Raw genomic sequence first — 72,089 nt, forward strand, 5'->3', positions numbered from 1 at the left:
GCCACCTTCCTTGACGTCTTCGCCTCCCTTCGCCAAGGCCACGGCTTCCTCTTCTTCGACGATGAATCACTCAAGCCCTTGGAGTCCCAATCCCAGGAATTCCAACCCTCAACTCATTCACCTATGTCAGGGAAGACAATGCACGTTGACTGTCGAGAGAGAAAGGGAGTGAGATCGCAGGGAGGTGAGAAAGGAAGGAGGAACGGTCCACAGGTGGTGTATCCGCCACTGGTGACGTGGATACTGTAGCCATGGTCGTCGATAGTCTTAAAGCTGTTGACAATGAGCTCGCATTTGAGCTTGATGGTCATGTCAGTGAAGAAGATAATCCAAAGGGGCTCGATTTGGTTAACGGCATGGCAAAGCGTGCCCGGAGTTAGGTTGGCCAGGTTGGAATCCGACGAATCGATGACTATGTAGATCAGGCCCCCTTTACCTCCCATGGCGTCCATGTCGAACTCGGTGCCACAATCGGCGAGCTTTTGGTGGTTGTTGCTCCAATCCTCGTAGCAAAAATGTAGAGAAAATTAGCAAAACCCAGATTGGGGTTTTGGGCTAAAAGCTAAAAATGCATGATTTGTGGAAAACCCAGCTGGGATTAAGAACTTGAAGAAGAAGAAGAAGAAGAAGGTTTGGGGGGGGGGGGGGGAGAGAGAGCAAGACTGTGGGAGAGAGAGATCGAGAAGGAGGAGATTGAGAATCCACAAATCCGAAAGGGAGCACTGAGGAGAGGAGAGTATTCGAGAAGGTGTGAGAAAATAGGAGAGGCCCATAATTACTAATTTAATAAAATAGGAAAAATATGAGAAAATAGAATTTAACTCAAAGGTCCATAATTACTCAAGACACCAGCCAAGGGCATTTTAATTATTTCACATCTTTCAGCAATAGAATAATATTATTTCAAGGTACGGGTTGTAACGGTCTACCCCCGTTAAGAAAATTTCATCCCTAAAATTTCCACAACGACTGGTAGAATAGATGTGGATATTGATTTCTCATATTTTCCTCCGTCTGCCAAATAGCTTTTTCTATCTTGTGTTTATTCCACAAAACCTTCATCAATAGCATCAACTTGGTTAAAAGAGTTTTCTCTCTACAATTTAGTATAGTAACTTGTTCCTCTCCATAGCTTAGATCATTCCGTAGCTCCATTTGTGATGATTCTGAATATAAGATGCGTCTGGAACATACCTTTGAAGCATCAATACATGAAACATATCATGCACGCGTGATAACTCCGTTATCACGGAGTAAATCCAAACGATAATCTGCACTTCACTCATTTTAGAGAGGGAGTAAGGACCAATGGATCGAGGATTAAGCTTTCCTCGCTTCTTGAGTCTCGTCACCCCTTTCTTGGTGATAAGGAGTACACAATCCCTAACAGTGCCAAGTCTTGGTTTCTTGTATAATCATCAGTAATATTCTTATGTCAATTTTGAGTAACCTTCAAATACCTTCTTAACACTTTCGACTCTTTAGTAGCATTATCCACTATTTTTGGACTCATAACAATTTGTTCTTCAACTTCATTCCAATACAATGGAGTTTTGCCAATTTTACCATGCAAGCCTCGAAAGGTAACGTACCGAGACTCGTATAGAAACAGTTGTTATAGGAAAATCCTATCATACATAGATGGTGATTTCAACTTTCACCGAACTGCATCACAATTACCATTAACCTATCCTTCAACGTCTAAATAGTCCTCTCAGACCATCCATCAGTTAAAGAATGATGAGCAGTACTGTATAGTATGTGACTACCTGTGGTGTGCTAAAAAGCTTTCCAGAACTTGGACGTGAATCGGGCATCCTGATCAGAATAATTGTTACAGGTATTCCGTGCAAATGAATAATCTGGTCGCTACAGAGTTTAGCCAATTTGGTAATAGAATATGTTTCACGAACATCAAAGAAACATGTTGACTGATAGGATTTTAGCACACCACAAAGTAGCACACAAATGTCCTATTGATTTTCCTTATCAACACTAAGATTTGTCAATTGTAGCATATGAAAATAAGGGTCCTTCCCACAGAAGATTGTTTTATCTAACTACTTAAAATGTCACAAAACTGGGCTACTGTCCCTACTAACCAGCCACCGAAACATAATTATTAGACTGACTTACACTTATCTAAAGTCTATGAAATTTTATATGCAAACACTAGACACAAAGAGCTACAGTCACACAAATGTTTGGGATTTTTGGAGTTGATTTTCTATTTAAATTAAATAGAACAAAAACAGGACAAAAACATATTTTAAGTAGTTCGCAAATTAAGAAAAACGAGGTAGGGGAATTGATATCCACCACCAAATAATCATGCAAACATGTTATGTTTCATTCAAATTCCCTCTATTTCTGGATGAAGATGCTCAAGTTGGCTCAATGTTAGAACTCAACCTATTACTCTTTCTTATGTAGTATATTAAGAGAATGGCGTTTTCAACTTAACTTAGTTCCTAACATGCAATCTAGAATGGTGTGTTCATAGATTTAACAAGTAGGAATCATTAAGAATGAAAAGAGTTTGAGTCATCACAAGGCATCGTAAGTATTAGTGTTGTCTTACTTATCCTAGAAATTGGTTCACATGTTAATCGCAATTAACAAGTACTACTCTAAAACATATGTAGGTCCTCATTTGACAAGGGCAGACACACACATATTCATAGCATTAGAATCATAGATATGCTTACTAATAGAGATTTTACCACACATGCAACCGGGTAAAAAACTTCTATATTACTTGCAAGAAAGATAAGGTCGTTGTAGTATAAAATGGTTCTCGCAAGGTCGTTCTCCACAGGGATTATTAAATAATTCGAAACAAACTAAATTTCAATTAATTACTGTAAAGCAGAAAGTTGAGATGATTGGTTTTATAACCTACTTAAATTAAAACGAATTTAATTAATAAAAATAAACTAATATGCAATATTAAAGATGAAAGGAAAAGAAAACTGTTTTGGAAAAATCAAATTAAGAAAGCACTAGGGTTTCACCATCACCTAGCAATCCTATGTATTTTTATCAATTACTTATGATCTACACATGCCACTTTGACGATTAGGTTTTCCTAATTTATATTCTACTTGGAACCTCCAACATAGAACGTATATCTAACATGCAACCCGTCCGGACGTTCGGATCAAATCTGAACATGAGAGACTCATTATGCTTTATGAAAACCCCTTGAAAAAACCATGCAACCCTTAAGATGTGATGTTCATCTTAAGTGAAATTACAATTATTAATCACAAGAAGCCAGCATCAATTTCAAGGAACCTTCCGACCAAAATTGCATCAAATTACTTTTCTAAAGATCCTAATGGTGATCAGGCATTAAGACAATTAGATAGTTTTAATCATGGTGATCAATAATTCAAAGTATGCATGCAATCAATCATAAGCAATTAGATAAAATCACATATTCATGCTAAGGCTAACGGCTTCACCCTAGCAAAAGGAATTAGTTACGCATATTCATAATTGAAATCATAGAAAATATTATTAAGAATAAACGGAATGAAAACACCTTAAAGTAGAAAATCTCCAAGAACCCTAGCCAAGTTCTCTGTCTCCCAAGGTAGCATAAAAGAAAGCCCTCTCCCTGATTAAGAACGGCCAAGCCTTTTTTAATATCTCCTCCAACCAGCGCACAAACCCTAACAAGTATTTTATTCCCACTAAGAAACTAAATAATAATAAAATAAAATAGAAAATAAAGTCCTAATTAAAATAGGAAAAACTGCACAGAAACTGTTCAGCCACGTTTTAGCCTCAAATCTTCTTCAAATCCGGCCCAAGATAGCTTGTTTTAAAGATAAGAACGTTCTGAACACATCTCCAGAAGGCCACGAACCCATCCGAGGTCATCTTGGGCTCCAAAAACGCAAGTTAAGCCCAAAACGTCACTATTCCAACACTGCGCATTGCTCCTTTATTTTATTGTCAGAAAATCATCGCTTGGTAGAAAAATCTGATATTTTGATACAATCAAGCCAAGTGACTCACGAACATCCTCCAATTGAAATTACTCCAAAATTCATCCATTTGACCATGTTTTGCTCCAGAAGAAGTCGAAAATCCTATATTAGAAATACAATTCAAAGTATCAAATTTTTTCCAAATTATTAACCAAAATATATTAAGAATAGGGTAAAATATATAATATAAAATATACTCATCACTTACTAAGTATGCATCTGTAGAAAACACATAAAGAATTCATCAATGAGACAAGTAGTGAACCAATTTTCATCCATTCATACAAGTAATTCAAACGAAATGTCATAACAAACTTGCAATCATATTTGGGGCTTCAAAATAGCCCCTAACTACTAAAAATTTAGTTACACATTATTCTCATATAAAACCAAAAGAAAGACATGGGTTTGAGAAGATAAAACCAAAAGAAGAGAATGCCAAGATTTCCTCCTTCCTTTCCTTCCTTCCAACTTAGCAGCCTTGCCTATTTTCCTTCCATTCCTTCTTTTTTTTCTATCTTTTTCTTCTCTCTTTGCCGCTGCAACCTGCAGCTTTTTTCTTCTTGCTTGCTGCCACAGTTTTTTCTCCATAACTCACCCCACTAACAGTCATTTAGTGATGACAATAAGTGAGAGGAAATGGTAAAACAATTGTAACTCTTTAGGTAGCATTTATGCCCATTACTCCCACTTAATTTTCCATTTCCTTTGATATTTGAATAGGTATCAGCTGGCTTGTTCTTGGCTGCATCAGTTTTGGCTGCTAGTTTTATTCGATTTATTGCTTTCAATGCTTTCTTGTTAGTTACAAACTGCTCAGCCTCTTGGGGACCTTTTAGTGTTAAAATGGCCATAACTTCTTTTAGAAAAATAATATTAGCAATCCGTGAAATGCTCCAAAAAATAGACATATGTAGCTTTCCAAGCATATAAGGCTCATTCTCTAATTCATTCTAAGCTGTTCGTAACTTTCTTCCAAAGTCAGCTGACCTGCACAGGCAGTTTTGACGAATTTGTTACTTAAAATCCCACTCGTGCTATTTTTCTTTTCTTTGCTTGACAAATCCTACAAAACACAAAAACAAAGTAAATAGCTCAAAAATATAAGGAACTAACTAAGAAAATACAAGTGAATTTTATATAAAATTTATATAAATATGAGCTTAACACTGACTTCGTGAGACGATTGACGATTATGCAAATGTCATCATTACTAATTCTCGGTTCAGAAATTTGGATAAGAAATTCATCGTAATCTCTTCCCATTCCCCATTTAGGGATAAGAAGAAATTGAGATAATCTTGCTGGGTTCCCATCTCTCGGCTTTCACTTGTTGGCATACAAACCATCTTCTTACATATTCAGCCATTTCCCTTTCATACTCGACCAGTAGTAGAAAGGCTAGATAGTGTAATACATCTTGGTTGAACCAAGATGCACAGCACTTCGCTGAGATATGTACCTCATCTAGAATTTCCTTCATCAGCTCTTTGTCTTCAGGAATATAAAGTCGATTCTCAAATATATGTGCTTCATCTCTTCTAACTTTAAGATCTTGTCGTGAACCACTTACCGCTCATTCGATAAATCTCCACTCAACATATTGTTCCGTTGAGCCGAACAAATCTGCTCAACGAGTACAGGTTGAACCTGAAAATGAGCCAATAAGGCTCCATCATTTTCACTTTTTATTGAGCTTCCATTTCCTTAGTTCAATAAGATTCGAAGTAGAGACTTCTCAAGGAGAAGAAGGTTGTCGTTTGAGAACATTACCTACCACAATAGCATGACCAGGATAGTGATTGATCGTACAATTGTAATCACTGATAAGCTCCATTCATCATTGTCGTCTTAATTTTCAGCCCCTTCTGGTCTAACAAATACTTCAATCCCTTACTATCCGTAAAGATACGACATGTCTCCGCAAAGATATTATCGTCTTGGCTTCAATGCAAATACTACTGCTGCCAATTCGAATTTATTGATATGACAGTTCTGCTCACCACGTTTCAATTGTCATAAAGTATAAGATATCGGTCTTCAGTAGGACATTGATACATATCCCGAGCTTGGATGTGAAACATCAACATATACTTTGGATTCCCTACTCTTAACAAAGAGAAAGAGCAGGTACAAGTGTTTAAGTAAGGTAATTTTTCACTTCTTGAAAATGGCTCGTGATAATCATTCCACTCAAAAGTTAATCCCTTTCGGGTTAACTTATTAAGTGTGGTAGCAATAGAAAATAAATCTTGCATAACTCCCCGGTAGTAACCAGAAAGTTGTAAGGCATTTTGAACTTCGATAAAAATCTTGGGTTATTCCCAATAAACAATTTCAGAAAAATTTTGCGGATCGACAAAAATTTCTATGGTCAAAATGACCTGACCCAAGAGATCGATATTATCCAACCAGAACTAGTATGATCAGGAATTCATAATGACCATACCAAGTTCTGAGTGCAGCTTTCGAGACATCCTCAATATAGATCTTAACTCGAATGACATTCCAGTTATGTCTTTAAGAATACATCTGAATACTCATTCACAATTATGCGAGTAAGATATCTTGAACATCCCCCCCTTTTTTTTTTTCTTTTTTTTTTTAAATAGTCACATGGCTTGAAGAGGAGGATTACGACCCATTGGTACAGTTCTTCGATTTCCTAAGAATACCATTCATGATGGTCTTGCCATATTCACTAAAAGTTATAAAGTCTAACTCATTAAATACTAATCAAAATGGGCCTACTTGCCCACTTGATTAAGGTACCCACAAATGAGCCGCTAATATTATAGTTTGCAGCTCACAATATTGACAATCACAATGTTGTCTCGATAAACAAGTAATAAATCCCTGAGAGTGCAAAGTTACTACTTTGCCCCTCATTGGGTAATATATATAAACCATTCGATTCATGGATTGCTCATAAGGACACGTACCATCTAGAAGGAAGAAAATGAATGATGAGTAACAATCACTCAATGTTCAAGCAGAATGTCCATGTAGGATTTCCACTAATCCAAAATCACATTCGAATCCTCAAAAGTCTGCTACAAACTCATCATAACACAAGTCCTTGAGTTCCATCGTCCGAATTGAGGACTCTACTTGAGCTACAGTCATGATCTTCATTTCTCATGTCATGTCTGCTGCCGAAGCCACGTCCATCTTAGATTACACTGTAAAGTTGTCATTGTCGAAAAGGTTGTTAAGCCTCGGGGAAAAAAATTTGATTGAACTAGGAAGACGAAGTGCTCAACTTCCTAACTCAACTAATCCACGACCTAGAACGATCCCTACGTGCTCATACTACAATTGTCTAAATTATAAGGTTTAATTTGTGTGCTAGTTTTTAACACATCAAATTTTGGTGCCGTTGCTGGGGATTAGCAAAATTGCTAATCTTCCCCTTTGTTTCTATTTGTGTCTTTTCTTGTGTTTCTAATTTAGTTTTGTTTTGTTTTCTTTGTTTTAGGTACTAGTTTATGACTCGAAGTTCCCAACCTGTCCGTGGGCATAAATTGGAATTTGACGACGATTTTGAACGAATGAGAAGAAAGAGGAAGCAGCCAAAATTCAATCCACCTAGTTCTAGTTCCGAATCTAAATTTGAAGCTGAAATTGAAACAGAATTGGAAGAGGAACAAGACATGGCTATTTACAATCGAACAATCAAGGAACTTTCAGCCTTGGGATTAGACAATGTCGTTCCTCTTTGCATTCAATACCCTGCAGCAATTCAAGGAAAAACTGATGAGTTTGAATTGAAGTCTAGTTTGCTGCATCACATTCCTAAGTACCATGGGCTATCCATGGAAGATCCAAACAAGCATCTTAAGGAATTTGAAGTAGTATGTTCGAGTATGACACCAATTAATGTTGATGGGAATATTTTGAAGATGAAAGCCTTTCCATTCTCTCTTTTGGAAAAGGCTAAAGATTGGCTCTTTGAATTAGCACCTGGAACCGTCACTTCTTGGGAAAGCATGAAGAGAGCATTCCCAACTTCAAGAGTCATTCTTTTGAGGAAGAGCATTAGTGGAATTCAACAAGGCCCAGGAGAAGCATTTCCAGCGTATTATGAGCGTTTCAAGACTTTAGTTGCATCTTGTCCACAACATCAAATGAAGGAAGAGCTTTTAATTCAATATTTCTGTGAAGGACTACTTCCACTTGAGAGACAAATGATTGATGCTTCAGCAGGAGGTGCTTTAGTTGACAAAACACCAGTTGCTACAAAGATCTTAATAGTAAATCGAGCCTTGAATGCACAACAATACGAAGGAGTTGGACAAAGAAAACCTACACGGCAGAATCAAGTTAATGAGGTAAGTACTATTTCAGAACTTCAATCTCAAATGGCTAATCTCTCTACTCTTATATCACAGGTTGTTGAAAGATCCAAAGTGCAAAGTGTAGCTGCATGTGGCATGTGCTCTATGCAAGGACACCCTACTGATCAATGTCCTTAATTAATTGAGAATGGGGGATAGGAAAGTGCCAATGCCATAGGTTATCAAGGCCAAAATCAACCAAGGAATGACCCATTTTCCAACACCAACAATCCGGGCTGGAGAGATCATCCAAATATGAAGTGGAGGGAATCTCAACAAACTCAACAGCAAGGCGAATATAGATAGCCACCTCCTGGGCTCTATCAAAGGCCATTTGCATCACCACAACCGCCCCCACAACCTTCCCAACCAAATTCAGGTTAATGGATAATGATAAAATTCTTCAAGCACTAACTTTTTTGACTCAGGGTTTACAAAATTAGGCCAAAGAGATGGGCGAAATGAAGTATCAAATGGGGTAAATGGCAGACTTCATGGGATAATTTAGAGAACAAGGCAAGTTTCCTATTTCAACCATTGTAAATCCAAATAGAGGTTTTGAAACTGCTAAGGGCTATTACCTTGAGAAGTGGCAAAGAGATTGGAACCAATCCAAAGACATCCAAACAAAGCCAAAAAGAGGACGAACAGCTACCGCCTGAAGAAGAAAAGTTAGACAAGGCCACGGCAAGGGAAGAACAATCCTTGCCGCAGCCTTTTAAGGCTCCTATACCTCCCAAATTAGGTAAGGTTGGTTTGAATTCAACTCCTTCTAACCCTATTCCACCAAATGTGCCTTTTCCTCGCAGGTTTATGCAATCAAAGAAAGAAGAAATGAAAAAGACATCTTAGAAACCTTCAGGAAGGTACAAGTCAATATCCCATTTATTGAAGCAATAAAGCAAGTTCTGAAGTATACTAAGTTTTTGAAGAAACTTTGTACAATAAAGAAACGGATTCCGGAGAAGGTGGTGGTACATGTAGGTGAAAATGTCTTTGCAGTTTTGCAAAGAAAGCTGCCACCCAAATGCAAAGATCCATATAGTTTTACTATCCCTTATGCTATTAATAATACAAGGTTTGAACATGCTATGCTAGATTTAGGTGCTTCCATTAATGTCATGCCATATTTTGTTTATGCGTCAATGAATCTAGTAGAGCTTAAAAATGATGGTGTCATTATTCAATTGGCTAATCGATCTAATGCATATCTGAAAGGAGTTTTGGAAGATGTTATGGTGCAAGTAGACCATTTGAAATTTCCAGCTGATTTTTATGTGCTTGAGATGGAGGATTCAGCCCACTCTACACCATTGCCAATCTTACTTGGAAGACCTTTCATGAAAACAGCCCAAACCAAGATTGATGTGTCCAAGGGAGCGTTAACTATGGAGTTTGATGACAATATGACTAATTTTAATGTTTCTAAATCTATTAAGTATCCTAATGATGTTCATTCTTGCTTTGCCATTAATGTGATTGAAAATATAGGGCAGGAACTTTCAGCAGTTATCAAGAAGGATGTATTTAGAACCACCATTGAAAAAGGAATTGGAGTGGATCACATGGCACAAGTCACTGTCCTCAAAGCACCCAAGGCCGAGAGCACCACCTCTAAAATTGTTAACAGTGCTGCTACTTTTGAGTCTTCATCACAATACGTCGGTGAGCCACATATTCCAATGCCAATTCCTATTGCAACTAATAGGTTGTTACCTTCTTTGGTTCAGGTGCCCAATCGAATCCAAACTGGTGGGAGAGTTTACATTGACTTTAGGAAGCTCAACGCCACAATCAGGAAGGATCACTATCCTCTTCCGTTCATAGATCCAATGCATGGAAGTTTTAAGGAGCATGTTGTGGAGGATGTACCCTTCCATGCTGTTGGTCCTAGTGTAGCTTAAATTGAGGTATCGTCCAACTAGAAGACATTAAAGCAAGCACTTCATGGGAGGCAACCCATGTGTTCGAATCAAGAGACGATGGAATCTCCAACTCCTATAACCAAATTTGCTCTCTTTTACCCTTCTCTTCATTGTTTTTACTTTGCCATGATTGTCTTGTTTGGTAGTTATATTTTATTGCTTTCTTGTTTAAGTTTATTTTTGAAACATTGAGGACATTGTTTGGTTTAAGCGTAGGGGGTAAACAGATTGTTTTTCATGACATATTTTTGAATTTCACCACCTATCGCTGCTAATATTGTTATTCACTATTTTAAAGTGTTAATTGTGTGTCATAAAAAAAATTGAAAAAAAAAAAAAAAAAAGCTTGAGAAAATACCGAAAAAGTCGTTTTTGTTGCTTGTTTGTGTCTTAGGGTACCTTCCAACACAATGATGAGGATTTGGTTTTTAATTGCATGACTGTTAAAGAAAGTTACAAACATGGGTGGAAGTTTGATATGCTCTTTGGTTAATACTTAGTTATAGTTGTCATTTACGAATTCACATGTAATCACAAAGGAAAAAAAATCAGTTTTTGTAACATGCTCGAAGGAAGAAACTCAAACTAACACTACAATCCTATGAGACTTGAGCCTATTCTTTGTTTGGAGAGTTATTAATCTGTGATATTCTTGCTTTCTAAAGTCGTTGCATGATCACATTATTTCTTTGTTTGGTTGCTACTTAGAATGCTTTTTCATCATTTTAGTTCCAAACACTAGAACTCATGCCAGTTTCATTCAAAGCATAAAATTTATTGCATAACAAATAACAAGATGAAGATGTTTAGTTACCACCAGAGCCAAAAAGCCTTATCCCTTGCATATGTATTGTAGGTTTAACCCCTTTGAGCCTTATTTGGCCTATTTTCTTTGTTAGCCTACATCTTTTGAATCCAATGAAGTAGTGCGTATGTTTCAAAGAAAAGAAAACGAAACGGAAAAAAAAAAAAAAAAAGAAGGTTGAAAAGAAGTGAGAATGAGTTTATAAGTGTTGGTTGTTGAAGAAGGGTCCAAAAATGTGAATCTGTCCCTAAAGTTTGACGAATCTCTCCTTTGTGTTTATAGTTCGGTGCTGCAATCAAAAGTTGAATTCTAAGTGTTGATTTCATTACTTTGCTTACTATCACTTTAAAAACCTTTGTTTATCCTTAACCTTTCTTTGTTAGCCAATACCTTAGCCCCATTACAACCCTTAGACTTTTATCTTGATTGTTATGCTATTCAATATGTGGAGTTTGAAATTGGTACGAGCATATGGAATCCCTGGTTCTCGCTTCTAAGTAGTGGCATTCCATTCATGAGATCATATACATGTTTGTATTAATAATTCCAAGAATTGCCTTCTTGTTATAACATATGTGAGTGCTAGTCTACATGTTTAAATCAATCTTCTCACATATACTTAGTATAGGGAGTGTAGTCAGAAAATCTGTGTGAAAATAGAGAGTATATCTGGTGAGGAATTGAGTGAATTCTCTAAGGCATGTTACTACTTTCAAATGTTGTTTTAATTGATTAAATGCGAGCTAGTGAGTGGTTACTGCGGCTAAGTATAAGCTCAAGAGTAAGAATTGCTAAAATCTATGTAAGTAGTGATTTTTAATATGTCATGTTTCATTGGAAATCCCTGAGGCAATTGTTGGAAGGTTTAGGTTTTCTTTTGTTTGTTTTGCTCGGGGACTAGCAAAAGCTAAGTGTGGGGGAATTTGATAGGAGCATATTTATGCAACTTTGTTATCTTATTTCTTTGCATTTACTTCGTTAATTTCTATTTATTTTGGTAATTTATGTTATTTTCATATTATTGTAGGTCCAATTTGTAAGGATGACAATAAATGGCCAAATGGAGCAATTTGGAGCAGTTTTGGACTTGGATTGGATAGCATGCGTGGAGAGCATATGGGCTGGACGTTTTTGGTGTTTAACATGTGCTAAGATCTGGAGGAATCAAAGTTGAAGCTTGGAAGACAAGGAAATACATTATCTTATCCAACCTTATCCAAACTTATCTCATCTTATCCAGTCTTATCTTATCTTATATAACCTAATCCAACATTATCTCATCTTATTTCCAGCTGCAAAAGGAATCTTTATCACATTCTAAATAATTCCCATCTGATTCTAGGAGTCCTAAGATAATTCAAACACCCTAATTCTTTTTCTCCTTGGATTCAGCCATGCCCTTTGCCCTATATAAACAAGTTGTGCCGCAAATACGAGGAATGGGGATTGTGCCGCAACCTGCCATTCAACCATTGAAGTTTTCAGAGTTCTTTCTATCCTTGTTTAGTTTTAATGTTTATTTTGGATTTTTTTTCAGTTATGTTGAACATGTGTAACTAAATTTCTTTTTAGCTAGAGGTGAATCCGAAGTCATGATCATATGTTTTATATAAATTGATTACATCCAGTTATTGTTTCATAAAACATGAATGCAATTTACTTATCTATTTTATAGAGAACTTATTCTTATATGCTTATTAAGGATGCATACTTAGTTTGCATGCAGGGATTTAATGCTAGAATATAAGGGAATTTCACCTAATCGTTATGAACTTATATTTGCAAGTAGTAAAAATCACTAGTCATGATTGAGTTAAGTAAATTCTTGGTAGGAGTATCATGCTTTTCATAGTTACGAATGCTTCGTCAATGCTTATGATTTTCACATAACTTAATGATCTTCGATATGTATCTCTATCATGCTTTTCATAGTTAGGGAACTTGAGGAGAATAACTTGATTGGGTCGCTAAGTCCAATTCAATGAACCTAGGAAAATCTGAGAGATAATTTGTGCAGTTCACAGTTAATTTAGGGCATTGTCACTCATGGTTTATAGAAATAATAACTAGAAATCGATTTGTATGCATATGTTTCATGTGTGGAGAACAATCCTCTAGCTAGCATTTCACCTATATCTCGTACAAGACCTAATTCGTTTACTGCAATTTACATTATTTTTGTTAAAATTCGTCCAATAATCCCCCTCAGTTCTTATTTTGTGTTAGTCTAGCTTAGTTTTCAGTTTTTATGTTTAATTTGTGTTGATTAGCATCCCTCCTAATCTCTGGCCTAGAACGATCCCTACTTGCTCATACTACAATTGTCTAAATTATAGGGTTTAATTTGTGTGCTAGTTTTTAACACATCAGTCCATTGAGCTTGTAGGATCCTAAACGCTCCCTCCACATCTTTCCTGTAAGACTCTTGTTTCTGCGAAAATAATTTCTTCTTCACAGTATCTAGATGAGAATAACTTTTCACAAAGGTAGACCAACTAAGACAAATACCGTCAGTTAAGTAGTAACCTAGCTCATGCCTATTACCATTTACATTGTACCTCCATTCTGGTGCCCATCCATTGACAAAATCATCGAACAAATGAGAAGAACAAAGAACGTTGATATCGTTGTTTGATCTAGGAGCAGCGAAGAATGCATGCCAAATCCATGTGTTGTAAGACGCCACAGCCTCAAGCACGATGGTTGACTTATTGTGACGACCCTTAAATTGGTCAGCCCAAGCAATAGGACAATTTTTCCACTCCCAATGTATACAATCGAGACTTCCTATCATGCCAGGGAAGCCTCTTTTGTCCACCTTGCATAGAAGCCTCTTTGAGTCTTCACGATTTAGCTTACAGAGGTATGTGGCTCCATATACGGCTTCAATTGCCTTATAGAATTGCTTGAGATTCTCAATAGCAGTATTTTCCGCAAGTCGACAATATTCTTCAGTTAAGTCTGTAGAGCACCTATTAGCTAGCATCTGAATGAGATGATAGACTTTGTTGGCCTACGACATCTATCTTTCATGCAAAGTAGTGGTCATGATGGACAACTGCATTCAAGATGATTTTAAAAAGATTTCTCCTCATCCGATACCGTCTCTGAAAATCATGAAGAGGATATCTCGGACGTTCGATGAAATAATCTTTCATCATTTGGTCATGACACACTTCTCTATCACACTGCACAAACGAACGCCCTGAGATAGAACCACGATAGCTAGATTTGGCATGGTGCTCATATTGCATAAGCAAGTTTGCATATTCGAGTTCTTCATTGTTCATTTCTGCATCCACAGTTGCAAGGCTTGCTTGGTATTGTGCGATCTGCATTGCCAAGCTACACCTTCTTCTATCACCCATTGATAAGATATTGATGATTTTGAGGAAACAAAAACACTTTGAAAGTTTGAAGATTGGTGAATATGTTGTGTGATAGTTAGATATTCAACCTATGCTTATATAGAAAATGATTGAAGGTTTGTGATTCATGTGTGTATGTTTGTGTTTCATGCATATCTTGTGCTTTGTATGTTTTTGGCATGTGTTTCGTGTGTGTCATATGTTTCACATGTTTGGTGTGTTATACATCTCTATCATGTGTTTTGTATGTGCTTATGTTAACCATAACAACTACCAAGCCTACGTGGCACACAGGCCGAGTAATTAATAAACTAACTACGTCATTCGGTTATGTGCGGGGCATGCTAACTCATCGATCGAGCTCGATTGGGGAGTAAAATGTATTGATGTTGCGTTGGGTGCGCTGCTGACTTCTTGATCTTGCGACTGCGACCGAGGAAGGAACACGTCTCGACCTTCGAGTTCTAGAGCCTGAACATAAGCATGTTAGTCTTGCGAAGTTCACGGATCGTTGGCGTCGGGTTCGGTCATAGTGATTATATTTGTGAGAGTATAAGCACGCCGAACTGGCACCAAACTATACGGACACAAGTACTCGAAAGAGATGTATGTCCTAATGGTGAATGTGGTTCGGCCGTCAGAATGCCGAACTCTAAAACTTACTTGTGAATATCCAATCATATTCAACTCGGCTTGCAATGTGCCGAGCCCAATAACTTGTAACACCTCACTTCACTGAGAAGGCTAATGAGATGACCTCTGTCAATAAGGACTCGAAAATCCTTCTTGACCAAGACTTGGATAGGTAATCAATTGGCCTCGACGCAGTGCTGTTTATCCAAACTAAATGTGCTTCACGGTCGGCTGATTCTACGGCAACAATGTTGTTTATCCAAGCTGAAGATGTTCGTCGGTTGCCTTCACAGTGTTGTTTATCCAAACTAAAGATATGTTGGCATAAAAAAGAAAATAAAAATATCATGGTTGTTGAGAGGTTTCATGTGGAGCAAGAGTTTGCGCAGGACAGTTTGTGTGTTGAATTGGAAAGCCTTTTAGTTGTTAGCCGCTTGGTATTTATAGAGATCTGCATGCCCAAGTCGCGAAAACCAATCCTAATTGCATTGTGACTCTAAGTCTTTATTGGTTGCTAACCCCACGTCTTATCAAAACTTGTTGTCATCTTGCAACCTAATGCAATCTTGTTTTGACTAGATTATTGGCATCCTGCCATGGATATTCAGTGGTACTTTCTATTCCATCATCATAATCTTTATCCATGCATAATAACCTTGTGCCAAAGACCACATACATGCATGATGATTCCTTCACCAACTTAAACTCTAAAAAGTAATTCTAATTGATGAAATATAATCAACATATCCCTTAGATAAAGCCACGTGCACCAATCCCATCCATGAATTCCAAGTCAGTTTGAATTGTACCACCCACTTCCATATCAAAAATAGGACTTAGGTTTTGATAATAATTAGCCACGTGGGACTTAGGTTTCAAATGTCCTCGCACGATCCTTTGAAGACAGATCAAATCATATTTTTCCAAACCAACCAACTGGATATATCAAATATTTGGTTTAAATATCCTAGTTAATATTAAGAGATAATATTATGATTAAAATCACAATATCATTTCTCAATAATAACTAAAAATCATTTCAGCCACTTTATCATCCAACGGTCTAATATATGCTCATTCAACGGCCTCGATTGCTCGGGCCGATAGTGTAAAATCGGGTCCAAACAACTTCATATGTGTTATGTGTGTCTTGTGTGTTTCATGTATTTTGTGTTATACATCTCTATCATGATTTTCATATTCTTCCATAGTGTTTCATGCATCGATTTAGTGATTTTTCAAATATTTATCGAAATTTAAATATTTTTACGTTAAAATGTTCATAAAATTAATTTAGGATAGTTTACATAATTTTTTTTAAATTAATTTTAAAAACAATTAGCCTAAATTCATTCTTTAATAATCTGGGGCTAAAATTTTGGACCATAAGAGTTGGAGTAGAAAAATTGTTTATGAGTTAAAACCTAAGGACCTGTTTGGTATCCTATTTGAAAATTTTTATCATTTCTCAAAACATTTGTTGAAAACAATTTTCTTTAAGACTCAAAAACTTGATTGGTTTGCAATTTAAAATTTTTAAATCTTACAATTTAAACTAGACAAAGAGATCTAAAAAGAGGGGTCGCAAGAGATGGAGATGGAGAAAGAGGAGAGAGGAGGAAATAAAGTAAGAGATGATTGAAGGAAAGAGAAAGAAGAGAGAGGGTTGGACGAGATAGAGAGGAAGAGGAGTGAGAGAAAGAATCAAGAGAATGAAGAGAGCGGATTGGAGGAGAAACTAAAAAGAGAAAAAAAAAAAAGGAGAGAAAGAAGAAAAGAGAGAGAGATAGATTTGGAGTTAGAGGGCAGGAGGAACAGAAAAGAAATGAGTGAGTTTAAGTTTAAAAACTCACATTTTTATGTTTTTAGAGAATATACTATATTTTTTAGTTAGTTTTGAGTTCAGTTTTTTCAAATAATTCTACCAAATCAGTTTTTAAGGTTTAAAACTTGAAAATTGTTTTAAATTTAAAAAGTTGAATTTAAATAAAGTACAGTCCCTTAATTTTCTAAGTTAAAAATTTTAAGTTTTAGGTTAAAGAATGAAGATGGTCTTAGAAATGAAATAAGTTATTCAATAAATATGAAGAATATTCCACCTTTTTGGGGTACGCATAACCAAATCAGGAAAAAAAAAAAAAAAAAGGTTAAAAAGATGATGAGGACGATGGCGCGATGAGAAGGTCAAACTTAAACAACTCAGAGGCCAAAGCTAACGTGCTGTAATCTGTGTTGTAAAACCCAACCAAATCCAGCCAGCCTCCTCATAAGAAGTCGAGAAAAAAAAAATAAAAATAAAAAAAGGTTAAAAAGATGATGAGGACGATCGCGCGGTGAGAAGGTCAAACTTAAACAACTCAGAGGCCAAAGCTAACGTGCTGTAATCTGTGTTGTAAAACCCAACCAAATCCAGCCAGCCTCCTCATAAGAAGTCGGAATATGAGGATCCTGTCTTTTGGGTTATACGAGATTGTGGTTTGGATTAATTATTTGCTAGTTTTGTTGTAACTTGTAATTTCATCTCCTGCTGCTATCTGAGAAACCCAGCTAGCAGTTCTGGGCTTCAGGTGAGTTTTTATTTTTACTTTGTTTATTTATCTTAATTGGGGAATGATGTTATGATCCATGAACAATTATTGGCTTAATATGTTATGTAACTTGTAATTATTATTAATATATTTTTCTTACCATCTATAAATTGTAAATTGTTAGATGACATTGTTTTCAGGGTTTCGTTAATTCGATACATTAAGCAAGTTTATTGGAAATTCTGTTCGTATCGGAGTCCTGGATAGAAAATGAGAGCAATTGCTCGATCTTTTCACCAATGTAGATTTGCTTTGTGCCATCAAGCATGTCATTACTCAAGTGGTTTTGTAACAAGGCAGAAGCTGTTGACAAACACCCGTGCTGTGTTTGCTTATCAACTTGCTAAAAATGCCGAATTCGATAGACTTCAACACCCCATGCTTATGGTCTCGAGAGCTCTGTCAATTGATGTTGCTCCAATTACTAATGGTGGTGCTTCTTGTATTTTGGGTTGTCTTAGTTTGTAAAGTAGCATTATAGTCTCAGTTTTGATGGTTTTGAGTTCAATAGCAGATGTAAAAGCAGCGGGGCCACTTGCTGAGTATGAACGAAGAATTGCTGCAGGGGAACTTGTTGACGGTGATGCCTACCAGGTAGGGAAAACAACTCATCGGGTGTATTCTTTATCAGTTCTAAATGAGGAAATGATTAGAATGAAAACTGTTTGGCACCTTCCTTCTTTTGAAATTTGAAGTGCTAAATGGCACAGTGACGGTGCATGCAAACCTTGGAAGTCAGCTTCATGTTTTCACATACTGTTTGTTTGTTTGTTTGTTTGTTTTGGTTGAACAGATAATGTTTGTTATGGACACTTTATTTAGAGGGAAATTATCCCGTAATTTGGTTCGAAGGATTTAAACTTTCGGCCTTATTTAGTAAATCCTGTGTTAAATGTGGGTTGCTCTGGTTGGATAAAAGAGAACTGTACTATCGCTTCAGGCATTTATATTCATTATCTATTTATTTTTCTTTTTTTTATCTGACTAATTTTTTCAGGTAGGCACCTTAAGAGAACTTCAAAGGCTTTATGATGAACTTGTTCAATCAGCTGATGCCTGCCAGTTGGATAGATATTCAATTTCTACAAAATCTGGAAGGTACTCTTCAATAACTTGTTTAATTTAATTTCACCACTTGTGATCCAATTTCAAGTTGTAGGCTGGTACAGTATATGATACCATTAGCTTCGTGTTGAATTTTTTCTTTTCCTACTTCTAATTTGTTCCTGTCTAGGAGTATTTACCAATCATTCATCTTTTTGTCCATATACAGGAATAGGTGGGTGTGGTATCATTTCATCCCACATTCTTCAACCTCACCTGTCAAGGGTCTTTATCTGTATGGAGGAGTGGGTACCGGTAAAACCATGTTGATGGACTTGTTTTTTGATCAGCTGTAAGTTTAAATGAATGTTCTTTTTTGTTATGTTATTGTTTAATTTTCTAGATATTGCAACGCTATTGTTCATAATCGTTGAGGAACAGTCCTTGTAAGTACAATGGATCTTGGTGTTTATCAAAATTTATTTATTTCTGTTCTTGAATGTTAACTTCTTCAACTTTCTGTCCATCACATATTGTCATTTTTATCTCCTAATACTTTTATTTTCGTTTCTCAGACAATGCTGTTGGAGGAAAAAGAGGATTCATTTTCATGACTTTATGCTGAATGTACATAAAACATTGCGAGTAAGATGAAATTTTTGATAAAAGGACTTTCTTTGTCGTATCTGAGAAATATCTTCTTATGCGAACGTAGGCTGTATTTGGTAAAATTTTTAGGGTTAATTGTTTAGCTTCCGTTGCAAAAAATGTATCATGAAGTGCAGTAGAACATTCAGTCATTTGTACACCGCCCTTGGATGGATGATATCCGAACAGGTTGTTCTTACAGTATTTTTGAAAAGAGAGATTTTCTTTCAAAATAAGAGCTGTGCATTTACAGTACAACAGGTTTTCATACTTGAGGATTAGGAACTCATTTTTTCAGTCAGTTAATATTCGCATATATTTGAACTAAATGTTCATTTCATTCTGGACATTGGTTCTTTGGTACTAGGTCTTATACAACTACCCGGTTAAGGTTAACATGGGTGATATATATTTTCTCAGAAGCACCAGGGTGTAGAAGATCCACTTGAAGTTGTTGCAAGAGAGATATCGGACGAGGCAGTCTTGTTGTGTCTGGATGAATTCATGGTAGAGCGCTAGTATTTGAAAACATGATTCAAAATCATATCTTACTTTGTTCCTTTATTGTACTGATTGTCCTGTGGTCTTACGTAGGTGACAGATGTTGCTGATGCATTAATATTAAATCGCCTGTTTAGACATCTATTCAATAATGGTATTGTAAGTAGTTTACCTTCATTTACTCTCTTGTGCTCATGGCCGTTTATACACTGAATCATGCAGATTCATACTATTTTCTTTGTTTCGATTTTTATTTGTGTGTTTTATTTTACTTTTTGTGCGAGGCAAGTTTAGATCCTTGTTTCCACCTCCAATCGTGCTCCAGATAAGCTGTATGAAGGTGGACTGCAGAGGGATCTTTTTCTGCCGTTCATTGCGACTTTGAAGGTATGTATCTGGATGTGATCTCATCTGCTTGTAATTAGATTGGTTCAAACCAGTGATTTTAGTATATGTTTGCCACAACACGATAAAATGTTGCCAAGGCACTTGTGGAGTTACCAAACCTTTAACTGGGTTTTATTTGGTGCTAGAAATTTTTTTTTATGTATGCATTTTTTGAAGTTTTACATCTGGCACCAGTACTCATGTGCATAACATTTTATCATGTTTTCCTAGTCTGTTAATTAGTTTGTACTTCATAACAGCAGGGTGTTTTGGCTGTAGGAAAGATGTGTAGTTCATGAAATTGGTTCTGCGGTAGACTACCGGAAACTGACTTCGGTGAGATATCAAGTCCACTAAGATTCCACGTGTTCAGGTGATATTACCTAATGTGTATAAATATCTAATCTCATGCTTGCACCTTAACTACAGGCAGAGCAGGGTTTCTACTTTGTTGGCAAAGATTTGTCGGGATTTCTCAAGCAAAGTTTTCAACAATTGATTGGGGAACACGAAGCTGTTCCACAAGAAGCAGAAGTAGTAATGGGAAGGACATTAAAGGTAATCTCTCGATTGCCTTTTGGTGAGGCATGTGCCGAGAATATTATATGGTCATGTGTTTTTGGATCTGACAATACATTCTTTAATTCATATCAGGTTCCACTCGGTGCTAATGGATGTGCGTATTTTCCTTTTGAGGAACTCTGTAACAGACCATTGGGAGCTGCAGACTATTTTGGATTGTGCAGTAAGTAAAACCTAGCAGAGTCAATAATTCATGCAAATTAGGATGTTAAATTTATTTTTAGTTAGTAATATATGACATCATTGTGTTGAGTCGTGGGATGGATGCAAATTAGTATTCTGTGCTCGTGCACTCCTACACTTAAGAATAGGAACTGCAAAACATAAATCTGGATGTTGAGCATTGGAACGTACTTCCCTGTATTTCATTTTATGTTTATTAAAACCTCCCATCTTTTTCTTAACTAATATTTGCGCAGTTTCAAAAATCATTTCCCTTTTATCCGACTATGAATGATACATATAGATCTTTGTGAACCTTTATGAATTTTATTTTTACCTGGATGAACAAATTCATATTACCTTAAAACTATTGGCTCTTTTTTAGTAGTAGGAGCTTCCAAACACCCTAATATGGGAATTTCGTATTTCAAGAATCAAGAATAACTTCTCTTAAAGATTCTTCATTTTCCTTTTTACAGAGAACTACCATACCTTGGCATTGGAGGGTGTCCCAGTTTTTGGGCTCCACAATAGAACAGCTGCATACCGGTTTGTCACTCTGGTTGATGTATGTTCTATGTTTCTTCATAATTTTTTTTTAACAAACGATGTTATCTACACTAATGGGGAGGGTGGTGGGCTTAGCCTCACAATGGACTAGCAATAATGTGGTTCAGACTCGCCTTTGGCGAGAATCGAACCTAAGACCTCACTTACAAGTGAAGAGGAATACCACTAGACCGTAGTACTAAGTGGCTCTGTTTCTTCATAATTAGGTTGGCCATATTAGTTACAACTTTTGGAAATAATACTTCTAGAAGCGAGATATTTGGGAATAAGTTTTGTTCATGTCTTTGGTTATCCTTCACAGGATACTGTTGTAACTGCATTTGGGTTATAGCTTAATCACCATTGCTTTCTCCACTCTCATGGGTCTTAAATTATTCTATTCACTAATGTGGTCACAGGTGATGTACGAGAACAAGGCCAGGTTGTTGTGTACAGCTGAGGGAACTCCCTTTGAACTCTTTGAAAAGGTAGTGACAATCTCTGATGCCCTACAAATCGCACCTAGAACCTTTTCAAGGTCAAGGAAAAATGATGATGCCGGACTGTGCGTGGATAATGAATTGGGTTTTGCCAAAGACCGCACCATTAGTAGGTATGTTCCCCTGCAGAATCAATAATAGCAATTAGTTTGTATCTCGGATTCTATCATTGTACCTGCCTCATTTGTCTATTATTGCACATTGAAGTGTCGTTTCAAGTACTGCATGACAACTCTCACAGTTTCTCGCAAATATGCACGCTTTGATTGGATGAAATTTGCAAGGTTTGGATTGAAGGGCAGGAAAGAAAATGTGGTGTTTTGTGTTTAGAAAATTTTGGTCATCAAAAGATCTCATTTTGGGTTAATCTTTCCTTCACCTCTTCTCGGCATGCATTGTTTATTCTAACCTTTTACAACGGGAGCCAAAATATCTCGTTTAGAATCTTTGCGCCATGCTTCTGTCCTATTCTGAAAGATTACTACCCTAAATCCAAATAACTGTAACTAAAAACAAGTGGCTTAAGGTTTTGGGATCGATAAGAACAAGTCTATATTTGAGACGTGGTAGTTTGGTTGTATGAAAGTTGTCAATCTGGTTGTTCTCGATCTCTATTTATTGCAACGTTGCTAGTACTGACTGTGAAACCGCTGACGAGTGCAGATTAACAGAGATGAATAGCAAAGAATACTTGGAGCACCATGCTGAAACATTGGCTGAGAACTCAGAGGAAGGTGTGAATCTTAATAAGGTCGTGCAAGCATGATGACGTAAACAGATCCAGCTTACTCCAGTAAACCGGTGTTGTATAATTGTGTGGTTGCACATCAAGAATCAGCATTGTAACATGAATGCTATTTGTTTTCTTTTTTCAGTTGAATAAATGTACTCTCTCATAGTCGTATTAGATTCACCATTGTAACAAAAATGTTATGATAATGCTCTGAAATTTTGAGGCTTGATAACTTCCTTGTGATTTATGGGATTGGCTACAATATTTACATGTATTTAATACAATCACCATATGAGCGTCGTATATAATTCGAAGGAAATTTTGTGAAAAACTAAGTTCATTAAGCAACATAATATATGCATTTAACAATTAAATGGCAGAAGCATGTTTATATGCACTTTAAAACAAAAACTTAAACCATGAAATTCAAAGCCTAGTAGTTGTGGTAAACCAAGACTCAACCCAAATCTTAAAAGAAGGGAGTTGAGAAACTTTTATACCTTTAGCACCTCTTTGCTTAGCAAATGATATTCACCCATGTGAGGGCCTTCTTTTCTTTGTCTCCTTGCTCCTTCGCTCCATGGACGTGGATGGAGGAACTTTACTTCTTGGCTCCATGACTTCTTGGATATGGATGGAGGAATAGGTTCTCCAAAAGTCCCTAAAATTCACCTTTAAGTTCCAACACAAAGGATGGTTGAGGAAGAAGATGAGTGGCCATGGAAAAACAAAATGTTAGCAATGTTCTCCCATGGTGCCCGGCCTCTCTAGAGAGAAAAAGCTTGTGTTCTCTCATCCTTCCTCAAAGAAAACCCTCATGAAGAAAAGGCTATAAAGTTACATTTATACCTACCTTCATTGGAGTGACAAACTTGTAATAAGTCCAAAATCACACTCTCTCTAAGCACGCCCGGCCTCCCTATTGTTGGTGGGTTAATTGTCCACTTTGTTATGGTTTAAGTTGTGTGACAACTAAAACAAAGTGGACAATTAAATAGTTTGGTCCACAAGGCACATAAGGTTTAAGTTTTAATTAATCCCTTATGTGCCCTTCGTTCTTGATTAATTAACTTTGAATTAATCCTTGCCATATACAATTAAACTATTTAATTGTCCTTACTCATCTTCGTTATATCCTTCAATCATCTTACACAGTGTGCGATCTATTAGGTTCCTTTTAGTGAAGTAATGGGCGATTAGAACTCTTACTAATCAATTGTGAATTGAAACTTACTTTCAATTCTCCCTTTAGTGATTATACACCTTTAGGGCTTACACAAGCCATGAGTGACACCTAACAGTATATCATGGCTACCCAAGATAATCAGAAGATGTTGGAGAACCTATTCAGTTTGGGGTTACAATGCAATACGGTCTTTCTCTAATACAATACTCTTGGTCACATTGTTTGGTTTGATAGTTTTTTCATGTATATCCAATGTGATTTTACTTATATGATTACCTAGAATGTGATTTGAAACGACTTCCTAAATGTCATTTATACTCTAGCCAGAGATTATTAATCATATCACAGAGTATTCTCACTAAACTGTTTGAAGGTTAGAGATCCCTTGTTGTGCATTCACCTACCTCTATAGTTAAGTGGCTTAACCCCAACTATGTCTTAGACACTCTCTGATGGAGTGCCTTTGGCACAATCAAAGATCAAGGACCTAACCACAAGACAACTATGATGCCTCAGGTCAAATGACTACTTTGCATTATCCCAACCTTGAGTTCATGTGACATGAGTATGAGAACTCCTTGTTGATCGCGTTTAATGGACTCATTCTCTATTGAACACCTACATGCTTGTCTTGGTGTCAGTCACACCAATGACTCTAGACCAGTCACTTTCTTTGAGAGAAGACATAGCACGTACTAATCTTAACGGACTGTCAATGCCTTGGCAATCTTATGATCATGAACTTTTAGGATATGTATACGAAAAAGAATGGTCTCATGAATCTAACATCTTTAGATCACATTCTCTCAATTACATATTCCTTGAACTTATTGTTCAAGCATATAACGTTTATATGAGATGGCTTTAAACAGTAATCTTTGCTCTTATATTAAACTACATTAGTTTAACATGTGAAATGTCCGTAAACTATCATCATATTATTGGTTTTATGGCACATTTTCAACATAATTCATGTGAAGTATATGTATGTAATACAACTACCATTTGACCATCGAGATGGTGTGTAGCTAAATCCTTGATTGTATGATCTATTTAACTTGGTCGTTGGATTTCTACAATTTATATTTTACAAAACTATCTAAGGTTAAAATGGTAAAGAGAATGTTGAGACTTTATTTGGATCTTCTCCTTTAACCTCTTCATTTCTCCTTATTCTGCATGTTAAAATGACTAAATTTGAAATCATTTATCCGTTCAACGGTTCTCTCTATAATTTATAGAGGATGAATCATAAGTTTTTTAGTTGAACACTGAAATATTTTTAAAAAAAGAAAAGAAAAAAAAAGAAAGAGTGTTGATAAACCCACCCCACTCTTTTTTTTTTTTTTTTTTTTTCACCCATCTTTTAATAAAAAATTTGATACAAATTTTACCCTCTTGTAAAAGGACATTAGGGATATATATAAAATAAAATTAAAAAGACAACCAAGATTATCTTCCTCACCAGCTCTTTGCAACTATCTCAATTCCTTCAAATAATTATTTTCTTCATTTTTAATTACGCTAGCTTAATCATATGTAATAATTGTTCAAAAAAAATAATTAATTAAATAATTATTTAAAATTTTGAGAAATGAAATGGACCAGAAGAAGGAATTGGGCTTGAATGAGCAAGACCGGGTTGTCGCAAATTTAGAAATGGGGCTTGAGGACACAATTTTGAGAATGTGGCATGAGGCTTGGTTGTGGGATTTGGAAGGGGGTTGCATTGGAGGTTTGGAGAGAGAGAAGGAAGGAGAGTTGCAATCAGATGGAAATCTAAGAAGTGATCGGATTCTGGAATTCTAGCTGGAATAAAATAAGTGAGTGGTGGCTAGTTTGGGCTTGTCAGCACTCTAAAATTTATTCTTTTGAAAAATTAAAAAAGAATTTAGATAAATATAGTGGGTGGGAAAGTAGTATTTCAATTTTTTTAACTTTTTATGGTGATGAGATCATAATATAAGTGAAAAATAAGACTTCATGGTAAGTCATAAAGACCTAATCCTCTCTTAATCTCTTGCCAAGCGCATTTGTTTTTTCACCCATTGCTCTGCACACTGTTTTTGGGTTCGTTTGAAAATGTTTTAAAATGAGTGAAAATTTTTTTTGTGAAAATTTTTTTTGGTTTCGAAAGAACTTGAAGTGTTTTATGCAAAGAGCACAAATTATGTACTTCTTGCAGAGAGCACCAATTATGTGCTTCTTGCATAAAACACTTCAAGTGTTTTCCATGATTCACTTGCATTTTTACTAAGAATTAGTTATAAAATACTTTCATCAAAAACATTTTTGGTCATTTTAAAAGCACTTTTAAATGACCCCTTCTGTCACAACCCGTCCCGGAATTTTTAATTCCGAGGACGTGAAGTTACGAAGATGCCCTTAAACGGGACTAAGGGGCGTAAAGTTGGCATTGGTTTTTACCTAAAGTTCCTAAACTAATGTTAATTGGAATATTCATTAGTTTTAGGGACTTAAATTTAAGACTTAAAACTAGGTTTATATGTTATAACTTGATGATTTGGGGATTGGGTAGGATCCCACATCCCTCAAATCTCTCCCCCATTTCTGCATCTTGTCTCTCTCTCTCTCTCCTCCCTCACAAATCTCTCATTTTCTCTGTCAGTTCTCTCTCTCTCTCCTTCGAACTCACACGGACCACCCACAAACCACCCTAAAACTATACCAACGAAGGATCTAAGACCACCATCGTACTCCTGAAGACCACACGAACACGATGGTACCAATTTCAGGTGAGTTTCACTTCGGAAAACATGGATTTCAATTTCACTGTGCGTGTGCACTGTTCATGCACACGTAAAACTTGATGTTTTTGGGATTTTGAAGCTTGTAGGAAGCTTGGTGAGGTCCTAAGGAAGCTCGGAGTGCTTCGTTTGAAGGATTTGGACGTCGGGATCACGAACTGTAAGTTCGGCTGAATTTTCGTATTTTTGGAAAAGTTTGATTCCGTTGTTTTTAGGCCCTAAAACTAGTCCAACGTGGTAGATTATGATTAGGGCTTCATTTTGGTATAGATTACGTGAAAAATGGACGTAAGAACAAGGAGAATGACAAGTTCAAAGTTTGGCCGGAGCTTTCGGGGCTTTTTCCGGCGAATCCACAGCGAGTTAGGGGTCTAGGGAGGTATGGATGTGTTCATCTCGTCAATACCTTCATTTTGATATATTGTACGTCGAAAATGGTTAAGAAATGAAGAAGTTATGACACTTTGAAATTTACCCAGAAATTCCGGCAAAACACCCACCGCCGGCGAAACCAGTCCGGCGACGCGAGGAAGAAGACGCGCGAGTGGGCAGCGCGTGGGGGCGCGTGAGAGCTCCAAATTGAGTTTTGAAAATTTTCACGCGTTCGTGACGTCGTGTAGATCACCGTGGTATATTCATACACCCAAATTGAGCAACGTATGAGAAAGTTATGGACGAATGTTTGGTGTATGTGCGTTAAATAACGTCAATTTGGTTACTTTTTGTATAGGTGAAAATTATACAGAGGAAGAATGTAACCAAGCTAGGGGGAGGTTCAGGGACCTATGACACGTCGATGTGATCAGTGAGTGGGCAGTTATTTTTCAGTATATATATATACGTATGCTTGACGTATTTTAAAAGAAATACGAATTAAATATCCTGTAATATATGCATCATATTTTAATATGTGCATTACCATAATTATGCATACTATTGCATGGTGCTGAGGAGGCCCAGGTAAGCTACGATTGAAATACTATCATCACATGCATTAGTAGTGGCATACATTTATATATGTGTATTGGTGCTGTGGACGCACAGGTAAGTGCCAGGTAAGTGGTATTCATGTTTGTATTTCAGTAGTAGTTTGAGATGCTTAGAGAGCTCATAATCTGCACCCCCGGTGTTAGTGCTCCCGCCCAGGGCCAGGGCATAGTCCTTCACGTGATGTTCACCCGCACCACACGCTCGCCTTGGATCCAAGTTAGGTGCAAGCCTTGTCGTGCAGACCACATTAGGTGGTTCCGACTCGTAGGCGACCCGCGATTATTCGCACAGTCTTCACGTGATCGTAGCACTGGAGCGTATATATTACACCCAGTCCTGTCGTACAGACCACGTTAGGTGGTTCCGACTCGTGTGCAGATTCAGATATTGAGTTGAGATTGGAGCTCTATCTGCAGCCGTACAGGTCACGTTAGGTGACTCCCGGCTGCCAGATTATATGTTATTGATGTGATTTACGCTTGAGCATTTACATTTGATTATGAGATTCTGTTGTGGCATATTCTCAAGCATGATTGATATATCTTTGAGCATGACTGGCATATCTATACATACGTATATATGTTATTTTCTGGGAAACTATATTTGTTTTACGGCGAGGGGTTAGTATATTCAAAAGAGAAAATAAGGTTTTGAATAAGTTTGTTTTGCTGACCCACTCAACTTTGTTTTGCGCCCCTCCAGGTTCAAGAATTGAAAAGGTGTGGTGACTACGAGGAAATTCAACGGTGTTCTGACAGAATGGACCAAATTAGGACTCACCTTTGGGTGTTTCATTTTTAGAAATTGTATCTTTAAAGCTTCCGTACTGTGTAAATGGTTACGTCACTCTCACGTGACGGCCAGCATGCCCTCCCTCGGGACGGGGTGTGTCAGTTGGTATCAGAGCCTAAGTTTCAATCTTGGACATCTTGAGAAGTTCTAGTGAAGTCTGTCAGAACTACACCGCCTCGTAGCAAACCACGTAGTTAGAGGAACTTAGTCTCCCTGATTTGGCTGTTAGGGGAAACTATTATTTTGGTTATTCAGTATATTATCAAAAAGGGACATTTTAAGATGGGTTATGAGTTGAATTTGAATCACCTTATGAAATGAGGAACCTGAGGGAGCAAAGTGATGGATTAACCAATTGGAAAAGATGTTTTAGATTATGCAAGTCAAAGGAATCTTCCTTTTGACAGAAGGGTTGAGACGATTACCTGGTTTGAGTTATGAACTTGTATCCTGGTGGAAATAGGAGTATAATTCGTTGTCACCGGAGGAAACAGCCGATTGAGAATTGTTTAAGGACTTATTTAAAGAAAAGAATTATTCCTTCAGCATCTTATGATGGTAGAAAGCAAGAGTTTGCAAATGTGAGACAAGGAAAGCTGACGATCAATGAGTATTATAGAAAGTTCTCAGACTTGCCTCGTCCCATTCGAATATTGCTGCTATTTTGATTGAAGTGTTATATTGTTTTAGGCTGGGTGGCATAAGACAGTGGTATTTTGGGTGACCACTATCCATTGTAATTCTTACCAGGAATATACAAGATGTTGTTGAGCCTTGAGGACTCTGAGAACATGTTCAGCGAGAGTAAAGAAGAATGATAAAAGAATGGGAATCAAAAGAGGACGATAAAGTTAATGATTCGTCATATCAAGAATATAGAAAGATTCGGAACTTCAAAAGAAGTGAAGCTAATTCTAGTTCTTTTGGCAAAGGTTTTAATGCCATTGACCAGAGGCGAAGTGATAGATGTATTGGTAATCCCAGATCTCAGAGACAAGGTGATTTTGGTAAAAGAAATGTACCTTTGGGCTGTAGGTACAATAATGGACACCTTTGAGAATGTAGGCGAGAAAGCAGTGGATGCTTTACAAGTGGATAGATGGGACATAGAACTGCAAATTATGTCCAAAGCCAACAGAATCCCTAGCAGTCTTCTTTGCCACAACTGGCGCCGATCCAGCAAGTTCCTGGATCTATTAATTATGGTCAGTTAGGCCGTGGTGTACGAAAAAGAAGTATTTACACTAATAGAGGTTGTGGGAGACAACAACAAGCCCAGGGATGTGTTAACCACACATCACTGCAAGATACTCAGAATTATTCGGATTTGATTAGGAGTACGTTAATTATTTTTAATGACTTAGTTAGAGTCTATTTGTTATTAATGTAGAAATTTTATGTTATTAATGTTATTGCCTAGAAAGTAGTAATTAAACGCGGTTGAGACGTGTGTATGTATTTCCCAATGAGTGGCAAAATAGTAATATTACACCCTCGAGAGTTGTTGCTTACTTATCGAGACAACGATGATTTATCAGTATTGCGGGCTGCAGACCGTAATATTAATAACTTATTCGTGGATTCGTTAAGCAAGTAAACCGGTAGGTTATCCTATGTTAGTATCGTACTTATTCAGAGTGTTCAGTATTAGTCGAGTATGTATTGTTGCTAGCTACTTTTGTTCCATTAGATTATATGTTATTCCATCATATTCACTTAGAGATGATGAGCATTATGTTATGATACTTGGCATGACATACTTTCATATTGTCTAGCATAATTTGAGTTATATTACGTATATGAGTATATACATTATTTCCGGGAAACCAATTATTTTCCATCGGTCTGGATGACTAGAGATTACTTTTGTAAGTATGCAAAGTGGAGTGAGGCAGGCCATTATTTATGCTGTGAGAGCAAAGAGATTATTATCAAAAGGCTGCCAAGGATACTTATCTCATGTAGTGTTAAATGATGTCACTTCTAGTAGTGTGGAAGAAGTGGGAGTAGTCAAACATTTACCGGACGTTTTCCCTGAGAATTTACCTGGATTGCCGCCAGTCAAAGATGTAGAGTTCACTATGGATTTGTCTCCAGGTACAAACCATATATTATAGAATGTTGCATGTTGAACTAAGAGAATTGGAAATTGGTTGATAAAGGTTTTTATTCAACCTAGTGTATTACGTTGGGGGAACCCTAGTTTATTGGTGAGAAAGAAAATGGACGTTAAGGCTGTGCTTTGATTATAAGCAGTTGAATCGAGTAACAATTGAAAACCGTTATTCGTAACCTCACATTGATGGTTGTTTGATCAGCTTCTAGGTGGTTGTATATTTTCTAAGTTTGATTTGAGGTCTGGATATTATTAGTTGAAGATTATCGGTGAGGATGCCCTTATAATAACTTTCAGGACTCGTTAAGGTCATTTCAAGTATTGGTGATGCCATTCGGAGTGACGAATGCATCTACTACTTTATGAATTTGATGAATGAAGTATTCCAATGATATCTAGACCGATCTGTGTTGTTGCTATTGAAAGGATTGATAAGACTAGAGCAAAGTATGCTAAACATCTTAAATTGGTATTGCAAAGATCAAGGGAACGTCGATTGTATGCTAAGTTTAGCAAATGCCAATGCTGGATGAATCAAGTAGCATTTTTGAGATATGTTATATCTGCTTCAGGTATTCAAGTGAATTCTTAAAAGCTAGCAGAAATTGAGAATTTAGAACAACCACGAATCGTGATTGGGATTCGGAGTTATCCTAGCTTAACAAGCTATCATGGACGGTTCGTGAAAGATTTTTCAATCATTGCTTTGTCATTGACGAGATTGTTGAGAAAAGAGGTTATGTGCGAGTGGGAAGGAAATTGTGAGCAAAGGGTTCGACAACTGAAGTATTTCCTCACTCATGCACGTAATTTCGTATTCCCAGAGAATAGTGGTAATCATAAATTTTTAGTGATGTTTCTTGAATGGTATTGGATGCATGTTGATGCTAATGTTAGGGTGATTACATACGTTTCACGACAAAAGGAACCTCATGAAATGAATTACCCTACTGGTGATTTGGAAGTCATGATTACCATTCTTGCTGTGAAGTTATGAAGACATTATATTTGGCAAGAATGTAAGATTTTTACGAATCCAAAAAGTCTCCAATATCCATTACTTGGAAGGATTTTGATATGAGGCAGCGAAGGTGGATTGATTTGTTTAATGAACATGATTGTACGGCCAGGGTGATCGTAAAATTGTTCTAGCTGATGCACTTGGTGAAAAGACGGTGGTAAGAGTTGATGTCTGGCACGCTTGCCAAGATTGTCTTCTTGTGGATTGGAAATCAACTGAAGTAAAGTTGAGAATGGAAGTTTGAGAAGAAGTTGTAATTGCTAATTTTCAAATTAAGTCTTTTTAGTAAGGTCGTACTCAAGACTCAAATGGTTAACGACGAAAATTAAGAATTAACCAAGGCAAAGAAAGAAGGGAAAAAGAAAGATTGCTGAGTTCGAGAATAGGATGGTTATGTTTGAACTTGAAGTGATAGTTGATCAATGTACCAAGTTAGTACATTTACTCCAGTGTTGAGTAACAACCACAGTGCAACAGTACTTATATGTTTTATGGAGAAGAGATTTGGGTTACGGAACTGCTGAGTTTCTTAAGTATGTTAGTTGCGCAGTTTCCGATGTAACGCCATAAGGACCATGAAATGTGTCGATTTTTGCTGATTTGTGGAAGAAATGCTTCTGGATAGAGAAGATTCGATCACGAAAGAGTTTTGGTAGGCCCTGAAACTATGGATGAGTCTTCTCAAAGTATTCAGGTGATTAAGTTTAACCTGAGAGTAGCCAGGAATGGCAAAAGAGATTAATAGTTAAACATGTCACTAATCGAATGTTTAACGTAGATGATCTTATAATTTTGAAGTTTTCACTTTAGAAGAGTATGATACGGCTTGGAAAGGAAAGCAAATTAAGTCCTAAGTACATCGGACTTTATGTGATCATCGAACAGTAGGTGAAGTTGCTTGAATTACTTCCAGAGTTATTGTAAGAGCATGATGTGTTCATGATTCAACATTTTTAGAAATTTCATCACGAAAAGAAATAGTGAGATTTGGAAAGGAGACAAAATAAGTCTTAAACACATCAGACCGTTTTTGAACACTAAAGGAATCGATGAAATTGCATACAAGTGGTGATGTCTTCAGAATTGGCTAAGGTGCATAATGTATTATATTTCGATGCGTTGTCACTAGGTGGCAGATTCGTCACATGGAGTTCCGGTGCAACTATTGAGAATTAATCCGGATTAAACTGGCTGAGGAACCAAGGACGACTTTGGATTGGAAAAAGAATGTATTGAGAATTAAGACAGTGTAATTGGTAAAGAATTTGTGAAGAAAGCATTCAGTGGAAGAAATTACGTGGGAGAAGGAGAATCGGATGAGAGAGATTTACCCGAAGCTATTGTATGAGTATAGATGATTTAGTTGGTTGTTGGAATTTCGGGGACGAAATTCTATAAGGAGGGAAGATTGTCACAACCCGTCCCGGAATTTTTAATTCCGAGGACGTGAAGTTACGAAGATGCCCTTAAACGGGACTAAGGGGCGTAAAGTTGGCATTGGTTTTTACCTAAAGTTCCTAAACTAATGTTAATTGGAATATTCATTAGTTTTAGGGACTTAAATTTAAGACTTAGAACTAGGTTTATATGTTATAACTTGATGATTTGGGGATTGGGTAGGATCCCACATCCCTCAAATCTCTCCCCCATTTCTGCATCTTGTCTCTCGCTCTCTCCTCCCTCACAAATCTCTCATTTTCTCTGTCAGTTCTCTCTCTCTCCTTCGAACTCACACGGACCACCCACAAACCACCCTAAAACTATACCAACGAAGGATCTAAGACCACCATCGTACTCCTGAACACCACACGAACACGATGGTACCAATTTCAGGTGAGTTTCACTTCGGAAAACATGGATTTCAATTTCACTGTGCGTGTGCACTGTTCATGCACACGTAAAACTTGATGTTTTTGGGATTTTGAAGCTTGTAGGAAGCTTGGTGAGGTCCTAAGGAAGCTCGGAGTGCTTCGTTTGAAGAATTTGGACGTCGGGATCACGAACTGTAAGTTCGGCCGAATTTTCGTATTTTTGGAAAAGTTTGATTCCGTTGTTTTTAGGCCCTAAAACTAGTCCAACGTGGTAGATTATGATTAGGGCTTCATTTTGGTATAGATTACGTGAAAAATGGACGTAAGAACAAGGAGAATGACAAGTTCAAAGTTTGGCCGGAGCTTTCGGGGCTTTTTCCGGCGAATCCACGGCGAGTTAGGGGTCAAGGAAGCTATGGATGTGTTCTTCTCGTCAATACCTTCATTTTGATATATTGTACGTCGAAAATGGTTAAGAAATGAAGAAGTTATGACACTTTGAAATTTACCCAGAAATTCCGGCAAAACACCCACCGCCGGCGAAACCAGTCCGGCGACGCGAGGAAGAAGACGCGCGCGTGGGCAGCTCGTGAACAGGGCGCGTGGGGGCGCGTGAGAGCTCCAAATTGAGTTCTGAAAATTGTCACGCGTTCGTGACGTCGTGTAGATCACCGTGGTATATTCATACACCCAAATTGAGCAACGTATGAGAAAGTTATGGACGAATGTTTGGTGTATGTGAGTTAAATAACGTCAATTTGGTTACTTTTTGTATAGGTGAAAATTATACAGAGGAAGAATGTAACCAAGCTAGGGGGAGGTTCAGGGACCTATGAGACGTCGATGTGATCAGTGAGTGGGCAGTTATTTTTCAGTATATATATATATACGTATGCTTGACGTATTTTAAAAGAAATACGAATTAAATATCCTGTCATATATGCATCATATTTTAATATGTGCATTACCATAATTATGCATACTGTTGCATGGTGCTGAGGAGGCCCAGGTAAGCTACGATTGAAATACTATCATCACATGCATTAGTAGTGGCATACATTTATATATGTGTATTGGTGCTGTGGACGCACAGGTAAGTGCCAGGTAAGTGGTATTCATGTTTGTATTTCAGTAGTAGTTTGAGATGCTTAGAGAGCTCATAATCTGCACCCCCGGTGTTAGTGCTCCCGCCCAGGGCCAGGGCATAGTCCTTCACGTGATGTTCACCCGCACCACACGCTCGCCTTGGATCCAAGTTAGGTGCAAGCCTTGTCGTGCAGACCACATTAGGTGGTTCCGACTCGTAGGCGACCCGCGATTATTCGCACAGTCTTCACGTGATCGTAGCACTGGAGCGTATATATTACACCCAGTCCTGTCGTACAGACCACGTTAGGTGGTTCCGACTCGTGTGCAGATTCAGATATTGAGTTGAGATTGGAGCTCTATCTGCAGCCGTACAGGTCACGTTAGGTGACTCCCGGCTGCCAGATTATATGTTATTGATGTGATTTACGCTTGAGCATTTACATTTGATTATGAGATTCTGTTGTGGCATATTCTCAAGCATGATTGATATATCTTTGAGCATGACTGGCATATCTATACATACGTATATATGTTATTTTCTGGGAAACTATATTTGTTTTACGGCGAGGGGTTAGTATATTCAAAAGAGAAAAGAAGGTTTTGAATAAGTTTGTTTTGCTGACCCACTCAACTTTGTTTTGTGCCCCTCCAGGTTCAAGAATTGAAAAGGTGTGGTGACTACGAGGAAATTCAACGGTGTTCTGACAGAATGGACCAAATTAGGACTCACCTTTGGGTGTTTCATTTTTAGAAATTGTATCTTTAAAGCTTCCGTACTGTGTAAATGGTTACGTCACTCTCACGTGACGGCCAGCATGCCCTCCCTCGGGACGGGGTGTGTCACCTTCAACTCCCAAAAATTGAATATATATCCTTCTTCTGGGGTAGTTAGGTGAATGGATTCATCGCATGATGTAGGCATCAAGATGGGCACCTGTATTGGCGATAAATTCTTACACAAAAAAAAGTTCGTGACGGATTTAGGGACTTCCTCTTTATGATCATAATCATTGATATTATAAAACACTATGTCAAGATAATTATGGCATGTAATTAATTTATTCAGCAATGACCATAATTCACAACGGCTAAACTACCTTCATTTTTATTGATATTTTAAAAATATTCTTTTTACATAATGTTTTATAATAAGAAAGATTTTAAATATAAGCAGCAAGTTCTGAATTAGCCAAGAACTATTTTAGTGTACGAATTTCTCTACAATTTTGCGGAGCCAAGTATCTCTCAAAGACGAAAAAAGAAACAAAAAAAGCAAAAAAATGTGGAAATGGCACTTAAATTAAAAAAAAATGATGAAATTGACGAATTTTTTTGTAAATGATTATTTCAAAATGCAAATATTAACTGTGACAACCCGTTCCAAATTTTACGTTTTTATTTTATTTTAAAAGCTTGAATTTACGAAATTGCCCTAGAGGCAAGGACTTTGACTTCCGTTGACCATCGACTTGAGAGATGTGGGACTTATTCTTTAAGCATATCCTCGTAGTACTCTTTGGTACGAACGTATAGGCGAAATCTGTTTGCGAGTTCGGATTATAACGATATAGTTACGGACGTTCGAAATTGGTTATTCAAGGTTTAGTGTTTATTTAAATTAAATCCCCACTTTTTGGGGAAAGCCCAAAATTAAAAATGGAGGGGGGAAAGAAAGAAAAAAAAAAAAAAAAAAAAAAAAAAAAAAAGAAAAGGAGGTGGGTTTCCGTCCACCCGCACCCACCGCGGGTCCATCTTCCAAGGCCAATTCTGGCCAACTCCGGTGGATTTTTTGGATGCCACCACCACCATCTTGAAGCTCTCATTCCCCTCTACAAAACCCACCCAAGAATCACCTTGATTAACCATGGTATGGGGCGGTTTGAGGCCACGAAAGTTGACGAAAATCAATGGTGCTCCGGCCACCCTTTTCGATTTTCCGGCAAATCGGCAAAGCGATGGCCGATGCCACCACTTGGTCTTTGTAGCCCATCATCCCAGGAGCAAAACCCAACCAACCTTGACCCCGTTGGACCACCGTAGACGACGAATTGACGTCGGGAAGTTTTAGGCACCCGCCGGCTTTGTAGGCAAAATTGACCATCTTCCGTCCACTTTTGGACTTCGTGGTAGGTATGAAAGTTGCTACACTCACTGAGATATTCATTTCTGTGAAGTTTGAGAATTTTTGGAAATAGTTGGATTTTCCGGCGAGTCGGGGCGGCCGACCGCCACCCGCGGCGGCGCGTGGCCAGTGGGCCGCCAATGCTATTTTTAGGCTATGTCAAATGTCTTGAATTCAGTTTTGTCATTTGAATGACGTAGGTTGATAGTTGGAACCTAAATTCGTTACAATACGTTACTTGATAAAAATGTGAATCGATGATCGGACGGTTGGATCGTCACCAAAATTGGATACATTATAATACGTAATATTTAAAGATCATAGGAATTTATGGATCGGGAATCCGACTTACGGATCTTCCTGAATTGGATTTGTAAGTTAGTAAAATAAATGTTTATGGCCACTTGTTTTAGGCAATTGGCGGAGATCTGACCGTTGGATCGTAATGAAATTTTAGTATGTTATTCTAGAAACATATTGTGGATCGTTGGGAGTTGCGGATTGGAAATCTGATATGCGGATCTTCCGGGTCAAGTTATACAGGGTTGTAAACCCTACCGTCGATCTTTGATCGATAGTTGACTTGTGGTCAATGGGTCTCAAACTATTTTAGAATGTCGTTGAGGTTGTGTTTTATGTGAATTACGTATTCTTCGGATAAGAGTTCTGAGATGGGATTTGATAATTGGTCACAGGGACCAATCATTCAGGACGCCTCGATGTGTGCGCTAGAGAATCATAGCGTGGACTTCAGGTGAGTGGATCTTTTCCTTTTTATCGTACATATGGTTGAGAGTTCTATCGACACTTTTAAATTGATTAGGCATATTACTTTCATATATAATTATTGTGAATGCTTGAAGTACTATATGAACTACGAATGGCTTGATCCCTGTTTAGGGTACGTAGGCAGTCTAACGAGACGTTAGATGCAGCCATAAAATATTTGAGACAAAAGCCTTGCTTGGGAAATTGAGTAATGCGAAGGAAATTGGTAAAGGCAAGTTTTAGTTTTATGAATTAGTTAGCTAAATTAGTGTTAATTGGGTCGTCATGGATAATTATCCCTGAAAATAAGTAGTTCGGGAGTAGGACGTTATTGATTGTACACTTCACACCGTATTGTTTATAATTGAGAATGTTACGACATGGTTGAGTATTAGATTGCATCATGGTATATCAATATGTATATTACTTGCATATAATTATTGGGAATGCTTTCAAGTGCAAAGGTGAACTCAGGACACCCAAGTAAGTTCAGGTGAGTTTATGGTACTAGTTGAATCGATTGCGTTATAGCATGACTACAGTTATGTGTTAGGCAACTTCGATACTGTCGTACTGGTTGCCATAAGTTGCACATGTTATATTGAGAGCTCATAAACCTGCACCCCCGGTGTTAGTGCTCCCGCCTGTGGCCAGGGCACAGTCCTTCACGTGATGTTCACCTCCCGCACCTTACGCTCACCTTGGATTCAAGGTAGGTGCACAGTCTTGTCGTACAGACCACTTTAGGTGGTTCCGACTCGTAGGTGACTCGCGATTATTCGCCCAGTCTTTACGTGATCGTAGCACTTGAGCGTATTTATTTACACCCAGTCCTGTCGTACAGACCACGTTAGGTGGTTCCAACTCGTGTATAGGTATACTTATTGAGCTATTGGCTAGCCAGGATTGATGAGATATGGATAAGTCGTACAGGTCACTATAGGTGACTCCGACTTATATGCTAGCCAGGATTGATGAGATATAGATAAGTCGTACAGGTCACTATAGGTGACTCCGACTTATATGCTAGCCATGATTGATGAGATATGGATAAGTCGTACAGGTCACTATAGGTGACTCCGACTTATATGCTAGCCAGGATTGATGAGATATAAATAAGTCGTACAGGTCACTATAGGTGACTCCGACTTATATGCTAGCCATGATTGATGAGATATAGATAAGTCGTACAGGTCACTATAGGTGACTCCGACTTATATGCTAGTCATGATTGATGAGATATGGATAAGTCGTACAGGTCACTATAGGTGACTTCGACTTATATGCTAGCCAGGATTGATGAGATATGGATAAGTCATACAGGTCACTATAGGTGACTTCGACTTATATGCTAGCTATGATTGATGAGATATGGATAGGTTGTACATGTCATTTTAGATGACTTTGACTAATATATCACTTTGTATTGATTTAGTTCATTTGGCCTACTTATTAATGTATGGTGGAGTTGATGGCAAACCGTGGTTTTGGTCATTTCTGAGTATGGTTTGGATATATGTATATATGTTGTACTGTCTTATGGAAAACGATACGGGTTTTACATTTAGGGGCATTACTTTTAGAGAGGTAATAACTTTGGGAAGCTTGGTTTTATTGCTTACTCACCTTCTGTTTGGTGCCCTCCAGGTTTTAGCTGCTGAGTTTGTATCGACAAGAATCTGTGGCGAATCTTAGTATTGATGGATATTTTTGAGGGTATGATTCTTACCCACACTACTGTACCTTACTTATGCTCTGACATCGCATGTGAAATGGGTTCGCTCCCACTCGTAGCGCACTCTGGTACTTAGACACTTTTAGATTCAAATTTATTCACTTTTTATACACTATCACATTTTATGGCTTCGTCACCTTCCAGGTGTCGGCCAGCACAGCTCGATTCAGGGTCCAAGTTGACTTTCTGGGTCGGGGTGTGTCATTAACAGCTCCCCAAAAAGTATAAATTTTTTGTAAATAATTACCATGAAATCCCTTGAAATTGATTATATTTTTTGTGTTGTTGTAACAAAGTTACGTGAAAGCTTTGTAAAACATAAGGAAGTTATATGAAAATACGAAAAGACCTTAAGGGGGTGTATATGTTTAAATTAACAATCTGAAATTTCCGAAAGTGTAATTTTGGAGCCAAGTTTTGTGAAATGATATAAAAAATTCAATAAGAAAAAGAACGAAGTGGAGGGAGTTAATTTTTAAGAGGTGGATGCCACCTCCATATATGTATGTGGTGCAAGTATGATTCACGCGTTGGTTTGTATCCTTACAATTTTCGAGTCCACATCCTGCCATTCTCTCTGACCACTGCCGTTCTCTGGCAGGCAATCAAACCCTCTGCTATGATATGCGTTGGGTTTGTATGACAATGGCTTCTTTCATTTCAATCACTTTTGAATCAAACTGTTTGAATTCTTTATACAAGAACGAGTTTGTGCTGTCTAATGAAGGTGTTTCTTGGTCCTCAAGGTACTCTATATATATTATAAATACCACCACATAAAAAGTTCAAAAGATCATTATGTATTTTCTTTTTCTTTAATTTGAAACAAATTTTGCTTCACTTTCTTCTTCAAATAAAGTTCTGCGTTGGAGTTTATTCGTTGGGGACTGGAGAATTATATGCATATCCTCGTGGACGGGACGGGAATGGCAGCAGGCACCGGCAGTTACCAAAGTTTATTCTTTGGTAATTTTTCAGCATGCGGGCACGCAACATGTTACAAGTGTGTCAAAACGCTCCTGCTCACCGATGTGCAAGACTGGAACCAACTGGCGTACTCTGGGCTTGAACTCAGCATCCGGCGATACAACTATCACCACAAGTGACTATTGTTCACCGCCAAGGACAAAACCCTACAAAGAAGAAAAGAGGGTAGTACTGGAGCAACCAGGAATCACCTTTGCAATTCTGAGTTTAAAATTACAGCAAAACATACCGGACAACTAGTAACCCAATTACGATTGTAGGATTTATATATCAATCACTATCAACCCAGAACCCACATTGTTTGAAACGAATCTCATTCCAAGTCTCATTTACATGGTAATAAATGTAAAGAAGATCATAAACAAACTGCAATGGTGCCGATTTCATCCATATATAGAAACCATACGGGCTTAAAATTCACGAAAGCAATCACTACCAGCCACAAATGATTTTCTCAGCTCAGCATTTACTTGTAAATAACAATCCTGCCTACACAGCCATTCCTCCCTCATTGTTATAGGATATGGACACAACTGTACTAGCGTTGGAATGAAAGAGAATATGAGCCAGTGTTTGGATCTTTGACTGCTTTAAAGTTGTCGACGCTCATTCCAAAACGGCCCAAAAGCGAGTTGCCCATTTCTTTCAGCTTCCCTGCCCACACAACAGTTTTAAACCCTCAGTCTTCCTTCTTATGAGAAAATTTAATGTTAGCAAGTGGAAGTACAGAAATGTAGATTACAGAGAACGACATGTCAGCCCACTAACAGCCTAGGCTGACTTCAAAATGAATTATGCCGCATAAATATATCACCCGCAGGCATAGCAATTTTGGACATGATGTCTGATGCCACCAGAAAGCACCGCTGAATATGCGAATAACCACCAGAGTCATGAGACAGAAGAATTGAAACAAACATCTTTAATAACATAATCACTTTCTAAAGGAGAACCAATGTGTTAAATATTCATTTAGTTGACAGCATCAAGAAGAATAAAATATTGCCCGACCACTCCCTAAACTGCCACAGCAACTCCTATGGAAATCATGGACAAGTTTCGATGAAAAGCTAGCGAGTCATAAGCAAAGATCATATGTCATCAAGGAATTGATTAGTATGATGCATATTAGTACTTCCTCCTTTCCACACTTAGTTTTTCCACTGTTTCACAAAATCAGACAAAATAGTTACTTTCGCCATTCAGCATGTAATTATTTGACTTTGCAAACCACATTGCTTATTTCCCTGCAATACAGTCCAATTTGCCTATCCATTGGTCTTTGTTTCTCAAGATAAAGAATAAGTCATGTTTAATGCGAAGGCTTGCAGAATGGTCTGTCTATGGGATGGGTTGGGATTCTTTTCTGTACTTTACTGGAAAATTATATAATTATGGTACAGATAGCTTTTGGGAATAATTTGATTGAGTGGGCAAGAAAGAGAAATTAAAACCACGAAACATGGAGCGGTTAACAATATGCACAAGGAAATAATTAAATCAACCCACCAGCCACTTATATACCAAAAAACAGAGAGAAACTGACCTATCATCTCCTCTTTCATCTTTTCTCTCTTTTCTTCAGCAAGTGGCCCCAAACGGCGAATGGCCATTTTGGCTTGGTCATTTGAAGGATCCAGTTCCAAGACGCTTTTCATATCTGTAGTGTATAAACAAGAATTGAGCAATACAAATTAGTATTAATCCACCTAATGAGAAGACAAGTTGTTTCTAGTGGTTAAATTTTGGTATTAAATTCGAACTTACCAACAATAGCCTCTTCAAAATGCTCGAGCTTTTCATGAGTTTCTGCTCTTCTAAGCAGAGCTTTCATATATGAAGGATTGAGTTCAAGCGCTTTTGTGCATTCCTTGATTGCGTCCTCATACTTTTCCTGTGAAGATTAAAAGTGTAATAATTATGCACCATAACGTATCATTTGTGTACAATTCTAATGAAAAGAATACGACACCTTTTCAAAACACATAATAAGAAAAGGGAAGATAATGGAAAGACTAAAAGTGAAAACAGCCTTTTAGTTTTTTGTGAGGAAAGTGAAAACTGCTTATTCGAACAAATAGCACTCGCACTAAATTCCAACCACGGCTTAAAAATACCAGGAAAACTTTGATCAGAAATTTTGACAAACAATGCCATCTAATATAAACTTGAATTATTCGTTGTCTTTCACAATAAATCTTAAGTCCAAATATTAAGAACCTTAAAGCATCACTTATAAACTTTGATCAGTTATTACGAATATTAAGAGCCTCAACTAATTTCATCCATGTATACCAATACATCTTGCTACATATTTAGAAATTTGGAATCATAGATTGTCTAACATGTGAGAATCAAAGGGGAATCAGAGTCCAGAAGAGTTTCCAAAGATGTGAACCCACATAACGTACCAATTTCGAGAAGCATACTGCACTGTTTAAATGACAAATGGAACGTAATTCGACAGACAGTGGCATATCAGGTGCAAGGTGTAAAGCAAGCTCATACTGTGTTAGTGCCTCCTGGTATTGCCCACTGCCAAAAAGTCTATTTCCTTCAATTTTCACATCACTTGCTTCTTCAAACGCTTTCTGCTTCCGATGCAAAACCAACAAATTGAAAAAAAATGTATTTCAACACAAACATAGGAGTCGTAGGCAATAAAATCAATTCCCCGATCAGATATACATATAACTAAGAGACAATGACCAAATTGGATTTTCAGATTTCAGAACAAAATTGACCTCTTCAAGTATCAATAAGTAATTGAATCATCTACAATATCGATTACCAATGGAATTTACCAGAAGAAGATGAACAGTCGCTTCGACTGAGAGTTACCTGCTTCGATTCAACGTCGTCATCGTTCGGAGAGGGAGTTTCCTGTTGTTCGTCTTGGAGATGGAGTTGTTGAGGGATTTCGTCGTCGTTGAGTTCGCCGTCGCTGGCAGTTTCAAAGCCATCGGAGGCATCTCTGTTGGTGGCGGTGGCAGAGGAGGAGGGGGGATTTGGGGGATTCATATCGCTATGGCATTCATTCTCTCCTTCTTCTTCCTTTATCAGCATCTCTGTCGGTGAAGAAGGTTTTAGGGATATTGACCGTGTCGCCGGCGATTGCGTTTTCTTCTAGAAACTGAAATTTTACATATGAACTAGAATACAAGAAAAAAAATTCAGATAAAATCGCCAAATATTCGCCTGGATCTACCGGAGCTTAATCGCGGAACAAAAACGATCTCCAAAACTTAAAAATTAAAGAGAAAGGAGACGAAAATTCGAGAAATTAAGAAAGCGAGATTTCTACAAACAGGTGATCAGATTAGGGGATTAGGGTTTAGAGTTGCGTACCCATGGATGGCGAGAGGTCCGTGAGATCTCGCGTGAGATAAGGGTTTCGAAGAGCAGCGAGCGAGCGACGAAGGAAGGTAGTGATAAAATGAGAACACTCCACTTGTGCTGCGTGTTTCTGGAGTGTACTGGTAGCGTACCAATATCAACGTCCATCATCCCGGTTCGTTATGCACTTAATTACCCAATTTTGTAACCTGAAAAGAATGTTTTTTTTCTTCTTTTTATTTTAATTTATTTTTCAACCAATATGATTAGAATGGTATTAATTTTTTGGATTTTTTTTTTTTAGCAGAATCAAGGAATTAATCTAAAGAGAAACCTCGGGTCACTTAGCATTACGGTTTAGTAGTACTCCTTTTCACTTGTAGTTGGGAGGTGTTATATTCGATTCTCGCCAATGACAAATTTGTGCTCAAATATATCTACACTAAGGAATATACTGTCGAGTTGGGCGAATTTGAGTCACCAATCAATTCACCACCATCCATAGAGCAAGGTTCGAGCAATCTGTGCTCAAATATACCTTGGAGTACAAAGATTTGAAACTTTGAAAATGAGCTCAGCTTTTTCAGATAGTTTCAGGCCATCTTCGACCACTTTTCGAACTTCCAATAGATATAATCTTGTTGCTCTCTTCCAAGCTTCATTTTGACATTAGCATCATGAAATTTGGTTGAGAAATGACTCACTTATAGCTCTGTGAAGAATTCCAGCAAAAAATCCATAATTCGATGAAGTTTTGACAAAGTAGACAACATCGTTAACGACTGGAGAAAGGAAGAAGATGACAGAATAGTCTATCAAGGTGAGGAATATTCTCTAACTTAGTCATCATATTCTGATAACGGCAAGTATATTCCATAGCCTGAATCAATGAAGTTGTGAGCACTTCCTAAGTCTAGTAGGATTCTCACATAATGTGTAATACCCTGAAAATTTAAATATATGAATTAAATATTCATAATTATGAATATGTAGAGAAAAGTGAAATTCAATCGATTTATGGTTATGAAAATTTAATCGAGAAATTTTAAAATTTTGTTATGAGAAATTATTATAATTTAAGTCGTAAAATTTATTGACCAGTGGAAAAAACAAAATTGGCCCTATAGTATTAAAGGGATTCTTCGTGGACATATTTGATCTTTGCATGATTTTTCAGATTTTATTACATATTTGGATAGTACTCGTCGATATGAACATGTGGGCGCAAACAAAATGTAATTAATGTAATTTGGAGTTATAATGAATAAATTAGAGACATTTTAGTTGAAAAAAAAAAAAAAAGAAGCTGGCAAATGGCAGCAAGAGAGAGGGGAAAAGAGAGAGTTGTGGGAGAGAAAAGGAAAGGGTAGGGCCAATCAGGAAGGGAGGAAATGAGGAATCGGATTTCCTTTTGACCCGCCGACCCAGCCGTATCTCCCTCATCCGACTTTCATTTTGGGTAATATTGGTGTCCATGGAAAGCTCTCGGCGAGCCCAACGTCCCTGTGGTGTTAGATTTTTAAATTCTAACCCAATTTTACAAATCAAAGCCACAAAGTTCTAGTTTGTCCAGTGGATTTCACCCTTTTTCGGTGATTCCGACAACGATTACCATCGATCCGCACCACCAATAGACTCCCCTCAATCCCAAGAGAAAGTGTAACATCCCATCCCGAAACTAACGAAACGTACATTTGAAATTACAATTTTACCCCCTAGTTCGTTACTTTACGTGTAGTTTTGTGTTGTGTGGTGTTGTAGGACCACACACACACTCATACCCTCTCTTTCTCTCCCGGGATTCCCTCCCTCTTTCCCTCACTTTTTGTCTCTCTCTCTCTCTCTCTCCCCGAGTTCTTCTTCTTCTTCTTCATTCTACATACGGACACACACACAAACATACTCAAATCTTCACGAATCAAGAAACCAAGACCACCCTCGTGCTCGTGAGGCTGAGAGGAGTCCAGTGGTACCATTTTCAGGTAGGAACTCCGACGTTTTCACGTCGGTTTCACGAGCTCAGTTTTAGTTACTGTTCATGCAAATTTAATTTACTTAGTTTTTGGACATTTGAAGCTTATAGTTGTGTTTGTGAGGTTCCCAGGAGCTTGGGAGTAGCTCGTTGGGTGAGTTTGGACGTCGGGATCGTCCTGTTCAAAGTTGGCCGAACTTGGATTGTTGTTGCAGGTATGATCTAGTGAGTTTTAGCTTGTAAAAGTGGTCTAACGTTGTTCTACTAGTCCTAAGCTTCATTTTGGCGTTTGAATCATGAAAATTGGTTGAAAAACGAAGGAGAAAACTAAGTTTGAATTTTTCCCAGTTTTCCGGCGCCGTCGCCGGCGCCGGAGTCTCGCCGGAGAAGAAAGGAGAATATTCCGTTAAGTTTAACGGAATATTCCTAACGGCAGTGACGGCGTCAGTTAAGTTTAACGGAATATTCCGTCAGTTTAACGGAATATTCCTGACGGCGTCAGTTGACGCCGTCAGTGTGCATGGCACGTGGCCGCGCGTGGGGGGCGCGTAGGTCCGTGCCTATTCAGGCGCGTGGGGGCGCGTGCGGGGTCCAAAAATTATTTTAAAAATATGGGTGTGATCCTGAGGTTGTGTAGAGCACGTTGGTATATTCATTTGTCCAATTTGAGCAATGTATGAGAAGTTATTACGAGAAGTTGGTTAGGTGCTTTTAAATTAACGTTTTCGTAGCTTTTTCGCGTATAGGTGATACGTATTCCGAGGACGAGCGTACACACTCGAGGCAGGGGGGCTACGACCCTTCCACTTATCAGTGAGTGGGCTTTTGTTTTCCGTATATACCTATCTACATTTAAATTCCCAGAAATAGATTAAAAAGAGTAATTGATTTATGTCATGCATTTTATTATTATCGCTTATGCATCATCACATGCATTAGTAGCGGCATACATTTATATATGTGTATTTGGTGCTGTGGACGCACAGGTAAGTGGTATTCATGTTTGTATGCAGTAATAGTTTGAGATGTTTAGAGAGCTCATAATATGCACCCCCGGTGTTAGTGCTCCCGCCCGGAGTTAGGGGCATAGCCTTCACGTGTATGTTCACCCGCACCGCATGCTCGCCTTGGATCCAAGTTAGGTGCAAAGCCTGTCGTACAGACCACATTAGGTGGTTCCGACTTGTAGGTCACCCGCGATTTATCGCCCAGCTTCACGTGATCGTAGCACTAGAGCATACATATATATATTACACCAAGCCTGTCGTACAGACCACGTTAGGTGGTTCCGACTCGTGTGCAGATTCAGATATTGAGTTGAGATTGGAGATCTATATGCAGCCGTACAGGTCACGTTAGGTGACTCCCGGCTGCCAGATTATATGTTATTGATGTGAATTACGCTTGAGCATTTACATTTGATTATGAGATTCCGTTATGGCATATTCTCGAGCATGAATGGCATATTTGGAGCATGAATGGCATATTTTGGAGCATGATTGGCATATCTATACATACGTATATATGTTCATTTTCTGGGAAGTATACAGGTTTTACGGCGAGGGGTTAGAATGTATTTTGCTAAAGAGTTTTCAAAGAGCTTTGTTTTTGCCCACTCACGCTTTTGTTTTTGCGCCCCTCCAGGTTCTAGTGGTCTAGCAAGTTCGGTGGTTTTTCCCAGAGGGCGTCCCAACATTTCTGACAGACACTCACCATTGTAGGGTCACCTTCGGGTGTATTTATGTCGCAACTTTCCTTTTTGACTGCTGTAGACTTGCTCTGAAATTGTGTCTCACATACGCTAGCACTTGTTTTAGTACTTTGTATGCTAGTTTTTAATTATTCGTACTTTTATATTACTATCTTTATAGCTTCCGCACGCGCACATGGCTACGTCACCTTCGTGTGATGGCCAGCACGCCCTGATCTCGGTCGGGGTGTGTCAGCTTGGTATCAGAGCCTAGGTTTGGCAGTCCTGTGTCTTTGTGAGTATTCTAATAGTTGGTGTCTTCTGTCAGAATCATGCTGCCTCGTCGGGAACCACGTCGCTCTGATGAGCCTAGTTTCCCTGATCTTACTCAGTTAGGGGAAGTTATTGCTACAGCCCTTCAGACAGTGATGCGCCCTCCCCAGAGGACTCCTCTGGAGACTACAGTGATGCGCCCTCCCCAGAGGACTCCTCTGGAGACTATGTATAATCTGAAGTTGGATAAGTTTAAAGGTAGTGAGGGTCACGAAGGCGCAGAGCGTTGGTTAGAACACATAGAGAAGACTTTCCGTGTGTTGCATAACCAGGGGAACCTTCCTATGGAGAGGTGGGTCGAGACAACCTCATGGTTTCTGGAGATGGAGTCTGCAGCCTGGTGGGAACAGGAGCTTCGTAGGTTGACTCCAGCTCAGAGGACTGATTGGAATGTTTTCAAGGATGTGTTTCAGAGGAGGTTTGTACCCCCTGAGTATATTGATCGTAAGAAACAGGAATTCACCGAGTTGAAACAGCGAAAGATGACGGCTAACGAGTATTATCGTAAGTTCACTGATCTGTCTCGTTACTATCCTGACGTCGCTGGTAATCCGGCGGAGATGCTTCGTCGTTTCCGCTTAGGCACTAGGAAGAGATGGCGTTCTATGGCGACTACTACTCACTGTGAGTCCTACCAGGATTTCTATGAAATATTGTTGAGGATAGAGGACTCTGAGAATATGTCGAGCGACAGTGATGAAAAGAAAGATGACAAAGGAAAAGGTCAAATGTCGCTTGGGCCTCGCCAGACTCAAAACTTCAAGAGGGGTGGTATTAGTTCAAGTTCGTCTAGTGGTGGTTTCAGTACCTCTGGACAGGGACGTGGAGGTAGGTTTTATGGAGGCGCTCGAGGCCAGAGACAAAGTGATGGTGGCCGAAGCCAAGTTCCATTTTATCGTAGGTGTAATAACCGACATTTCGGCGATTGCAGACATGGCAGCGGTGGTTGTTTCACTTGTGGACAGGTGGGACATAAAGCGGTGAATTGTCCTCAGGGTCAGCAGCAGAAGCCGCAGCAGACCTTTATGCCGCCGCCTGCACCGATTCGGCAAATCCAGGGTCCGAGTAATTATGGTCAAGCAGGTAGAGGTGGTGTTCACCACTATCAGGGTGATGCTGTTCCTTATGCTCCGGGACAATATCAGTACCCCCAGGACCCGTATTCACAGGGTGGTTATCCCCCGTATCCCAGCAACTACATGCCGTATCCTCCAGCTCCAACGGGTGGTTCTCAGTGGTACCAAGGAGGACAGTATCAGCAGGGTGAGATTGCCACTAGTAGTGCAGGGTCTTCGAGACAGTCGGGTCAGCCCAGTCAAGGGCGTGGAGTCAAGGTCGCGGTGTTCAAGCGAGCAGAGGTCGCGGCGGACGACAGCAGGGCCAGGGGCGTATTCACAATATTTCTCTGCAGGATGCTCAGAACAACCCGGACTTGATTATGGGTACGTTAAACATTCTTGGTTATTTTGCTAGAGTCTTAATTGATTGTGGAGCTACACATTCCGTTATTTCTCATACATTTGCTCAAGTAACGCAACCTCGCCCCACACCTCTAGGGTACGATTTAGAATTCGCTATGCCTAGAGGAGAGAGATGTGTTGTAGATTGTATGTACCCAGGATGTCCAGTGATAGTAGAGGGTGTTGTTATGCCCGCTGATCTTATCCCGTTAGATATTGTCGATTTTGATGTGATTTTGGGCACAGATTGGTTGCACTTCTATCGTGCCAACATTGATTGTTACGGGAAAGTAGTTACGTTTCACCGTCCTGGATTACCTGAGGTTACTTTTGTGGGTGAGCAGAGTGGGGTAAGACACGGCGTTATTTCGGCTTTGCGAGCGAAGAAGTTATTGTCTAAAGGTTGTCAGGGGTATCTAGCTCATGTGGTGCTAGAGGAGACCATTCCTAGCAGAATTGAGGATGTGAGAGTGGTCAGACACTTCCCTGATGTTTTTCCTGAGGATTTACCTGGTTTACCCCCAGATCGAGATGTGGAGTTCACTATTGAGTTACTTCCAGGTACTAATCCTATTTCATTAACTCTTTATCGTATGGCTCCCGCTGAGTTAAGGGAATTGAAAGTGCAGTTACAAGAATTAGTGGATAAGGGATTCATTCAGCCTAGTACTTCACCTTGGGGCGCTCCAGTGTTGTTTGTGAAAAAGAAAGATGGGACCTTGAGGCTGTGTATCGACTACAGGCAATTGAATCGGGTGACGATTAAAAACCATTATCCATTGCCTCGTATCGACGATTTGTTTGATCAGCTGAGAGGTGCTTGTGTATTTTCTAAGATAGACTTGAGGTCTGGGTACTATCAGCTGAAGATTAGTAAGGATGATGTTCCTAAGACGGCGTTCAGGACTCGTTACGGTCATTACGAGTTTCTGGTTATGCCGTTTGGGTTAACGAATGCACCAGCAGCTTTTATGGATTTAATGAATCGGGTATTCCAGCCTTACTTGGATAGATTTGTTATTGTCTTCATTGACGATATTCTGGTGTATTCTAAGTCCAAAGCGGAGCATGTTCGACATCTCACTTTGGTGTTGAAGAGGTTGAGGGAACACCAATTATATGCTAAGTTTAGCAAGTGCCAGTTCTGGTTAGATCAAGTCGCGTTTTTGGGGCACATCATTTCTGCTCAAGGTATTCTGGTTGATCCTCAGAAGGTTGCAGCTGTGGAGGGTTGGGAGTAACCACGAACCGTCACTGAGGTGAGAAGTTTCATTGGTTTGGCGGGATATTATCGGAGATTCGTTAAGGATTTTTCGGTAATTGCCTTGCCACTGACGAGGTTAACAAGGAAAGACGTTAAGTTTGAGTGGAATGATAAGTGTGAGCAGAGTTTCCAGCAGTTGAAGCATTGTCTCACTCATGCACCTGTTTTGGCACTCCCGGATGATGCGTGATTTATACGCACACAAATTAAACCCTCTTTTCGTCAAATTATAGTATATGTATAAGTAGGGATCGTTCTGGACCGGGGATTAGGAGGGATTGTTAATCACTTGGATTTGACTCAAAAACGTAAAAACACAATATAAAACACTAAACTAGACTCAAAGAATGTAAAACTAAACTTTAAAACACTAAGACAGACCAAAGACTCAAAATGCTTTTAAAAACACAAACTAAAATGATTTCTAACTAAATTGACATTAAAGTAAAGGGGGATTTAAGTTTATACGAAAATTGAAATAACGAAACAAGTTAAATAAACTAGACAGAATGTAAATATGAAATTGATGAAATGGAATGAATGGATGATAGAATAGCTAAGGGGGTCATCTCCACATATGTTACACTTGCATAATAAAAAGATTTCCAATTGCATTTCAATAAATTATGAAACTCATCACCCCGGGTTAATTAGGTCCGCTTAAATTAACCGTCAAGTTTTCCTTAAGTTAATGAATTGGATGGGTTAGCGCAACGCAATTCACAACATTCTCCAAAAGTCCTTTACGTGAACAGCACAATAAAGATACAATCAAAGATCATTAAGCATTATGAAAACTATAAGTGTTGACGAGGCATTCGTTACTATGATGAGCATGAAACTCGTGCCAAGAATTCATTTAACGCGATTGTTTATAAGCAACCTCCACTACTTGTGAATATAAGTTCATAACGATTAGGTGAAAATCACTTATATTCTAGCGTCATATTCATGCATGAAAATTAAGCGCGCATTCTTAATAAACATACATAAATAAGTTATCAATCAAACGGTTAAACAAATTGAATCAACAACTTATGAAATGCAATTAGAAGTAATCAAATCAAAATGCAAGCATAAACATATATTTCGAATCACCCCCTAGCTAAGGGGGGGTTTAGTTCCTCATACAAAACAAAGAGAATTAAAATTAAACATTGAAATCAAAGAAACACCTAAACATTCCAACAACTCAAACTTGAATTGTATGAACGTTTAGGCCCTCTTCTCTTCCTCTTTATTGTAGCATAAGGTCTAAGTTTAGTTGGTTTGGGGGAATGGAAGTGTGGAAGTAGATGAGGAGTGGTGGAAATGGAAAGATGGTTTTTGGATTCTAAGGGAGACTCACGGCTAAGAGAGAAAGGGATGTGTTTGTGGTGTGTTGTGTATGAAATGAGATGTCCATGAATGAATGAATGCAAGGGTATTTATAGGAGTAGTGGAGGGAACATATGGCTATGTCATTTGTAGGTGAAGTAGGTGGATGTTGTAGGTGAAGTAGGTGAAGTAGGTGGATGTTGTAGGTGAAGTAGGTGGATGTTGTAGGTGAAGTAGGTTGTGAAAACATGTGAATGCATGTGTTGATGAATGATAAGTGGTTATGATAAGTGATATGATATGTGATGAGTGATATGTGGTGTGTGATAAGTGATATGTGATAAGTGATTGAGTGTATGATATGATAAGTGGTGAATGATATGTGATAAGTGATATGTGGTGTATGATAAGTGGTAAGTGATATGTGGTGTGTGATAAGTGGGAGTGTGGAATGTTGGAATGTTATGCACGGCTAAGGATAAAGGAAAGGTTTAAATGTCCTAAAACTAAAGGGAACAAGGTTCCAACACTTTGGTCTTCAATTAGGTCTTCAATTTCGTCCAACACTTTGGCTTCAAGCATAAGCTATCCGTCCTTAGCCCAAAAGTGCTCCAAAAGTTTCCAAAATGCATCTTTTTGCTCCTTTAGCCCTTTGGACCTACAAACACACGAAAATAGCTTAAAGTACTAAAATAACTAAAGAAACATAACGTAAATGCACGAGAACAAGCTATTTAAGTCGCATGAATATGCTCCTATCAAATACCCCTACACTTATCTTTTGCTAGTCCTCGAGCAAAACAAAACAAAAGAACACGAAACTAGACAAAACGAACAAAACACAACCTACACCTTCCAACAATCGTCTCACGGATTTCCAATGCACAAGACAAGTTAAAAATCATTATTCCCACAGATTTTAGCCATCTTGACACTTAAGTACATTCTTAATCATAGTCACCACATACTAATTCACAATTAAGCATTTAAAACTATATTTTGAATGTAGTAACATGCCTTAGAGAATTTGCTCAATTCCTTACAAGATATGCTCTCGTTTTTCACACAGATTTTCTGACTACACACCCTAAACTAGTTATATGTGAGAAGATTGATGTAATCATAAAAACGAACACTCACATATATGTATTTCAAAGGAAGCAATTTCTGGAGTTAATAAGCATGTTTAGATATGATCTCATGAATGGAATGCTACTACTTAGACGCGAGAACCAGTGATACCATATGCTCATACCAAGTTCAAACTCCACAAATTGAAATACACAACACTCAAGATAGAAGTCAAGGGTTGTAACGGGGCTTGGGGTATGTGGATAACAAAGAAGGGATATGGAAAACAAAGGTTTTTAAAGAAATAGTGAGCAAAGCATTTGAATCAACTTAGAATTCACTTTTGAATGAAAACTCAACTTTTGAACAAAAAGGGAGAATTTAGACAATTTACGCCCAGAATTGGTGTTTTGGAACCTTTCTTCAATCACTTATTCTTTCATTTTTTTTTTTTTTTTTTTCAAGCTCTTTTTTTTTTCTTTCTTTCTTTCTTTCTTTTCTCTTTTTTTTTTTCTTTTCTTTTGAATCTCAAAACATCAACACTTAAACATTCTCTCCCCCACACTTATTTTCTTTCATAATGTAACTCAAAAGGAATTCAATTAAGTCATGCTCACTATCTTTTAAGAACAAGGGTGGGGATTGTCCTAAACTAGGCTAGGTGAGGAAAATGTGGGTAAACAAAGAATAAAGGCTAAACAAGGCTCAACGGGGTTAAAACTTACAACATATACGAAGTATGGGAAGTAAGGCTATTTGGCTATGGTGGTGGTCACTACACAACTTCTTCTTGAATATGTGTTATGCAAATCAATAACATGCTTTGAATGAAATGGGCATGAGTTCTAGCATTTGGAACTATATGATAAAACGCCTTCTAAGTAGTAACCAAGCAAAGAATAATGAGATCATGCAACGACTTTAGAAAACAAGAAATCACAGATTATACTCTTCAAAGAACGTTATAGGCTCAAGTCTCTCAGGGTTGTAGCGTTTGTTTGAGTTCCTTCCTTCAAGCATGTTACAAAAACGAATTTTTTTTTCTTTTATGATTGCATGTGAAGTCATACATTATAACCATAACCAAGCATATACCAAGAGTAAATCAAACTTTTCTCTATGTTTATAACTCTTTCTAACCGTCATGCAATTATAAACCAAATCCTTATCATTGTGTTGGAAGGTACCCTAAGACACAAACACACACACAAAAACAACTTTAAAACAACTCTTTTTGGGTTTTTCAAAACAATTTTTCAAATTTTTATGGGATTTTCGAATTATAAAACAAAACACACTAAAACACTCTAAAACAACTTAAAAACACCTTAAAATAGCAAGGAACAACATTAGAAGTTATGGTGGATAAAACCCTACGAATTTGCATCAAAACACTTTAGTTACCCCCCCCCCCCCCCCCACACTTAAATCAAACATTGTCCTCAATGTTTTAAGCATAGATTCACACAAAACATAAGTAAACACACAAAAAGCAACTAAACATATTAAACATGGCATAATGTAATTAACAAAGAGAAGAGTTTAGGGACGCAAATCTGGTTATGGAGTGTAAATTCCCTCTTCTCCTTGGTGATTGCATTGAGGCTTTGATTTTTGTGATTCCACAGGCTTACTCTTGAACTGGTTTCTGCCCATCGTTGATTTTCCTTTGTGCTACTTCTTGAACTGGGCAGCAGGATGGTTCTTTTGGTTTCCCCCGAAGGTCTGAGCTTCCTCCTGTTATCTGTTTCTTTGTTCAATCTTTGCAGGAGTGGTCCCTTCTCTGGAAGTGTAACAACCGTTGAAGATGACTACTCGAGAGCAACGCTAGGTAAGCAATCAGGAATAGATTCCAGGCAGTTAGCTCCAGATCGGAAGACTGACTCCAAGTGCCGGCTGATTGCTTCTTTTACTTTGCCATGCAAGTAAGAACAAGGACAAAGAAAAAGACAGGGAAAGAGCATGATATGAGATACTTTTGCTTTTGACCTTGATGATATGAGATACCTTTGCTTTGAAGAAGCGGTGAATGAATCAGCACATGCTTCAATCCGCCGTTTCCTCCTGGGTCATATGTACTCCAGGCATCTGGTATCATCTTTGGGGAAGAAGAAAGAATTGAGTATTTTGAAAGGCTTTGCTGGGAGTGCGCCCTCAGAGGTGAGGGAGAGTTGGGCATTTTCTTCAGGTTTTCCCTGCCATAAAAGACGAAGGTCGACATATATAGAGATAATATCAAGTGGTGGTACTTTTTACCCTTGTCGACAAACGTTTTGATCCCGCAAATCCGGCTCTTTGAAATAGTGGCGCCTCTTCGATCTTTAAATACGCCTCTTCGATTTCTGAGCAGGCGCCCCTTCGATTTCTGAACGACGCCCCTTCGCTTTCTGAACGACACGTGGTAGTGCAGATGCCGCTCCTTTTGACAAAGCTGCACGCGTCTTCTGAAAAGCAGAGAAAGCGTCGCCGAACTCTGCGCTTGTCGGCTAAAGATGTGTAGATGCGATGATGGCCTCCACGTGTTTTCAGCTTTGTCAGAAATCTTTTGACAAAGTTGAACGCGTTTTCTGAAAAGCCGAGGGAGCGTCGCCTAAATTACGCCGGAAAATCCGGCTCTTTGAATCGGTGGACGCGTCGTCTTGGCTTTTTATAGAGCTATCAATCACCCCAACACACACACTCTGAAGATTTCCCATTCCTGAAACTCGACTCCGGCCCTTTGTGAAATTTTAACTCCATCCACCCCTTCTCTTTGAACACTTTTGAAAAAAATGGCAAACTCATCGAACCTTAGCTTAGATTTGAGTCTCAGCAGCGATCCGGTTGCGCCCCGTCAAGGTAATGTATGGCGCCCTTCTTTTTTATCTTCTAACGGTCCTCTTTCAGGTGAAGACTCTGTGATGCAGGACGCCACAACAGCTACAATAGTAGCTAAAAACCTCCTCACTCCAAAAGATAGTAGGCTGCTGTCAGGACGGTCCGATAAGTTGGCCGTTCAAGAGTCCCTCGCACTTAGTGTTCAGTGTGCGAGTTCTGTGTCCAACATGGGCCAACGCCTGCTTGCCCGCTCCCGTCAGGTGGAATCATTGATGGCAGAGGTGGAAAGTCTTAAGCAGGAGATCAAACTGCTTAAGCATGAGAATAGAAGTTTGCACGTGCTTGCCAACAACTATTCGACGGGCATGAAGAGGAAGCTTGATGAACTGCAAGAGTCTGAAGGTCGGATTCAAAGTGACCGTCAAAGGTTTTCGTCTTTCCTCCAGAGACACCTTTTTCCTGGATCATCCAGCGTTTGGCCAAGTATTGAGGCCTCGAATGCTCTATCTTCGATGCCTCCAGCTCCGATGCCTTCCGCTCCTATGTCTTCTGCCCCGATGCCTTCCGTCTCGATGCCTTCCGCTTCAAGAGTTTTGCCACGTAGTGGGTCTTTAAGTAAACAACCTTTGTGAAGCCTCCATCGTTCTGCCACGTGCTTTTGTTTTATTTATTTATTTATTTTATTTATTTTTTTAACATAAATAAAATCAAACGGCATGGAATTGGTCCTTGAATGGAAGGTGATACTTGAAGTGAACCGGCATTGGTTTGAATTCTAATGTAGGTGCCTGATTCATAAAAAACAACAAGTTAGTATAAAATGTAATGGAATTTGAAAAAAATGACTTACTTGTTTTGTCTGACAAGAACTCAATGACAAACACCACTCCTTTGAAAGTTTCAGGGATATTGGACTTGGCCAGATTGCATGTGATGGTTATGACTTGTCCAATGTCATCAAATTCAACTTCTTTGGGCATTGTTGTCTCAAGTATATCCCCTTTGATGAATTCATGAAATTCCCTACTTTGCACCTTTGGAAGGTCTTCCAAGATGTCTTTTTCACTTTCTTCTTCCTTGGAATTCATGAACCTGCAAGGAATAGGGATATTAGGTGGAATGGGGTTAGAACTAATTGGAACAACCTTACTTGAATTAGATGGCGTAGGAGCAATAAGTGCTTCCGGCAAAGGTGCTTCAAATCCTCCCTTCGGATTTACAATGGTTGAACTAGGGAGTTTGCCTTGGTCGCAAAATTGTCCTACGAATTCCGCTATCTGCCCAATTTGCTTTTCCAAGTGATCCAACCTTTTGTCTTCTTGTCGAGCCTCATTGTCTTGATTTTGTGAGCCCTGCACCAAACAAATTAATTCGTTAAGCTTTTTATTATAATCTATTGACGAACTTAAATTTGGTTGGGCATATTGAATATGAGGTTGTGGTGGCTGCCAATATCCTCCTTGTTGAGCATTTTGAGGTTCCCACCACATAGAGTTTGAATGATCACTCCAATCCGAATTGTAAGTATTGGAAAACACGTTATTCCTTGATTGAAGATTAAATATATCAACTCTTTGCATTTGGGACCTTTCCATGAGCTATGACAAAAGAGAAGCGTTATCAAGTGCCATGTTGTTCTTAACAAACAAAACACAAATAAAAAAAAAACTAAATCTAAAAGACAATACAGAAACAAACAATCCAAGGGATTAGCAAATTTTCTAATCCCCAGCAACGGCGCCAAAATTTGATGTGAGAATTACTTGACACTCAAATTAAACCCTCGTTTGACAATTGTAGTAGAATGGATAAGTGAGGGATCGTTCTAGACCGGGGATTAGGAGGGATTGTTAATCACTTGGATTTGACTCAAAAACGTAAAAACACAATATAAAACACTAAACTAGACTCAAAGAATGTAAAACTAAACTTTAAAACACTAAGACAGACCAAAGACTCAAAATGCTTTTAAAAACACAAACTAAAATGATTTCTAACTAAATTGACATTAAAGTAAAGGGGGATTTAAGTTTATACGAAAATTGAAATAACGAAACAAGTTAAATAAACTAGACAGAATGTAAATATGAAATTGATGAAATGGAATGAATGGATGATAGAATAGCTAAGGGGGTCATCTCCACATATGTTACACTTGCATAATAAAAAGATTTCCAATTGCATTTCAATAAATTATGAAACTCATCACCCCGGGTTAATTAGGTCCGCTTAAATTAACCGTCAAGTTTTCCTTAAGTTAATGAATTGGATGGGTTAGCGCAACGCAATTCACAACATTCTCCAAAAGTCCTTTACGTGAACAGCACAATAAAGATACAATCAAAGATCATTAAGCATTATGAAAACTATAAGTGTTGACGAGGCATTCGTTACTATGATGAGCATGAAACTCGTGCCAAGAATTCATTTAACGCGATTGTTTATAAGCAACCTCCACTACTTGTGAATATAAGTTCATAACGATTAGGTGAAAATTACTTATATTCTAGCGTCATATTCATGCATGAAAATTAAGCGCGCATTCTTAATAAACATACATAAATAAGTTATCAATCAAACGGTTAAACAAATTGAATCAACAACTTATGAAATGCAATTAGAAGTAATCAAATCAAAATGCAAGCATAAACATATATTTCGAATCACCCCCTAGCTAAGGGGGGGTTTAGTTCCTCATACAAAACAAAGAGAATTAAAATTAAACATTGAAATCAAAGAAACACCTAAACATTCCAACAACTCAAACTTGAATTGTATGAACGTTTAGGCCCTCTTCTCTTCCTCTTTATTGTAGCATAAGGTCTAAGTTTAGTTGGTTTGGGGGAATGGAAGTGTGGAAGTGGATGAGGAGTGGTGGAAATGGAAAGATGGTTTTTGGATTCTAAGGGAGACTCACGGCTAAGAGAGAAAGGGATGTGTTTGTGGTGTGTTGTGTATGAAATGAGATGTCCATGAATGAATGAATGCAAGGGTATTTATAGGTAGACCTGGCAAACGGGTCGTGTCTGTCGTGTTCGTGTCGTTTTCGTGTAACACCTGTTATCTTAACGGGTCGTGTCGTGTCACACCCGTTATCTTAACGGGTCCTTAACAGGTCGTGTCACTTTACCCAACGGGTAAAGTGACCCGACCCGTTATGACCCGTTATGAAAAAAAAAAAAAATTTTAAAAATTTGCACATACCACACATTGCGACATAAATATTACTTGAAAACATTAAAACATTTCTCGTTCAAGTACTATATCTACACTCGAAAATGAAAGCCTAATAAAAAAAATAATACATACACTACTAATCTATTACAAATATTAAATGTGCAAGGATAAAGAGTTTTTGTTTTTAAGATTGACTAACACTTAGAGTAATTTTTATTAAGTATAACATAAGATTTTGTGGTATCCACTTGTGTAAATATTTTAAATTGAAGATCGAATTCATTCATTGTATTCATATAGGGTCAAGGAGTGTAGTTATAAAAAATCATCAAAATCGGAGTTAAAATAACCGTTAAATCGTGATTTTTCGTTTATAACCGTTGAAAAGCTTTGTCCCGTTACTTGATCTCTGAATGTTTTTTTTTTGTGATTTTTTGCTGATGTGATCTCCAAGCATATACAAACAATTTTGACGGTTTGGATCGTTGAAATTAGTTTTGGAGAATTCGTAAAACGATAGATTGACTAACGCTTAGAGTTTATTTATACTTTTATTAAGTATAACATAAGATTTTGTGGTATCCACTTGTGTAAATATTTTAAATTGAAGATCGAATTCATTCATTGTATTCATATAGGGTCAAGGAGTGTAGTTATAAAAAATCATCAAAATCGGAGTTAAAATAACCGTTAAATCGTGATTTTTCCTTTATAACCGTTGAAAAGCTTTGTCCCGTTACTTGATCTCTGAATGTTTTTTTTTTTGTGATTTTTTGCTGATGTGATCTCCAAGCATATACAAACAATTTTGACGGTTTGGATCGTTGAAATAAGTTTTGGAGAATTCGTAAAACGATAGATTGACTAACACTTAGAGTTTATTTATACTTTTATTAAGTATAACATAAGATTTTGTGGTATCCACTTGTGTAAATATTTTAAATTGAAGATCGAATTCATTCATTGTATTCATATAGGGTCAAGGAGTGTAGTTATAAAAAATCATCAAAATCGGAGTTAAAATAACCGTTAAATCGTGATTTTTCGTTTATAACCGTTGAAAAGCTTTGTCCCGTTACTTGATCTCTGAATGTTTTTTTTTTGTGTTTTTTTGCTGATGTGATCTCCAAGCATATACAAACAATTTTGACGGTTTGGATCGTTGAAATTAGTTTTGGAGAATTCGTAAAACGATAGATTGACTAACGCTTAGAGTTTATTTATACTTTTATTAAGTATAACATAAGATTTTGTGGTATCCACTTGTGTAAATATTTTAAATTGAAGATCGAATTCATTCATTGTATTCATATAGGGTCAAGGAGTGTAGTTATAAAAAATCATCAAAATCGGAGTTAAAATAACCGTTAAATCGTGATTTTTCGTTTATAACCGTTGAAAAGCTTTGTCCCGTTACTTGATCTCTGAATGTTTTTTTTTTGTGATTTTTTGCTGATGTGATCTCCAAGCATATACAAACAATTTTGACGGTTTGGATCGTTGAAATTAGTTTTGGAGAATTCGTAAAACGATAGATTGACTAACGCTTAGAGTTTATTTATACTTTTATTAAGTATAACATAAGATTTTGTGGTATCCACTTGTGTAAATATTTTAAATTGAAGATCGAATTCATTCATTGTATTCATATAGGGTCAAGGAGTGTAGTTATAAAAAATCATCAAAATCGGAGTTAAAATAACCGTTAAATCGTGATTTTTCATTTATAACCGTTGAAAAGCTTTGTCCCGTTTACTTGATCTCTGAATGTTTTTTTTTTGTGATTTTTTGCTGATGTGATCTCCAAGCATATACAAACAATTTTGACGGTTTGGATCGTTGAAATGAGTTTTGGAGAATTCGTAAAACGATAGATTGACTAACACTTAGAGTTTATTTATACTTAGATTCACCACTTCTATTAATTTTCATTTTTCCCTCTCTTTTTTGTTTCCTTTTCAACTTTTTCTTATCATTTTCACTTTTCCCTCCAACATCTTTCCCTAATTGAATTCCCTCACTTTTTTGTTTTATTTTCAACTTTTCTTAACATTTTCATTTTCCCTCCATTTTTTTTTTCAAAAAGGGCCGCAAGTTGGCAAATGGCAATGGCAAGAAATTGATTATTGAAATTTGAGAATGGAAACAAATCACATATGAGTCCTGACGCATCAAATTTCAATGGATGCAAAATCATGCAAATATGCAATGCATGATCATGCATATTAAATTATTAATTAATAATTATTATAGTTTTTATAAAATTTAATATATATATATATAATTAGTATAGATAGACTTAATATTTTGGGGGTATAATTATTATAGTATATATAATTATTATAATTATTATAAATTTTATAGTTAATTTAATATATATATATATATATATATTTATTATAATTTTTAGGGGTATAAAATTGTAAAATTAATGTATATAATTATTACATTATTTTTTGAGGGTTATAAAATTATAAAAATAATATTCTGCTTATCGTGTATCGTGTTTACCCACGTGTATACCCGACCCAACCCGTTATCTTAACAGGTGCTTATCGGGTTACCCGATAAGACCCGATTCGTTATCGTGTCGACCCAAACACCTGTTAATTTCGTGTCGTGTCGTGTCGGGTTATCGGGTCGTGTCAGAAATTCCCAGGTCTATTTATAGGAGTAGTGGAGGGAACATATGGCTATGTCATTTGTAGGTGAAGTAGGTGGATGTTGTAGGTGAAGTAGGTGAAGTAGGTGGATGTTGTAGGTGAAGTAGGTGAAGTAGGTGGATGTTGTAGGTGAAGTAGGTTGTGAAAACATGTGAATGCATGTGTTGATGAATGATAAGTGGTTATGATAAGTGATATGATATGTGATGAGTGATATGTGGTGTGTGATAAGTGATATGTGATAAGTGATTGAGTGTATGATATGATAAGTGGTGAATGATATGTGATAAGTGATATGTGGTGTATGATAAGTGGTAAGTGATATGTGGTGTGTGATAAGTGGGAGTGTGGAATGTTGGAATGTTATACACGGCTAAGGATAAAGGAAAGGTTTAAATGTCCTAAAACTAAAGGGAACAAGGTTCCAACACTTTGGTCTTCAATTAGGTCTTCAATTTCGTCCAACACTTTGGCTTCAAGCATAAGCTATCCGTCCTTAGCCCAAAAGTGCTCCAAAAGTTTCCAAAATGCATCTTTTTGCTCCTTTAGCCCTTTGGACCTACAAACACACGAAAATAGCTTAAAGTACTAAAATAACTAAAGAAACATAACGTAAATGCACGAGAACAAGCTATTTAAATCGCATGAATATGCTCCTATCACCGGACGATAGTGGTGATTTTGAGGTTTATAGCGATGCTTCCTTGAATGGTCTGGGATGTGTATTGATGCAGCATGGTAGGGTGATTGCTTATGCTTCGCGGCAGTTGAAACCCCATGAGATGAATTACCCTACACATGATTTGGAGTTGGCTGCTATCATCTTTGCGTTGAAGTTGTGGAGACACTATCTTTACGGAGAGAAGTGTAGGATCTTCACAGATCACAAGAGTCTTCAGTATCTCTTCACCCAGAAGGAACTTAATCTTCGTCAACGGAGGTGGTTGGAGTTGCTCAGCGATTACGATTGCACGATTGATTATCACCCTGGTCGTGCGAACGTAGTGGCCGATGCACTTAGCAGGAAGTCACAGGGCCGTATCAATGCGTTGTACGCTAGTCGTATTCCTCTTTTGGTGGACTTGCGTGCTACGGGAGTAAGGTTAGAAGCAGAAGATCAAGAAGTGGCGTTACTTGCTAATTTTCAAGTTAGGCCAATCTTAGTTGATCGGGTGCTTGAAGCTCAAGTAGCTGATGAGCAGATTCAAGAACTAATTCGAGCTCGAGATCAAGGAAGGAGGCGAGATCTCAGAGTTCGTGATTCTGATGGCATGCTGATGTTAGAGGGTAGAATGTTCGTGCCTAGTAATACGGATTTGAAGAAGGAAATTCTCGATGAAGCACATATCTCGGCTTATGCCATGTACCCAGGAACGACAAAAATGTATCATACCATTCGACCATTTTATTATTGGCCGGGTATAAAAAGGGAGATAGCTGAGTATGTGAGCAATTGTGCTGTTTGTCAGCAGGTTAAAGCAGAAAGAAAGAAGCCGTTTGGATTGTTGCAGCCGCTTCCCGTTCCAGAGTGGAAATGGGAAAATATCACTATGGATTTTGTGTACAAGTTGCCGCGTACACATAATGGCTTTGATGGCATTTGGGTGATCGTTGATCGGCTCACTAAGTCGGCACATTTTATTCCAGTGAGACAGAAGTACTCTTTGAGCCGGTTAGCGGAATTGTTTATCTCAAAGGTTGTGAAGTACCATGGTGTCCCTGTGAGTATTGTCTCGGATCGTGACCCACGATTTACATCGAAGTTTTGGGTAGCTTTTCAGGAAGCTTTGGGTACGAGACTACTTTACAGTACGGCATATCATTGATAGGAGCATATTCATGCGACTTAAATAGCTTATTCTCGTACATTTACGTTATGTTTCTTTAGTTATTTTAGTACTTTAAGCTATTTTCGTGTGTTTGTAGGTCCAAAGGGCTAAAGGAGCAAAAAGATGCATTTTGGAGACTTTTGGAGCACTTTTGGGCTAAGGACGGATAGCTTATGCTTGAAGCCAAAGTGTTGGACGAAATTGAAGACCGAATTGGAGCCAAAGTGTTGGAACCTTGTTCTCTTTAGTTTTAGGACATTTAAACCTTTCCTAATCCCAATCATGCCATGCATAACACACATCCATTCTAACACATTGTCATTGAACATGCATTTCCTTCATTAGTTAACCCACATGCACTTATCACTTATCATCACCACATATCATATCACTTAATCACTTATCACTTATCATCACCACTTATCCACTTATCATATCATAACCACATATCATATCACTTATCACTTATCACTTATCACTTAACATAACATCCACCTACTTCACCTACAACATCCACCTACTTCACCTACAACATCCACCCACTTCACCTACAACATCCACCCACTTCACCTACAACATCCACCTACTTCACCTACAACATCCACCCACTTCACCTACAACATCCACCTACTTCACCTACAACATCCACTTCACCTACAACATCCACCTACTTCACCTACAACATCCACCTACTTCACCTACAAATGACATAGCCATATGTTCCCTCCACTACTCCTATAAATACCCTTGCATTCATTCATTCATGAATCTCTCCATTTCACACACCACAACTAACACAAACACTTCCCCTTAGAATCCAAAACCGTGAGTCCCCATTCCACCATTCCTCATCCATTTCCATAATTCCCCAAACCTCACCTTAGACCTTGTGCTACAACAACGAGGAAGATAAGAGGGCCTAAACGTTCATACAATTCAAGTTTGAGTTGTTGGAATGTTTAGGTGTTTCTTTGATTTCAAAGTTTAAATTCAATTCTCTTTGTTTTGTACGTATGAGGAATGGAAGAGAAGAATGCCTAAACGTTCATACAATTCAAGTTTGAGTTGTTGGAATGTTTAGGTGTTTCTTTGATTTCAAAGTAATGAGGAACTAATCCCCCTTTAGCTAGGGGGTGATTCGAAACTATGTTTATACTTGCAATATGAATTGATTAACTTTCGTTGGAATTTCATAAGTTGTGGATTCAATTTGTTTAACCGTTTGATTGATAACTTATTTATGTATGTTTATTGAGAATGCGCGCTTAATTTTCATGCATGAATATGACGTTAGAATATATGTGAGTTTCACCTAATCGTTATGAACTTATATTCACAAGTAGTGGAGGTTGCTTATAAACAATCGCGTTAAATGAATTCTTGGCACGAGTTTCATGCTCATCATAGTAACGAATGCCTCGTCAACACTTATAGTTTTCAAAGAACTTAATGATTCTTGCTTGTATCTCTATTATGCAATTCATGTAGGGAACTTGTGAGGAATGCTTTGGGTTGTCGTATGCAATCATCCAATTCATTAACTTAAGGAAAACTTGACGGTTAATTTAAGCGGACCTAATTAACTTGGAGTGTTGAGAATTAATGATTTATTGAAATGCAATTGGAAATCGTTTTATTATGCAAGTATAACATGTATGGAGATGAACCCCTTAGCTAGCATTCATCCATTCAATTCCATCACATTCATATTTACATTCTGTCTAGTTTATTAACTTGTTTCATTATTTCAATTTTCGTGAGCTTCCCATCTCTCCCCTTATAATCCAAACACCATTTTTCCATTCCCCTTCCACTTCTCCACCACTCCTCTTCCATTCCACACTTCCATCCCCCAAACCAATTATCCCTAGACCTTATGCTACAATAAAGAGGAAGAGAAGAGAGCCTAAACGTTCATACAATTCAAGTTTGAGTTGTTGGAATGTTTAGGCGTTTCTTTGATTTCAATTCTTTTTGTTTTGTATGAGGAACCAAGAACCCCTTGGCTATTCCATCATCCATATTTTCATCATATTCATATTTACATTCTGTCTAGTTTATTAACTTGTTTCGTTATTTCAATTTTTGTCAAATCAAACCCCCCCTTTACTTTCCTGTTCTTTAGTGCTTAGAATCTGTTTAGTTTATGTTTTAAAGTATTTTTTTGTTTTTGGTTTGTCTTAGTGTTTTAAACTTTAATTTTGCATTCTTTGAGTCTAGTTTAGTGTTTTAAACTTTATTTTACGTTTTTGAGTCAGTTTCCAAGAGATTTGCAATCCCTCCTAATCCCCGGTCCAGAACGATCCCTACTTATACATATACTACAATTTGACAAAAAGAGGGTTTAATTTGTGCGCGTATAAATCTCGCATCAAATTTTGGCGCCGTTGCCGGGGAGTAGCAACTTTGCTAATCCCTTGGTTCTTTTCTTTTTTTTTTGGTTTAGTTGTTTTCGTTTTAGTTTCTAACTTAGTGTTGTTTTCTTTATTTGTTGTTACTTTTGATATTTGATTTAGTTCTCTTTCTTTGATTTTAGGTACTAGAGAAGTAAGATATGGATTTTGCTAGCATTCAAGCTCAATTGGCAAATCTTACTTCTAAATTGTCGCCGTATGCCGAAAGGACCACAATGCAGAGTGTCCCTACATTTGGTGCTTCATATAGGCAAGGATTTCAAGCCAATCAATGTCCACAAAGAGATTGGAGGGATCATTCAAACTCTATATGGTGGGAAGATCAACAAGTTCAACGTGAAGCATATTGGCAACCATATGAGGAGTTCTATTCAAGACCTATGCAGCCACCACAACTTCATATGCAATATGCTCAATTAAATTCAAGTTCGCCAATAGATTATATTCAAATTCTTAATGAAATAAATTCTTTGGCGCAGGGGTCACAAAATCAAGCCAAGGAGGCTCAACAAGAAGCATATTGGCAACCATATGAGGAGTTCAATACAACACCTATGCAGCCACCACAACCTCCCCCACAACAATTCCAATCAAGTTCAAGTATGTCCATGGATAATGATAAAAAATTTCAATTACTAACCTCTTTGACGCAGGACGAACAAAATCAAGACAAGAAGTTGGGTAAATTGGACGAGCAATTTGGGCAGATTATGGAGTTCATGAAACAAATTCAAGAGCAAAGTGAACTCTCCAACTCAACTATTGAAAACTCAAAGGAAGATTTTGAAATCCATAATGCTATCACTTTGGGAAGTGCTATGGAGGTTGGAGCTGACCTAAAAATGTCCAAACATAGCCTAGAAGTGGATGAAGAGCTGCTAATTGAGGAGGAGGAAGAAGACATGCACACGGCAAGGGTAGAACAACCCTTGCCGCAGCCCCCTAAGCCCTCTAAACCACCCACCACCAGTAAGGACGTCCCAATTCCATGTTATTCTGATGTTATTCCACCCAATGTCCCTTTTCCTAGCAGGTTTTTGATTCCCAACCAAGAAGAGAGTAAAAAGGACATCGTGGAAGCCTTCCCAAAGGAGCAAAATGCTATTCAAATTCTTGGTGCAACACAGCAAGTTTTAGATGGTGTTGAATTCTTCAAAGAACTTTGTACACCAAGAAGAATGATTCAAGAGAAGGTAGTGGTTGGAGAAGATGTAGAAGGCATCAAAAAGGACATATTTGAAACCACAATTCCCAAGGAAGTTGGATTTTATGACACGGGACAAATCATAACTTTCGAAGGGGTGTTTATTCTGGAGTTCATTTTGGAGCACACAGGTAAGCCGCCTCCCCGAATTTCAATTTTCTTTTATACTAACATGTGGTTAATGATTCAGGCACCCAATCTGGAATTTAAACTATTACCGGATCATTTCAAGTATCACCGCCCATTCAAAGATAAATTCCATGCCGTTTGATTTTATTTATGTAAAAAAAAAAAAAAAAAAAAAAAAAAAAAGATACTAAACATGGAGAAAGGTGGAGCTTCACAAAGGTTGTTTACGTGAAGCCCCACTACGAGGCGCAGAAGCGGAAGGCGCAGAAGCGGGAGGCATAGAAGCGGGAGGCATCGGAGCGGAAGCCATCGGAGCGGGAGGCATCGGAGCTAGAGCATTCCAGGCCTCAATACTTGGCCAAGCGCTGGATGACCCAGGAAAAAGGTGCCTTTGGAGATAAGACGCAAGCCTTTGACGGTCATTGTGAATTCGACCCTCAGATTCTTGCAGCTCATCAAGCTTCCTCTTCATGCCCGACGAATAGTTATTTGCAAGCACATGCAAACTTCTATTCTCATACTTAAGCTGCTGGATCTCCTGCTTGAGATTTTCCACCTCTGCCATCAATGATTCCACCTGACGGGAGCGGGCAAGCAGGCGTTGGCCCATGTTGGACACAGAACTCGCACACTGAACACTAAGTGCGAGGGACTCTTGAACGGCCAACTCATCGGACCGTCCTGACAGCAGCCTACTATCTTTTGGAGTGAGGAGGTTCCTAGCTACTATTGTAGCTGTTGTGGCGTCCTGCATCACAGAGTCTTCACCTGAAAGAGGACCGTTAGAAGATAAAAAAGAAGGACGCCATACATTACCTTGACGGGGCGCAACCGGATCGCTGCTGAGACTCAAATCTAAGCTAAGGTTCGATGAGTTTGCCATTTTTTTTCAAAAGTGTTCAAACAGAATGGGTGGATGGAGTTAAATTTCGAAGGGCCGGAGACGATTTTCAAGAATGGGAATTCTTCAGAGTGTGTTTGTGGCGGTGATCGATACCTCAATAAGAAGCCAAGGCGACGCGTCCACCGATTCAAAAAGCCGGAATTTCCGGCGTAATTTAGGCGACGCTTTCTCAGCTTTTCAGAAGACGTGTTCAACTTTGTCAAAAGAGTTCTTCTTTTCAGACAACACGTGGAGGCCATCATCGCAACTACACATCTTTAGCCGACAAGCGCAAAGTTCGGCGACGCTTTCTCAGCTTTTCAGAAGACGCGTGCAGCTTTGTCAAAAGGAGCCGCATCAGCACTACCACGTGTCGTTCAGAAAGCGAAGGGGCGTCGTTCAGAAATCGAAGGGGCGCCTGCTCAGAAATCGAAGAGGCGTATTCAGAGATCGAAGAGGCGCCACTATTTCAAAAAGCCGGAATTGCGGGATCAAAACGTTTGTCGACAAGGGTAAAAAGTACCACCACTTGATATTATCTCTATATATGTCGACCTTCGTCTTTTATGGCAGGGCAAACCTGAAGAAAATGCCCAACTCTCCCTCACCTCTGAGGGCGCACTCCCAGCAAAGCCTTTCGAAATACTCAATTTTTTATTCTTCCCCAAAGATGATACCAGATGCCTGGAGTAAAGATGACCCAGGAGGAAATACATGTGCTGATTCATGCACCGCTTCTTCAAAAGCAAAGGTATCTCATATCATCAAGGTCAAAAGCAAAAGTATCTCATATCATGCTCTTTCCCTGTCTTTTTCTTTGTCCTTGTTCTTACTCGCATGGCAAAGTAAAAGAAGCAATCAGCCGGCACTTGGAGTCAATCTTCCGATCTGGAGCCAACTGCCTGGAACCTATTCCTGATTGCTTACCTAGCGTTGCTCTCGAGTAGTCATCTTCAACGGTTGATACACTTCCGGAGAAGGGACCACTTCTGCAAAGGGGAGCGAGTAAGGCAAGTGAAAATGATACATTGAAGCATGTGGAGACAAACTTAGGCTGAGTTATCCTCCAACCCTTTTCAATACGAATTGGAAAGATTGAACAAAGAAACAGACCAAAGGAGTAAGCTCAGACCTTCGGAGGAGACCAAAAGAACCATCCTGCTGCCCAGTTCAAGAAGTAGCACAAAGGAAAATCAACGATGGGCAGAAACCAGTTCAAGAGTAACCCTGTGGAATCACAAAGATCAAAGCCTCAATGCAATTACCAAGGAGAAGATGGAATTTACACTCTATAACCAGATTTGCGTCTCTAAACTCTTCTCTTTGTTAATTACATTATGCCATGTTTAATATGTTTAGTTGCTTTTTGTGTGTTTACTTATGTTTTGTGTGAATCTATGCTTAAAACATTGAGGACAATGTTTGATTTAAGTGTGGGGGGGGGGGGGGGTAACTAAAGTATTTTGATGCAAATTCGTAGGGTTTTATCCACCATAACTTCTAATGTTGTTCCTTGCTGTTTTAAGGTGTTTTTAAGTTGTTTTAGAGTGTTTTAGTGTGTTTTGTTTTATAATTCGAAAATCCCATAAAAATTTGAAAAATTGTTTTGAAAAACCCAAAAAGAGTTGTTTTAAAAGTCGTTTTTGTGTGTTTGTGTCTTAGGGTACCTTCCAACACAATGATAAGGATTTGGTTTATAATTGCATGACGGTTAGAAAGTGTTATAAACATAGAGAAAAGTTTGATTTACTCTTGGTATATGCTTGGTTATGGTTATAATGTATGACTTGACATGCAATCATAAAAGAAAAATTCGTTTTTGTAACATGCTTGAAGGAAGAAACTCAAACAAACGCTACATCCCTGTGAGACTCGAGCCATTACTTTCTATGGAGAGTTATTTTCTGTGATTCTTTATTTTCTAAAGTTGTTGCATGATCTCATTATTCCTTGCTTGGTTGCTACTTAGAATGCAATTGTATCATGATAGAACTAAATGCTAGAACTCATGCCCATTTCATTCAAAGCATGTTATTGATTTGCATAACACATATTCAAGAAGAAGTTGTGTAGTGACCACCACCATAGCCAAATAGCCTTACTTCCCATACTTCATATATGTTGTAAGTTTTAACCCCGTTGAGCCTTGTTTAGCCTTTATTCTTTGTTTACCCACATTTTCCTCACCTAGCCTAGTTTAGGACAATCCCCACCCTTGTTCTTAAAAGATAGTGAGCATGACTTAATTGAATTCCTTTTGAGTTACATTATGAAAGAAAATAAGTGTGGGGGAGAGAATGTTTAAGTGTTGATGTTTTGAGATTCAAAAGAAAAGAAAAAAAAAAGAGAAAAGAAAGAAAGAAAGAAAGAAAAAAAAAAAGAGCTTGAAAAAAAAAAAAAAAAAAAAAAAAAAAAAATGAAAGAATAAGTGATTGAAGAAAGGTTCCAAAACACCAATTCTGGGCGTAAATTGTCTAAATTCTCCCTTTTTGTTCAAAAGTTGAGTTTTCATTCAAAAGTGAATTCTAAGTTGATTCAAATGCTTTGCTCACTATTTCTTTAAAAACCTTTGTTTTCCATATCCCTTCTTTGTTATCCACATACCCCAAGCCCCGTTACAACCCTTGACTTCTATCTTCAGTGTTGTGTATTTCAATTTGTGGAGTTTGAACTTGGTATGAGCATATGGTATCACTGGTTCTCGCGTCTAAGTAGTAGCATTCCATTCATGAGATCATATCTAAACATGCTTATTAACTCCAGAAATTGCTTCCTTTGAAATACATATATGTGAGTGTTCGTTTTTATGATTACATCAATCTTCTCACATATAACTAGTTTAGGGTGTGTAGTCAGAAAATCTGTGTGAAAAACGAGAGCATATCTTGTAAGGAATTGAGCAAATTCTCTAAGGCATGTTACTACATTCAAAATATAGTTTTAAATGCTTAATTGTGAATTAGTATGTGGTGACTATGATTAAGAATGTACTTAAGTGTCAAGATGGCTAAAATCTGTGGGAATAATGATTTTTAACTTGTCTTGTGCATTGGAAATCCGTGAGACGATTGTTGGAAGGTGTAGGTTGTGTTTTGTTCGTTTTGTCTAGTTTCGTGTTCTTTTGTTTTGTTTTGCTCGAGGACTAGCAAAATATAAGTGTGGGGGTATTTGATAGGAGCATATTCATGCGACTTAAATAGCTTGTTCTCGTACATTTACGTTATGTTTCTTTAGTTATTTTAGTACTTTAAGCTATTTTCGTGTGTTTGTAGGTCCAAAGGGCTAAAGGAGCAAAAAGATGCATTTTGGAGACTTTTGGAGCACTTTTGGGCTAAGGACGGATAGCTTATGCTTGAAGCCAAAGTGTTGGACGAAATTGAAGACCGAATTGGAGCCAAAGTGTTGGAACCTTGTTCTCTTTAGTTTTAGGACATTTAAACCTTTCCTAATCCCAATCATGCCATGCATAACACACATCCATTCTAACACATTGTCATTGAACATGCATTTCCTTCATTAGTTAACCCACATGCACTTATCACTTATCATCACCACATATCATATCACTTAATCACTTATCACTTATCATCACCACTTATCCACTTATCATATCATAACCACATATCATATCACTTATCACTTATCACTTATCACTTAACATAACATCCACCTACTTCACCTACAACATCCACCTACTTCACCTACAACATCCACCCACTTCACCTACAACATCCACCCACTTCACCTACAACATCCACCTACTTCACCTACAACATCCACCCACTTCACCTACAACATCCACCTACTTCACCTACAACATCCACTTCACCTACAACATCCACCTACTTCACCTACAACATCCACCTACTTCACCTACAAATGACATAGCCATATGTTCCCTCCACTACTCCTATAAATACCCTTGCATTCATTCATTCATGAATCTCTCCATTTCACACACCACAACTAACACAAACACTTCCCCTTAGAATCCAAAACCGTGAGTCCCCATTCCACCATTCCTCATCCATTTCCATAATTCCCCAAACCTCACCTTAGACCTTGTGCTACAACAACGAGGAAGATAAGAGGGCCTAAACGTTCATACAATTCAAGTTTGAGTTGTTGGAATGTATAGGTGTTTCTTTGATTTCAAAGTTTAAATTCAATTCTCTTTGTTTTGTACGTATGAGGAATGGAAGAGAAGAATGCCTAAACGTTCATACAATTCAAGTTTGAGTTGTTGGAATGTTTAGGTGTTTCTTTGATTTCAAAGTAATGAGGAACTAATCCCCCTTTAGCTAGGGGGTGATTCGAAACTATGTTTATACTTGCAATATGAATTGATTAACTTTCGTTGGAATTTCATAAGTTGTGGATTCAAT

General features: G+C 38.1%; 2 protein-coding genes and 1 long non-coding RNA gene across 3 annotated transcripts; 2 read left to right on the forward strand and 1 right to left on the reverse strand.

Annotated features, from left to right (window-relative positions):
• Window positions 1-17,194: 17,194 nt before the first annotated feature.
• On the forward strand, window positions 17,195-22,992 carry LOC137731480 (uncharacterized). Its single transcript, XM_068470596.2, has 15 exons — window positions 17,195-17,633; window positions 17,795-18,084; window positions 18,169-18,248; window positions 18,652-18,752; window positions 18,928-19,050; window positions 19,274-19,343; window positions 19,767-19,853; window positions 19,941-20,006; window positions 20,142-20,234; window positions 20,514-20,570; window positions 20,664-20,792; window positions 20,889-20,979; window positions 21,458-21,546; window positions 21,947-22,140; window positions 22,691-22,992. The coding sequence occupies exons 2-15, from the start codon at window positions 17,865-17,867 to the stop codon at window positions 22,791-22,793; spliced, it is 1,503 nt and encodes a 500-aa protein (XP_068326697.2). The 5' UTR covers window positions 17,195-17,633; window positions 17,795-17,864; the 3' UTR covers window positions 22,794-22,992.
• A 3,586-nt stretch (window positions 22,993-26,578) lies between these two features.
• Window positions 26,579-27,089, forward strand: LOC148690179 (uncharacterized). The gene is made up of 3 exons (XR_015957689.1): window positions 26,579-26,702; window positions 26,797-26,874; window positions 26,985-27,089. It is a non-coding gene; the product is annotated as an uncharacterized LOC148690179 (long non-coding RNA).
• A 13,296-nt stretch (window positions 27,090-40,385) lies between these two features.
• On the reverse strand, window positions 40,386-43,667 carry LOC137731064 (uncharacterized). The gene is made up of 6 exons (XM_068470134.2): window positions 43,494-43,667; window positions 42,987-43,297; window positions 42,557-42,736; window positions 41,913-42,039; window positions 41,692-41,805; window positions 40,386-40,799 (listed from the first exon to the last, which is right to left on the reverse strand). Exons 2-6 carry the CDS (start codon window positions 43,209-43,211, stop codon window positions 40,684-40,686), a joined length of 762 nt encoding a protein of 253 aa, XP_068326235.1. The 5' UTR covers window positions 43,212-43,297; window positions 43,494-43,667; the 3' UTR covers window positions 40,386-40,683.
• Window positions 43,668-72,089: the final 28,422 nt, after the last annotated feature.

This window comes from Pyrus communis, chromosome 16 (genome assembly GCF_041283825.1).
Source record: "Pyrus communis isolate YQ-2024b chromosome 16, ASM4128382v1, whole genome shotgun sequence".
Lineage (NCBI taxonomy): Eukaryota > Viridiplantae > Streptophyta > Magnoliopsida > Rosales > Rosaceae > Pyrus > Pyrus communis.

Excerpts from the sequence above, each read along its gene's own strand:
- LOC137731064 (XM_068470134.2), bottom strand. The coding sequence starts at position 43,211 with ATGCTGATAAAGGAAGAAGAAGGAGAGAATGAATGCCATAGCGATATG. Across the intron at positions 42,737-42,986 it reads ACGACGTTGAATCGAAGCAG|AAAGCGTTTGAAGAAGCAAG; the intron begins GTAACTCTCAGT and ends CATCGGAAGCAG. Across the intron at positions 40,800-41,691 it reads GATGAAAGAGGAGATGATAG|GGAAGCTGAAAGAAATGGGC; the intron begins GTCAGTTTCTCT and ends TTGTGTGGGCAG.
- LOC137731480 (XM_068470596.2), top strand. The coding sequence starts at position 17,865 with ATGAGAGCAATTGCTCGATCTTTTCACCAATGTAGATTTGCTTTGTGC. Across the intron at positions 20,007-20,141 it reads ATCTATTCAATAATGGTATT|ATCCTTGTTTCCACCTCCAA; the intron begins GTAAGTAGTTTA and ends AGGCAAGTTTAG. Across the intron at positions 20,980-21,457 it reads AGACTATTTTGGATTGTGCA|AGAACTACCATACCTTGGCA; the intron begins GTAAGTAAAACC and ends TCCTTTTTACAG.